This window comes from Cucumis sativus, chromosome 5 (assembly GCF_000004075.3).
Source record: "Cucumis sativus cultivar 9930 chromosome 5, Cucumber_9930_V3, whole genome shotgun sequence".
Classification (NCBI taxonomy): domain Eukaryota; kingdom Viridiplantae; phylum Streptophyta; class Magnoliopsida; order Cucurbitales; family Cucurbitaceae; genus Cucumis; species Cucumis sativus.
In genome coordinates this window covers 8831839-8892786 of record NC_026659.2, presented here as the reverse complement: position 1 = coordinate 8892786, position 60948 = coordinate 8831839, and the positions used below count along the sequence as shown (strand labels likewise).

At 32.3% G+C, this 60948-nt stretch overlaps 4 protein-coding genes across 6 annotated transcripts; 3 read left to right on the top strand and 1 right to left on the bottom strand.

Moving 5' to 3' along the window:
* The first annotated feature begins 220 nt into the window (after positions 1 to 220).
* Positions 221 to 1828, top strand: LOC101221621 (60S ribosomal protein L23a). Of its 3 annotated transcripts, none has more exons than XM_031885061.1 (4): positions 227 to 342; positions 547 to 580; positions 823 to 1183; positions 1268 to 1409. In XM_031885061.1, exons 2-4 carry the CDS (start codon positions 568 to 570, stop codon positions 1287 to 1289), a joined length of 396 nt encoding a protein of 131 aa, XP_031740921.1. In that variant the 5' UTR covers positions 227 to 342; positions 547 to 567; the 3' UTR covers positions 1290 to 1409. The 3 variants fall into 3 exon arrangements, with proteins under 3 accessions (XP_004140409.1, XP_031740921.1, XP_004140408.1); XM_004140360.3 differs by having other exon boundaries at positions 229 to 342; positions 1332 to 1828; XM_004140361.3 differs by lacking the exon at positions 547 to 580 and having other exon boundaries at positions 221 to 342; positions 1332 to 1828.
* Positions 1829 to 5630: 3802 nt separating this feature from the next.
* LOC101221380 (protein TOM THREE HOMOLOG 1) lies at positions 5631 to 16177 on the top strand. Its single transcript, XM_004140358.3, has 10 exons — positions 5631 to 6063; positions 6425 to 6515; positions 6618 to 6670; positions 6756 to 6848; positions 6937 to 7008; positions 9630 to 9748; positions 13796 to 13859; positions 13974 to 14027; positions 15048 to 15125; positions 15626 to 16177. Exons 1-10 carry the CDS (start codon positions 5902 to 5904, stop codon positions 15716 to 15718), a joined length of 879 nt encoding a protein of 292 aa, XP_004140406.1. The 5' UTR covers positions 5631 to 5901; the 3' UTR covers positions 15719 to 16177.
* Positions 16178 to 22307: 6130 nt separating this feature from the next.
* On the top strand, positions 22308 to 26311 carry LOC101221140. The gene is made up of 6 exons (XM_004140357.3): positions 22308 to 22630; positions 22703 to 22841; positions 23279 to 23893; positions 24124 to 24610; positions 25304 to 25385; positions 25955 to 26311. The coding sequence occupies exons 1-6, from the start codon at positions 22601 to 22603 to the stop codon at positions 26156 to 26158; spliced, it is 1557 nt and encodes a 518-aa protein (XP_004140405.1). The 5' UTR covers positions 22308 to 22600; the 3' UTR covers positions 26159 to 26311.
* A 6471-nt stretch (positions 26312 to 32782) lies between these two features.
* LOC116403820 (probable pectinesterase 56) lies at positions 32783 to 47892 on the bottom strand. Its single transcript, XM_031885432.1, has 4 exons — positions 47676 to 47892; positions 46880 to 46948; positions 33550 to 33780; positions 32783 to 33468 (listed from the first exon to the last, which is right to left on the bottom strand). Exons 1-4 carry the CDS (start codon positions 47890 to 47892, stop codon positions 32783 to 32785), a joined length of 1203 nt encoding a protein of 400 aa, XP_031741292.1.
* Between the last annotated feature and the right edge of the window lie 13056 nt (positions 47893 to 60948).

The window sequence follows — 60948 nt, the reverse complement described above, 5'->3', positions numbered from 1 at the left end:
AAAATCGAAACGTCACACTCGAGGTTTATGGTATAAAAAGGAAAGTAACAAGTTAAACTAAATACAAAATATAAGAAACAAAGTAAATGGGGGTATTTGGGCATACAACCATAAGCAAACAACGTTCTTGACAAGCATGCTCGCTAAGCACGGGTCTTTTACTAGTGGTTTTCTTTCTTTTAAAAAAAAAACCCTACTTTATATTTAAGGGCATTTATGCCATTTCGCCCATAATAAAATGCCCAACCCATCGATGGAAATAAAATGCCTTTCCGTTTTTACTATTCATTTCTTCGCATTCTTCAATCTAGGGCTGCACCACCACCACATTCGTAGCCGCCGGTAACCTCTCTCTTGAATGCTTCTTAATTTTATCGTTATCTCAGGAATTCAGAATCTTTGCATCCTTCTTACCTCTTTTGTTATAATATTTCTTGTTTATCTTTGTTGGAGTTAGATTTGTGTGTTGTGATTTTGGTTCCATGGAGTAACTGTTGTTAATATCGTTTTTCTTCTCATCTTCATTATTGCTCGCTTGGTCTTCAGGTGGGTAATTTCGATACAGCTATGGCGCCTAAGGGTATGTGCGCTTTGTCTTTGTTAAAGTATTAGTGTATTATGTCCTTTTTCCTCTTAATTTTGCTCACTGCATTTTCATTCTTGTGTTTTAGATGGTACTTTTCGTTTTCTTGTTTTGATGGTAGCTTCCAAGTTCTTGAGACGGTTTAATGGACATTTTCAGTATATAATAAACTACACTCTCCCTGGATGCTTATGAGGTTTTGCAATGCAGAGTTTATATTTAATTTGATGGTTTTGCAGCTGACATGACCAAAAAGGCTGATCCCAAAGCTCAAGCCTTGAAGACTGCCAAGGCAGTCAAGTCTGGGCCAACATTTAAGAAGGCTAAGAAAATCAGAACATCGGTCACATTCCATCGCCCAAAGACATTGAAGAAGGATAGGAATCCCAAGTATCCTCGAATCAGTGTGACTCCTAGGAACAAGTTGGATCAGTATCAAATTCTTAAATATCCACTCACCACTGAGTCTGCCATGAAGAAGATTGAGGATAATAACACCCTTGTTTTTATTGTTGATATTCGTGCCGACAAGAAAAAGATTAAAGATGCTGTCAAGAAGATGTATGACATTCAAACCAAGAAAGTCAACACTCTAATCAGGTATGCTGAATGAATTTAGAAGCTACACTTTGCTACCAAAGAATACCATGTCGTTTGTTTTACATGACAAATATTAGTATATAGGGTTAAATTACAACTTCACTGAAGTACATTTTGATGATGACAAAGTACAATCCTACTTATGTAGACCTGATGGAACAAAGAAGGCCTACGTTAGGTTAACCCCAGACTATGATGCATTGGACGTGGCAAACAAGATCGGAATTATCTAAACTTCCTAGGCAAGTATTTGCATTTCAGTGTCCACAATTTTGTTTAAATATATTTGAATGAATCTTGTTAGAATCCAAATCTTTCTAGCTGTTTTTCTTCTCTCTCTCTCTCTCTCTATATATATATATATATTGGTAATTAGCTAGCAGCTAGCTCTGGTTGATTGAGTTCAAGACACTTGTGGAGTATGTTTGAATTATTCGTATGCTTCAAACACCTTTGTCACACTTCTGAATTCTCATCTTCATAACTTGGGTGTATGGCACTCTATCCACTCTGTTTCTTTAAAAACCAACTTAATCAAGTTAGATGGTTGTTATGTGAGAATAGTTGAGTGAATGTAAACAAACAGGCTCCGATGCCTACGGTTTACAAGAAAAGTAGAGGGCAATTTGTTGATGGTTTTGTTTAGTTCGGATTGTTTTGTTCTTCAACATTTTAGTTATTATTATTATTATCTGTCAATTATGCTTTCTTTTTTCCTTTTTAATTTAATGGTAGAGACTACTTTCAAGCTTTATTCAAAGTATAGGAACAAAATTTGGACAATTAGAAGTATAGGGACCAAAATGGAACAAGCTGTATCAAAATGATATTTTTAGCGATAAAAAATTATAGTAATTTTTAAATAATACTATTTATCATGGATATCATATGAATTTAAGGTTACATTTTTACACAAGTTTAGTCTAGAATTTTAAAAAATCATAGACTTTCAATTTTGGATCTAACATGTGACTTCTAAAAATCTCCAATAAAACTATAAACTTTGCGTTTTAAGTTTAATAAATTCCAAATGTACTAAAATGGTTATGATTGAATGGTCTAATTAAACAAACAAACTGCTTCTCTGATTATAACTTTCAAAGCTCAAAATTTTAGTTGAAGTAAATATTAATTTCCTAAAAATCTCCAATGATATTTATTAGACTCCAAGTTAACTTTAATGTTTAATTAAGAAAAAGTTAGGTTTAACATTTTTAATATGTAAGATGGTTAGTGCATGCACAATTGATAATTTAGAAATCTTATAGATACAAAAGTCAAGAAATTTAAGAACGTATTCTGAATTTTAACAGTTCTAAGCATTGCAATATAGATACAATTTTAAAATGTCATTTGCTCAGTTTCAATTTTACAAATTTGTGATTTGTTGCGTAAAGTTATCTTCTCACGAGAGGTGGGTCATCAATCATGAAACAGTTCTATCAAGATTCATAAATTCAAATAAAATTCTAACTCTATTAATAAAATTCTATCTTTATTATAGTTTGAAAGTCTCGACACGATTCTAACACGTTGTACCAATTCATAGTTAAGTTGTTATATGTAGACGTGTAATGTGTCAGTTGGTTATAACCAATAAATAATCTCTCTTCAGTTTTGTGTTTCCCTCTCGTTATGGCATCAAACGAAAATTCTCTCTTCTTTTGCTTCAAGAATTTTCTCAACATTTCACCATGAATCATGAACAACCTAATTGTCAACTTCTTGATGATGGATCTTCATCAACAACTCTCATGCAATCTTCATCGGAGAATACATACCACATTTGTCATAGTGATTCCTCCAACCTTATTCTCGTTATCGCTTAGATTCTAAATTCTGTTTCCAAAGTAATTTCTTCGAGTTTGTCGTTCTTTGGTTTTTCACAAGCAATTTGGTTCGATTTAAAGGAAAGATTTTAATCTAAGATGACATGAGAATCTTTCATTTGAAGCATCAATAATCAGTTACAATGTATTTCTCCAAGTTGAGGAGTGTTTAGGATGAATATGTGTCCTATCAATCCGCTTGTACTTGCGGCAAGTATACATTTGGAGGTAACAAAGATGTCAATGATTTCCCTCAAGATGAATATCTTATGAGTTTTCTGATGGGACTCAATGAATGATATGACCATTCTCAATCTCAAATTGTCACACCTCCTCCCGACATGAACCCACATGACCCAGGAAAGGTGTGATCGTCTAGGCTCTCAACGCCTACCTCGATAACGCGTTGGGCGTCCTATTAAGCTAAATTATCTGATCTCTTTAATGTATACCATAGATTTAGTTAATTTAGCATACAACTTCATTCTATGAAACACTTAGACACTAAATTATTACTATATCACCTAATGTTTACACCACGTGAACTAATTCTGCATAAAGTATGTAACATAACAAATGACTAGCTCATAACACATTAGATATTTGGAATCGAGACAACATTAGAAGGAAAGTACTTCAAAACAACGTATGAGTTTACACAACATAGTTAAGTACAACTAACATAAGTACACAATATTCCCTTCTCGCCCAACTAGTTTTTATGTTATACAACAAAGCTGGTGGGTGTCACTAACAAGATGTAATGCAACTATGTCTAGTGAGTGGAAATTTTCATCAACACATTTACTTTAAACAGTAGGGTTTCGTGAGAACAACACACAAATCATAAGCTTTGAAATTCATTTTGCAAACACAATGTAATTTACAAGAGTATGCGCTCTAAAACTGGAAACCATTTCATTGCCTCGAACAATTCTAAAACAATATAAATCCACATCGCTTAGTTCACAAGATTCACTTGGGAAATTCATGTTTCTTGCGTAAATCATTTCAACCTAAATCATATTGTGTAACACCAACGTTTTAAAAGTGTACCCATCATCTCAGCTGAAATGTCATCAACATTTCATCGTCCAGTTGTAGCTATGCGAAGTGATCTCGACATAATGCGTGTTCCAATGTTAGATGATCACAAAGCAGGTAAAGGGGCATCTTATATCAGATCACACAACAAGTATAAAACATCTTACATTAGATCACAAAAGCAAGCGCAAGACTTTATTCATCGCATAGGGTACTAAAACATCTCGCAAAGCATATATCATGTTTTAACCAAAGTTTAAAATACCGATGTTGATAGATATACCAAAGTCTTAATTTTACATAGAAATTTTGATTTTGATGGATATTTATGGAAATATTATAGAAAAAAAATTAAACAATAAATTTAAGTTAGTAAATAAATATTTTATTATTTTTAAATAATTAAACATATTTATTTATATTATAATTATATTATTGTCATTTTGATGTTTATTTCTTATGATTTGTAGTTTTTTATATGATGTATTGAAAATATCGATTCACCCCTTCTATCGATATCAAATCCATGAAAAGTTTAAAATATCAACATATCGAGTTAAAATATAAACTATGGTTTTAGTTTAAAATTTTGGTTTTAATTTTCAGTGCTAAGAAATTTGATGTAAAAATTGAGTTAATAAAAGTGTTATTTTTAAGTTTATGGATATTTTTGAAATGAAGATTTATCGATCTTCGTCCAAAACTAATTATAAAGGTATTTTTAACCTTTATGATATGAAAAGTTTAAGGACATTTTAAAACTTTTTTAAACTTTTAAAAGTTTTTGGACAATTTTTAACAAATCACAACGTTGAGGAGCATTTTTTATAATTTAACAAAAAAATCTTTTTTATTTTTTACTTTTCAGTTTGTCTCTCCTTTCCCTCGGGCTCCCATCCTCTCTTTCCTTTCCATCATCATCTTCTCCATCAAGCTTTTTTTTTTTTCCTCCTTTCTATATTTCTTATAATTTCTTAAACATCATCATCCATATTTTATTTAAGAACTAATTTGTTGGAATTTATGGCATAAAACTCTAAGTTTATAATTTAAAATTATATTGTATTCAATATAATTGTTATTAAAGAATTATCAGTGAAATTGAATACTATAATCTCTGAATCCAATCAATTTAGGTTTTGGGACTATTTTGTAACTTTTAAAAGACACAAACATGTTTCAATTTTGAGTATATAGCCTAAACGATTTAGCATATGTGAAGAATGATTTGCAATATTAAAAAACAATAAATCAAAAAAATCAAAATTTATGAAAAAGAGTGGTGGCTTTATGGACTACAATTTTCTTTTGTTACACGAGTCGATTTATTTTTGGATTTTGTTAGGTTTGGGTAAATTATTTTAATTTTAATTTTTTTTAGTTGAAGGATATTTATTTTTGAAACTTTGAAAAATTATGATATTTTGGACACAAACCATTAAATTTAGGGTTTTTATTTTGATATAATTTAGGCAAAAAAAGAAAAAAAGAAAAAAAGAAAGAGGGAGAGAGGTGTGGTGCATATTAACATGTTGGCATGTATAATATATATTTGAAGGAAAGAAAAAGATTCGAAAAGAGTACGTATGTTGAACTCATCCATGGCCGGAAAGAGATAAATGTTGTGTTGTTGTTTACCAAATACTTTCCCATTTCGCTTTTGGGGATCTCTCTATTTTTCGTAATCATTTTCCCCTCCTTCGTTAAAACACCGCAACCCACCCGGCACGAATATCTGCCCCTATCTCAAGAACCACCAATATTCACTCACCAAATCCATCTCCCTCACCCCTTCATCTTGCTTCATCCCTCAATTCTTCTAATTCCATTCCGGGATCACAATTCATGGAGACTAGCAGCCTCGGCATTGATAATTCCGGGGTGCCGGCGTTTTTGTTGACCGACGCTACCTCTTGGTGGCAAGAGATCAACTATTCTCACCTATGGCAGGATCGTATCTTCTTCACCCTTGCTGCTCTTTATGGCCTCGTCGGCATCGTCGCTCTTGTATGCTTTTTCTCTGTTTCTAATACCCTTCTCGAATGTCTTTCTGTTTTTTTTTTTTGAATTGAATTGAATTCAATTTTGGGAATTGGGTTTGTTCTTATTTCATCAATTATTTGATTATCACGGCGTCTCTTGCTCATGGTTTCATTAATTTCGTTGTTAACTAATTCATCCTGATTTCAACATGCCAATGGTTTATTATGGGTTTTTATTTAAGGAAACCAATGTTGCTTATTCATATTCCATGTATCTGTGCTATTTTTACTCTTGTTTCTTTAGAATAGAAAACGGAAGCCTGCTCTACTCGTTGTTGGGTTTCTCAGAAGTTTGATGTTAAGATGTTTATTATGCCTGGTTTTAGGTTCAACTAATCCGTATACAATTGAGGGTGCCGGAGTATGGTTGGACCACGCAGAAGGTCTTCCATTTTCTCAATTTCTTGGTGAACGGAGGTTTATTTCATCCGTTTTTTCTTCTTTTCAGCATACTTTTTCTTAAAATATTGTGAGTTCTATGAATCTCTGGGCTGAGTGCATTAATATTTCTTACCGCAGTCCGGGCTGTTGTTTTTGTATTTCGCCGTGACGTGCAGAATTTGGAACCTCCGGTGTGGTTTGATTCTTAATTTGTTCTTCGTGATTCTTTTTCCTATCACATGTTTAATGTTTCGCTTGTTTCTGTGTCTTGTATAGATTCTCCAACATATCTTGCTTGACATGCCAAGCCTTGCCTTCTTCACAACATATGCTCTTTTGGTTTTGTTTTGGGCAGAGATTTACTACCAGGTGGACATTTATTTAGAATTCATAATATTTTTGTTTTCAAATTTGATTAATCTGTTTGGATAAACCTTACAAAAAGAACTTTCCTCAGGCACGTGCTGTATCAACTGACGGATTGAGACCAACATTCCTTACAGTAAATGCAGTGGTCTATGTTATTCAGGTGAAATTCATAGCTATATCTCATAATGATTGCCAAAACTGGCATCTCTTTTAAATTCTTTTTTACTTCTCCATTTAGTGTTTAACTTTGTTTATCTCATTCTTCCACATTTTTTGTTAATAAGTTTGTAGCCAGCATTTAGGGGTTTTCTAAAAAATATAACTAAAATATTTACATCGTATAAGACAATTTTGAAAAAGAAACAAGCCCACAAGCCCACAATGTGAAATAACAAAAATACTCCGTACTTAATCAGCTACACGCAAACGAAAAGCTTCTAATTTAAACGATTGTATAGTATAGTCTAAAAGATCGTTTAGATATTGGTACACAAGTATACGATCAAGTACCAAAATCTAAACGATCGTTTACCAATATCTAAACGATTGTTTACCAATATCTAAACGATCTTAGTATATGATTTTGTACCAAATCTAAATGATCTTGGTACATGATTGTTTAGATTTATCACTTATCTATCTGAGGTAGATAGTGATCTATCTCTGTCTATCTGGGATAAACGATCGATCGTTTAGATATTGGTACGCGATCGTGTAGTAAAAAAGAAGAGAAAAAGAAGATGAGAGATGACGAAGAAGGAAAAAATTATGGAAGAGGAAATGAAAAAATTGCAAACAAGAAGTAGGAATATGAAGAAGGAGAAGTAATAATATGAAGATGCACAAATTAAAGAATTAATCGTCCTAAGAAATTCAAAACCAACAAGGGCAAATCTGAAATTTATGAAAAAACAATGGTGACTTTATTGACTTTTTCTTTATACAGGTCGTAAATATTTTTGCATTTTGTTGTATATATGTAAATTAACCCAATATTTATTCCGCTTTTTTTTCTTGAAATAATAAAAATAAAAAAGACAAGTAAAGCTAAAAGCCAAATCACATTTTTTTCTCTCGTGTGACACTAAGTCCTTGATTTAATCTTCTAAACAAAGAACTAAGGGCATCACTATGAAAAAGTAGTAGCAATTCGAGGAAGTACACACGAAGATTGGATAACATACCCTTTGGGAGTCATGGACATTTGATAAAATTGGAATGGTAAAAATACCCTTTACAAACCTTTATTCACTCCTATAAGGACAAATGTAGATGAAATGGGCTGCTTGTATGTCCCACAAGCTAGCGTATTTCTAGGAGAGAGTCTCAACTTATTGTTCCACCCACCACTTGTTTGTAAAATGCTTTCAGTGAGCCAAATACCCACTACCAACGTTTTAGCCTACTACATTTGAATGTAGTAATTGCACTGTCGTAGTAATTGCCTCTGGTGTGTTGAATTCACTCATCTCAGCCCATGTGGCCTTGAATCCTTGCCAGCATCTAAATAACAAGGTTATATTTCTGAAGTAAAAGACCACCCATAATTGTACTGTCGTCTGTGCACGGTCCTTGTCATTGCATTTGTGTGCTTGACAACACTTGTGCACCCCTTCACATGCCACCTGTGCACCCATGCACATGCCTTCGTGCAACAGCCTCTTTGGCTCTTGCACACATAGCCCTATGGGACCTATGTCAGCCGTGCGCCCAAGTGGCACTTGGGGTGTAACTCTATATAAGTAATCTTACGTGTATATTGGTAGCCCACGTTTCGATTAAGCACTTTTGAACCCTAACTGGTACATTCTCACTGGCTTTTATCATCGAGGATGCTTGTTCGAAGCCAGACTCTTGTGTGAGCATGTGAATGTATAGTGCAAGCTTCCACATGTAATGAGTTTGTTAGTCGAGCGATGGACAGCACACAAACAAAATGGGTTTGAGATAACTTTCATCATGTCAAGGTGGAATTGGTATAAAGACTTGATGAGAGGGTGGACCTTGGAGGTCGTTTAGGGAAAGGGTGGTTATAGTAATCATTGATTTAGAGGAATTATCTACTGGAGTGTCATGTACGATCTTGCTTTTCCAAACAAGGTGGATGTTAGTGATGCAAGTTCTTTTGTCCTGCAACAAAATGCCTATGGTGAATGAAAGATACACATGCAGCAGTCCATTTTCTCGTTGGTTGTTAGAGGCCATAGCAAGGGAGTAGGTTGTGTGTCTGGTTTGCAGTTGTGGCAATAAAGTGATGGTACTAGAAGTAACCACAGACTAGTGCAAACATTAGGTGTGCTCAAGTGTACACAAACCTTACCAAGTATTATAGGAAAGTATTCTTCAGTATCAAACCCATGGACACTTGAGTATATGTTCTTTTTAAATGAGAATTTACAGCTTTAAGTGTAACCATGAGTTAGAATGGAAAGAGAATAAAAGAAATGTGATTATTGGGGTGTTTACTTGTTCTGGCTTTTTCAAATAACAATATTAACAATACCATCAAATTAATTCTTTCATTTGATTCATATATCAATTGTAGCAATTACGTAATCTAGTGAATATAACTGAGAATAATTAGTCCATGGGCTTATTGGATAGTAAGGCTGATTGTTGACTCAATGTGTAACTATGTGTGTGTTGGCAGTCTTTTGTGTTCTGCCTGTTACATTGATCATTATCGTACTTGATAGCCAAGATGTAATCCTGATTTTTTTTATTGGAAACAGGTCTATTTAATATTGATATTTTCTAAAATTTTGATTGAATTTTTTGCAGATTGTTCTGTGGCTGGTGTTGTGGTGGAATCCTGTTCATGTACTAGCCATACTTTCCAAGATGTTCTTTGCTTGTGTCTCTTTGTTTGCTGCCCTAGGGTTTCTTATTTATGGGGGAAGGTAATATTAGCATCTGTTTTGTTTTCTCTGTTTTAATGATTTATATATATTTAAATAATCCTTTTTTATGGATATTTGGTTCGTTTACACACACACACACGCACACACACATATGTTGCTGTGAGCATCATGCACTTCTAACCATGGTTTTTGTTTCTTAAATTGAGGAGTAATTTTATCAGTAGCTGCTGTAAGGTAGATGTGCCAAATACCATATTTAGCATAGGGAAGCTGCATGTCTGAGTAAATATCCATTTGCCTATGGATTTAATAAAGGTGGAAGTTAAAGTGTCTGGTCAGTGTCACCCAGAGAAGTTAATTCTTTGTTTTGTCGAAGAATTTCAGTTCTTTTAATGTTGCTTAATACTGATTGTTGAGATTTGAAAGCGGGAGATGGATCAGTTGAGACAACCCTTATCCTTTCTGCAAATGACTTTTGAACTTGGTTTTTCTTTTCTGGGTGGCATGTGTGGGAGAGAGATTAGAAGCTACTTTAATGAAGAAAATTGAAAGAATACTCCGGTAGATTATAGGTCAAAGGAACAAGGGAACCACAACAAAGTTGAGACAAAAGGCTCCTGTCATTTAGATCTTAATCCAGAAAGCATTTATAAAATTCAAAACCAAAATCGTGGATGGAGGGGTTGAAGGTGAGTTATTATTCAATCCGGTGAAGGCTTATGCCAAAGTGGAAGCTATCATACTTGGAGATAGGTGGAGGTTCTTATGTCTTTAGCAATTGGTATTTGAGTTAGGTTTGATTCAAAACAGGAATGTTAGGCTCCCAACCTAACAAGAAAATACTCAAGAACACAAAGAACAAACAAGAGCACTACAAGATAGAATTATATGAAAATATATTGAAAATATGCTATAATATAATAAGAACAATTAACAAGGTAATCACTAACCTTTCTAGAGGACTAATCTCATCCAAATTTCCTCGCAAGAAAATCCCACAAAATTCTTCACCCCTCTCCTACTATTTATAGCAAACGATGTTTTTAAATGCCCAAGGTGCACTAAGGTGCAACGACCCTCTAGAGCCTAGGTGCACAAAAGGTGCGGTTTTTTTCTTCAAGCGATTACATATAAAAATATTTCATTAAAAAGAGAATGCATAGTTGAAGCGAAAATATGGAAAAAAAACTTCAAACATAAAATTTATTGCATTTAGGCTTAGTAGACTTGATTCTTCTAGTGAATAATTAAGGAAAATCCTTAATTATTACTATTTCTTTAAAAAAAAAAACGAAAATGCCCCAAAGCGCATATCTTTGAGCCTTGGGGCTTCACAAAAGTTACACGCATGAGGCGTGCCTTATTTTGTGAGACTCGCCTAAAGGTGAGGCGCTAAACCTGCGCCTTTCCACGCGAGGTGCTAGACCTGCGCCTTGAGTCTAGGTGCACACTTAAGAGGGCTTTTTAAGACAGCAAAGAAACCGAGCAAACCTACTATCAAATTACTAATATGCCCCTTCTATAACCACATAATTTTCCTACTATTTCTATAACTACGGGTCTTACAAGGAATCTCACACTCATTTTCACAAGGCATTCTTAGAGTCCGCTTGAGATGATATTATCACAGAAGACTCGGATTGGAAGCTAGATTCTTATCACTGAAGACTCGGTTTGGAATATAGATTCTTATGATTGAAGGAACGAGTGGGTGTTTCAACGGGGCTATTCACGCGAGAACTCCTAAGTCTCTAAAGAGAGACTTCTATGCTTCATCCATGATTACACTAGAATACCATCATGGTCGTGTAGTTGCAATGAAGCATCCATTTGAACTTTGGGAGAACATGTGGAGGCACAAGTAAGCATGGCTTGTGACAATGCAGTTCACAGTGCTGCCGATGTCTATCTCCAGTTAATCAAAGAGGATCTTGACACACTTAGAGAGGATCTTGACACGCTTACTCTTCCCTGGATTAAGATCAATTGTGAAAGACATAGGAAAAGTCACAGGAGAAAAAAAGGTAACTCCATGGTTTGGTTCTCTTACGGCCTCCCTATTCCTTGAGGGCCAAAGGGGTTGGATCATCACAAAGATCTCCCTTCTGTCTCCTTCTGTAGTCTCATACCTGCATTGGAAGTAAAGTACCCTCCTGATCTGCAAAATTGTTTTCCTTTCTTCTGAACACACCTTTGAATTTGGAAAATCTCACACAGTTATCACTCATCTTCTTTATTTTTGGACCTTAATTGTCTTCTCAGACCTCCTCAGCATTCTCGGTAATTTGTTGTATAACAAATTTTCTCATTATCCGTTAAAGTGTGGATGGAAAATTTATTTTTCTTCTTCAAAACACTTTAAAAAATTGGCGTACAAAATGTATCCGTTTCTTTGGTCCCAATCACTACCTTTAAAGTTTTAATAAATATTTATAGCAGAGGGTTTTAATTATGGTTAGAAAGTTAATTACGAATAAGTTAGCATGGTTGATAGTATTTTATAAACGAGAATTGTCAAAAATGACAAAATGGACAAACTATTTACACTTTATGGCAAAATCAAGTGCAATGAGTTTTTGTCGTTTAGAGGTTTTTTCCATAAAGTGTAAATAGTTTGTATTTTTTTATTATTCTTGAAAAAACCCTTTTATAAAATTGATATTTAAAGATAATAAGTAAGTTTTAGTTTTCTATATATTTTAACTTGGAATGACTAAATTCTTTATTATGATTATTATTATTATTTGAAACATAAATATATCATTAATAAATGAAATTAGGGGAACACCCCAAACACCTAAAGACGATAACAAAAGAGATGGCCATGTAACTAAAAAGATAAGCTATAAGTTTTAAAAGGGTGCTTTATTTTACATTGCCCTGAGAAAAAACAGTAAACAGAACAAATCCATAAAATGGTTAAAAGTGGAAAAAGAGTCAGAAGAAAGGTGCCAATTCCTCTTGCCCCATTAGATCCAAAGGAACGTGCATAACAAAACCAACCAAATCATCTTCTTAGTACCATCAAAGGATCACCCACCAATAATGAAGCAAGAAGATCGAAGATAGTATTAGGAGAGGACACAGCAGGGACCAACCAAAAGCTTCCAAGATGAGAATTCATAACATTGATGCAAAAGGGCAATGAAATTGGTTGGTTCTATTTAAAAAAAGTGAAAAAGAAAAGAGATGGATTGGAGACTCAAAATGATGACAACACACGAGACACAAGGATGGTGAAATTGAAAGATATCTATAAGGCATTTGACGCCAAAGGCGATTGGCAGTATTTGATGGCTCCTGAACTAAGAAATTCTTTTTTAACTATAAAACAATAAAAATGTCGTGAGAGATTTCCATGCTGAATCCAATCCTAAAATCCAATTTGTGTAATTACCTACCTAGATTTAAACAAATTGTGGAATTGGACCATTTACAATTCTGTAAATTACAAATTGAAAGTTGTGGAAATCGTCACTGAACTATAAAGGTTGGTACCCCAAAATTTTCCTAATTTTTTGGGTTGCCATAATTGTATATTATTTGCCTTCAAACTTACGAAACTTCATCCCATTTTGTTATGGAGATACAATGATGGGGTTTGTAGCATGTTAAAAACTTTAGGTGTAATTTCTCAGATTGAAAGTTCAATGTAATGATTGTATCAACTTTTGGTTTAGCAGTGGCTTCTTTTGTGCTAAAATATTTAAGGTCTTTTATGCAGAACTGTTAATCATTTAAACTTTAGTAGATGAAGTTTTTACCTTTTTTGGCTTTTCTCTTTGTTAATTCTATATAACACAAGTGCAACTTTCTCTTGGGTTGTGAAGTTTTTTTCTTTTCTTTTGATTTAACATTCACTTGGTTTTATTTGGGCTTGATTGGAGACGTTTCTTAGATGGTCTCTCTCTGTTTTCTCGATATGTATATACTTCTTTCATGGAATTTCTTTTCCTTTTTCTCTATGCCATTTTATTATTTTAGTTTTTCTCCTTGAAAGCTTGGTTATTCATCAAGTGGCAGTCCTGAAAATTTGGAGATCATACTTATAATTTGCTAATGGTTTCTTTAATCATCTCTTGGTAGATTATTCTTGATGTTACAGCGCTTCCCTGTGGAATCCAAAGGAAGACGTAAGAAGTTGCAAGAGGTACTTACATTCCTTCAGATATAAGACTGCTAGACATCCTTTTAGTAGTTTGAGCCTTTTTGAACCTTTTCTGTTGGTTTACCCCTTAATTTTTTCTTGTTTTGGATTGGATAGGTTGGCTATGTGACAACTATATGTTTTTCATGTTTCCTAGTCAGATGCATCATGGTGAGTCTACTTCTGCCCAACATAGTTATGCCGTATCAATAGGAGTGACCAGATATTTAACTGACAAATGGAACCTTTTCTTTTTCCTTACTGTTTTATATCACTACGTTCTATCCATATTTGTTTCAAATACATGTACAGGTCTGCAGTGAATATTTTTCAGTTTTAGTATGAAGTATGAATGGTCAAAATTTAAAGTTATTTGTGATAAATTTTAAGTTGGGAACTATCCGTGAGGCCCCCAATTATACATAGATTTAAAAGAAGGGGTAGAAAGAGAGATTCACGTGAGGGTTAGTTGTTAATGAAGAGTGGAGTTTGCGAGCATTGTGGGTGCTATGTGAAAAGAGAGGTAAGAGGTTTATGAAGGGTTTTGTTATTAGAGTGCAAGGTACGTGAATTTTGTTCAGGAACAGGCTTGGATGAGATAGTTTCCAGCCCTCTAGAAAGTTCTTGTTTGCTAGGGCTCATCTTGTTCTGTTATTCCCTTGCTGTATTTTCCCTCAAATATAATATTTAACACTCTTCCTCACTTATGAGATCGAAATATGAAGAAATGAATATTAATTAGGGAGGAAATATAGCTAGTGGAAATGCATATTAGATGGGGAGGAAATGTAACATTGCAAAGGCCTGAACACACGATCTTTCCAGACAATCTGCTCAGATACCTATCATCTTAAATCATCAATCGACCAAAAACTTAAGCTTATAGGTGTAACTTAACATCTAACAAACATACATATATAAATCATATCAGCTTGCTCTGTTTCTTGGGATTGCTTATTGTTGGGAATTCCTAACAGTGTCATTTGTAATGGAGGTGTTAATTATTGTAATTAGCATTTGTTACTTGATTGTGCATGAGAGTTAGCATAGAGAGAAATTGTAATAAATAAGATATGAAGACAATCTAAAGAAGGATAGTTACATGGATAGTTTGCCTTTCAGTTGCTCTATATTCTCACTCTACTCTATATTCATTGTAATCCTGGCTTAATTTATTATCTTGTGCTGTAGATGTGCTTTAATGCTTTTGATCAAGCCGCTGACCTCGACGTTTTGGATCATCCGGTTCTAAATTTTATTTACTACCTGGTAATTATGGGATTGTGGTTGTTAATGCATATTATCTATGGTATTTCACTTGTGGTTACTTGTTTTACTGGAATCTTTAGTGACTTGGGATATTCTTATTAACATGATGATAGGATGATGCTATTAGAGTATTATAAGGATAAATTAGCAAGTAGGTAGGGGAATTTTGTTATAAATAGAGATTAGGAAATGAGGAAGGTAGGTGTTAGGTATCCTAGCTTCCTGACCTGTAAAAATTAAGAAATACAGAGTATTGAAAATGGCAGCAGTTATATTAGTTCTCAATATACAATGCTTTATGAATCCACAACACTAAACGCAATTGCAAAACTCTTAACCGTTTTTTACCCCTTCTAGTATAAGTCTTGAGGCCATTTCTATGGACAATATTTTGGTGAGTGATTTAGGGTATGTTAGTGTGAGGTTAATTCTATATTCTGAAAAATATGCCACGTCCTTGTTAGAGGCAGGGTGTTTTACTTGTTTTTCCATTTCCGCAGTTGGTTGAGATTGTACCATCCTCTATGGTCCTCTTCATTCTTCGAAAGCTGCCCCCGAAACGAGGAATCACACAGTACCATCCTATCCGTTAAAAGGGCTGAGAAAGAAGAAGAAAATCTGGTCAAGTTTTCGACAAGAGATGGGTACAGAAGAAAGCAAAAAGTTGGGAAAGAGGTGCAAGAGGTAAAAAGGGGTAGCTGATCCCTAAAGAAACAATGGTGGCAGAGGCGTTTGGAGTTGTGTTGGTTTGTGTATTAAAAGTTGGGAAATGTGTTTAAATAGGATTAAATTAAACAAAACTGCTACAGACTGAAATTTATAGTGAGGGAGGGTTGATGGTGGTGTTGTGCCATATGATAAGTGGTTTACTTAACCTTACTCGCTGGATTTCTTGTTGTTGCCTTTTTTTGGTTAAAATAGCAAGAGATACAGTGACATTTCTAAATGCTTCTTCCCTGTATATTTATAACCCACCAATTGATTTTATTTATTTATTTATCTGTCACAATGCTCATTAGAGGGTGCACAATTTGAGCCTCACATTATCTTTACATCACCAATGATTTTGGTTTCTTCATTTCTTTAGTTCAAACAAAGATAGAGATTTAGATACTGATGGGATGGAAGTAGCAGCTTAAATGTTGAGTTATTCTTATGTTATATACTATTTGTATGAAGTGTGACTTATTATTTATTTTACATAAAAATCCTTTCAAGTCGAATACATAGAAACAAGCTCTCATTCAAATATTTTCATAAACTTCAGAGGAACTAACCGTGTAACCAAATCTTATCTGTATATCTTTTCTTGATATTTTAATTATTGCTAAGAAGTTTTGGCCTGCTAAAATTATTCTCTTAATTTAATACTTTTTAACCTCAACAATACTTGGTGTTGTTAGAGTTGATAGTTAAATTATGCCTAGATTCACGATATAATGTTGCACCAAAAGAAAAAATGTGAACTCTCATAAACAAAAAATCTATATTTGTTGGGTGTGTTTATATATTTGTCAATTCACCTCTTGATCGTCCAAATGAATATTTGATTAAAAAAAATTGAAACTTGATCAATAAGGCTAGTCTAAAAGAGACACCATTTTAACTTAATATGTTGAGAATTTCACAATCAAAGGATCTCACACTCGATATAAAATAGATGAGCTAACCCTCTCATGATTGACACATGTCGGGTACTTAGGGGAATCAAAAAACTATTCGGATGAGTATAAAAAAAATACATCCTTATTCGCGCAAGCGCAGTTACCCTTATTAATAAACATTTTAAACTATAACAAAAAGTTTTAAACATTTTAAACTCGACTTATTGAATTATTTAAGTGATGGTATAGAGCTCTTGTTAATAAAATTTTTAGATCCTATCTGTATATATATTATATGTATATTTCTAAGTTCATCAACATTATGATAATTATTATTCTTATTATTCTTATTATTATACAATATATTGTTTGTGTATTTATGTTAATTAAAGGATTGATGATTAGATTTTCTAACAATTTTATAGATAGGATATAAAATTCAAATGATGAACATTTAAAAATGGAACCCAAAATAATTGAGTCAATCCTAATTATTTGATAGTCGTTACTTACAAACAAAAATATTAATTTATATTCTAAATTTAAAAATATGTTAATTTAAAAGTGTATTAATTTTCACCATTCATTTATTTCAAACATCCTATCAAACTTATAGTTATATCATTTATATGGGTCCTAAAAAATTGTAGATGAATTAATTTAGATTATTAAATATATTATACGAATATATACTTTATTAATCCAAAAACCAAACTTGTGAAGAAGTCTAAGGGTAGTAAAAGGTGGATTATAAAAAAAAAAAAAAAAGAATTTTATTGACTAGAATGGTAAGTTTTATATCTTAAATATGGATAGAATTAATTATAATAAATATTTGGCCTTGAAATAATGACTGAAAAGAGTAAAGAATAGTAATAATGATGTGTATATAGTTGAAAAGAAAAGAAGCAAGCATTTGATGTGAGATTTAGACCCACATGTGTCACATAAATGTCCAATTCATTTATTAAGTGGATTTTGGTCAAAGACAAAGTGAGCACACTCAATTGGAATAATAATAATTAGTATTAAGAGATATTCACTTCCTCACTTCACCTCACCTCACTCTATACTCTATAGCTTACTTTCAATATGCACACCAACCAATCAAAATTTCCCTAATTACATAAACTATATATATATATATGGTTGGATACTAAAATGTTTGTCCTCCTTTAGTTTTAGTTACATGCATGGTAAAAGAATATATTATGTATTAGTTAAATATATTTTTTGAAATTCTAAAAAATAAACATATAAATATTTATTAGAGATAAAAGTTTAGGATATATTTTTCCTAAATAAATATATGAACATTGATTAGAGATAAATGTTCATTTAAGATTCGATACATTTGGTTAACATCTATTGTACGTGAAAATCATAAAATAACACAAAATCATGAGCAAAGTAAAAAATATTATCCAAAATTGAAAAATGTGTGTAATTATATTTTCTATAAAACTTATTAAATCCATTCCATCAAATTCTCCTGGTAGGATTTAAATTCAATAGAGTTCAAAAATAACTTTGAACGGTTAAGAAATTTTAGGTTCCAAAGAGAGTTATCAACTATCAAAACACTCCTAAGCTTCTGAAGAGTACTAAATAATGTTTGAAGATCCAAGTTCTTCAAACATAATTACAAACACTTTATAATACTTTAGTTTTGAGAAGATTCATGCTCTTTACCTCTAGATGATCAAGTATTAAAGATTAAATATTTAGATCTACACGAACGCACAAACATATGCATGTGCAAGCACATACCCTGATTACAGTATTTTTGTGTATAATTTTGTTACGATGATAAGTACCATCAGCTTTTAAAATAAATATTTGTGTTGTTTAAAGGAATTTCCCCAAACCTTAATTGTTTATTGCTTTTGTTTCTCATCACTTAGTACTCCATTAAAAAATAAAAAAAAAAGTTAACCTATCTCTCTTCTAATTAAATACATGAAATTTTGATTAGATACGAACTTCTTCAGGATTTTCTTTATTTAATTAGAGGCTAATTACAAACTAGTAAGTGTTACTATCAAATTAAATTTAATTATATTAGACTAAAAAATTAAATAATATTGACTAAGATATACCTCATGGTCATCGATAACATGGGTTAGTTCAATAAGATATTTTTCTTTAATTCACCAAATTAAATTTTAGGTTAATAATTGGTGCATTATCCACTCAACTATATATTCGAATTGACCATTCAATAATATAATACAATAAGTGTCTAAAGACGTGTCATCTCTCAAATTAGATTGTGCCATTTAGCTAGTAAGGGCTCACAAAAGTAGATAGATTAAACCACACCCTAACATTCACTAAATAGATATAGGTCACTCCTAGGGGACCAAACGTAAAAGTTCATATTATTAAAGAAAAAATATATATGTAATAATCACTATTCATATTTTGTTGTCATAACACATTGATCACGACACGAAATCACAAAATAAAGCCAACAGTATAGGTAACATGATGATAAAGATGTTCTAACTTTTGAAGCTAGAAGTGAAAAATTTTAGAGTCGTCATATTTAATTATGCTAGAAAGAAATAATTGTAACAAAGGGTATGACAAAGTAAATATAAAGAACTCGTACCATACTTTACTCATAAAAATACAAATACAAATGTTGCTTGTGTACATCAACTTAAAAGATTAGTTACAAAATATGATTAGAACGAAAAAAACAAACTGTATATCTCAAAAAGGTTGAAGCTAAACCTTATAAAAAATGAAGAAAAAAGTGGTGAGTTTAGTTAACAATTTCTCTCCAACTTAGAAAGTCAACAATTGTTTTGGATACCCAAATTTGCAAACATACAAACTATATATATATATATATATATATGATATAGAAATGATTTTAGTTGAGATACCATTGGATTTAATGATCATATAAAAAAAACCTGACTGAAAAGTTAAAATTCGTCGTTTCAATTTATATAAATATAACAAATAATCAAAATATCTATGATCTAATAATAAAATGAAAGTCCACGTTAAAAAAAATTAAGTTTGTCCTCACTTGTCATTGTCTTTTTCTTCTTCTCTTCTCTCTCTAATTTTTTTTAAAATATTGTCATTTGTTCCTCCTTTTCATTTTGTTTATATTCTTTTCTTTTCCTTTCAATAGTAGTTTTTGTTCTTTTCCTTACTATTATCTTTTTCTCTTATGTAATTTTTTTGCTATTCTTTTTAAACTGTTATTTGATTTTTTAAGATCGAGTGTCAAATATAAAAGATAAAAAAATGGTTAAGATATTAGATGGCTAAATGTAAACGATGCTATACTAAAAATAGATAAATCTAAACTATCCTATTTCAAATATAAACAAAAAAATCTTGAAAAAAATCATTGAAATTTGACTATTTTAATTTAAACAATCAAAATTCAAATAAAGTTTAGATTTAGCTACTCAAATTTAAACAATCATTTGTCAAATCTAAACGATCACATTCTAAAACAATTTCGTACAAAATGGTTTAGATTTGGCTACCAAAATCTAAACGAACATCGTGGTATTTTTTATTATGAGCTTATAGACTTTTTTTCATTTTTGAAATTGTTCGTATAAATATTTTGTGGGTGGGTTATATATTTTTTTTAGAAAAAGATTCGTAAATTAAACTTAATTTGTGAAAGGAAATGATTGAAATAAATGTAAAGAAAACAAAGAAAAAGAAGAAGAAGTTCAAATAGTAATTTGGTGGGGAGCTTTGGTTCACTTTTATACAACCTCTATTTTTAATTTAACTTTTTACTGTCAACTTTTATTTCATTTAGGTTCCATTTAATAAAATATTTTATTTTTTTTCTCTTTTCCCCCTGAATAGTACTTGTTCCTTTCTATTTTTATTTACAATAAAAATTCCCTTTCATGAGAAAATATTTAATATTTTAGTTAAATTTAAAAAATTTAAAAATTATTTACAAAATATAACATAATTTTCCTACAGTTGATTTGGATGAATTTTGCTCTACTTTTGTTAATAGTTTCAATATTTTACTATTTTAAAAAATGTGCCTTCTTATAAACTATTTTCATCAATGTATTTTAGTTTTGATTTATTTTGGTCTTTATATTTGTATAATGTTAATTTTGCTCTATCTATTTTTAATATTTGTTCTTTTTAGTCCTCCAACTCGATTTTGGTAATTTGAAAGATGAAATAAAAATGAAAAATTTGAAAGTACATGAACCAAAATTTAAAATACATAGATTGTACATATTAAAAATAGGAGTGTAAATTAGTTCACTTCTAACCCAACTCATATTTTTGGATTAGTTGGATTGGTAACGGAATAGTATTCCTAACCCTCAAAATATGGATTGAGTTGGGTTGAGTTATATTGTTTTTTTTTTTTTTTCATTCTTAACGTTTTACTTTACCCCCATTTTGTTCGATTCCAACCAAATTATTGCTTCTTTCTCGAAACTCTAAAACTGACATCAAACCTCATCTAACTTTTTTTGATTGTTTTTTAAAATTCAAAACACACCAGAACTACTAAAAAGGCAAATCTAGTAACTTTTAAATGTAGAAAAAATGCTTAAAATAAATAATCATAACAAGAAGTTCGAGAGGTAAACTGAGAGAACAACGATGAAGGCGGTGAAATGAGAAGCCGATGACAACAAACACTGAGAGGGAGAAGGTAATGCTGGTGACAGTGTGAGATGAGAAGTCAGACAAGAGGGAGAGGGTAACACCAACGACGTCGTGGGATGGTAATGCAAAGAGGGAGAATTCGAAGAGAGGACGAGAAGTCGATGCCTATTCTAACGCCCACAGACGAGTGGATGAGAACCCAATAATGAGAGGGAGAATCGGAGATGACAACCCAGACAAAGAATGTAGTATATATATATATCATTAATTCGAGTTGGATTGCATTGAACCGAATTTTTCAACCTCAATCCCAAACCCAACTCAACCTGATAAAAACTAAAATTTTGAACCCAACCTAACCCAACCCAAATTTTAAAGTATCCCAATTCAAGGCTTATAATATAGGTTGGATAATTCGAGATGTTAGGTTATTTAGGTTATTATTACACTCCTAATTAAAAATACATGATAAGGAAGAACCAAAACTATAATGAAAATTGATGTAATGAAAATGAAATTTGATAGATGGATGATGCATGATAGACTTCAATCATAAATATAGTTGGATTGTTTTTTTTGTTCATGAATATATTACATTTTACTGTTATCGTTGCTATTGATTTTCGGCCCACATAATTTTTCGAATTGAACACTTTTTATCCTTTTATTAGATTACAAGATTTGAGGACAAAATTGAATGCAAACTCTACAATCACATTATGATTACAATTATGAAAAGCAGTAAACAAAGACGACAAAATGATGAAGTGAAGGCCACTGTTTTCCTATTACCATGCATTACCTTACAACTGATATAAAAGTAACCATAGTTTCAATTATGATTGCATAGAATCTTCATAATTAGTTGTACTGTAATGGAGGAAATTTGCAAGAAATTTTAGAGTGAAAAAATTGGAGAATAAAAAAGTGGTTTTCAAAGGTTTTTACTAGAAGAAGACGAAATATGAGAAAAGAAGTCAGCAGAGACAGAGCTGTGCAATGCAGAGATGAAATGGAGCAGTACACACACACACACACACACATGCTTCTTGCTTTCCCTCTCACTCTCACACTCTCTTTCTCTTTCTGAACTTTTGACCATGGATTCTCAATCTCCAACAAAAACCCTCTCTACCCATCTCCCCTTTTCCTCAAATGTAGCCTTCTAACATACATTCCTTAAATCTCTTGTTTTCTTCTCATTCTCCAAATCCAACCACACCCACCACACTTCTTTATTCCATGGACTACGAGAGGATTCTCAAGCCTCAGGTTCTTCCTCATTTCTTATGCTTTTATGTTTGTCTTCACTGTTGTTCATCTGATTGACGCTATTTTGTTCAGCCTCCCGGTGGAGGGGGGTTTTCACCTGGGAAGCTTAGGAATATGTTGCTTGGCTTGGAGAAGAAGAGGAAGGAGGAAGAGGAAGAGCTTGGATCCATTTACGATTTGAGATCTCAAGCTTTGCAGATCGATGAGGCGGGTAAGTTTTTTTTTTTTTTTTTTTTTTTTTTCTTTTGTTTTGTTTGTTTTATGTTCATTGTTTTTGTTTCCTAGAGAGTTGTATGAACGGAATGTTAGAAAATAGAATGAAAAGAAAAAGAGAGAAACAGATTACGTTTTGCTAACAAGGTTCTGTTTATTCATTGTTGTGTTCCAGAACAGAGAAATGATGCATTGTGTTTTCATTTTCAATGTTCACAAGTCATTTGTAGAGATATATTTTATACAGAACCAGAGGGCCTCGATCTTTTTGTGTTTGAAATTTTTTACTTCATACTGCTGCTTGTCTGAGTTGCTGTGCTATTACATGGACATATAGTTTAGGAGTGACATGTTCATGAATTAAAATGAACTTTTGAATTTTACAGTGAGTGAGTCATGAGTGTGCTGTTTTATTGAAGTTGTGATGTTTAATAGGCTGTAGCGCATCTGATATTTGCAAAGATGTGGATGTGGTCAGTGTTCTTCCAGAGTGCTCGACTTCAAAAAAAGCTGATTTACTGGTTTCTGAGATGGTTAGTGAGCATAGATTGAAGGATAATGCTTATAATTCACGACTTAGGATGCAAGACGAGCCTTCTTTTGATTATGACAGTGGGCAGGATGGTTCAACTCTGCTCACTTCAGCCTTTGAGTTCCAGAAGTCAGAGAGGTCCGCACGAGTTCCCCTGGGACCCTTCTCTAAGCCAGCACCATCCAAATGGGATGATGCTCAGAAGTGGATTGCTAGCCCTACTTCAAATAGACCCAAAACAGGGCAATCTCAGACACAAGGTGGACATCTTTTTGGATCACGAAAACTAGGTATTGGTCTTGGGAGTCGTCAACCATCTTTGAAGGTTGTGGTTGAAGTTCCAGATCAGAAAGTGACTGCTTTTGAGGAACCGGATACAAAGCAGATTGATAGTCACGAAGCTAACATTGGAAATGTTGCTCAGAAGTTTGTTTCTTGGGATGCAAATCCATGCGCAGTAGCAGATTCAAATGGCAAGCCTGTGTTGATGATTGAGAGCTCTGTTGGAGAGTCAGCAAGTAAGGACATGAAGTTAATATTAAATTTCAGTGTACTGTATTCTTAATTGCTATCTTGATAGTCTAGCCAGGAAATTTCAGGTAAACTATTTGGGTCCTCATTTTCTATGCAGCTAACAGATATATGAGTTATTCTCCAAAATTAATTGTCTCCTCTCCTGTTATACTACAATAAGAAGTGAAAGGAAAATTGGAATTCACTTTTTCTATTTTTGTTACAACCTTTGCAGTTAGTCTCAGCCAACATGATTCATCTCTGGCCATTCAGACTTCAACTACATTTATTCCTCCTCCCACAACCGCTCGTTCTGTCTCAATGAGAGATATGGGTACAGAGATGACACCTATAGCAAGTCAAGAACCTTCCAGGACTGGAACTCCTGTGAGAGCAACAACACCAATGCGTAGTCCCACTTCTTCAGTACCATCAACTCCTGGTAGAGCAACTTCATCTCCGACCGCTGCCCCTAATGACCGTGTAGATACTAACAAAGAGTTATCTGAAAAGGAGATACAGTTAAAAACTAGAAGAGAGATTGTGGTCCTCGGTACGCAATTAGGGAAACTGAACATTGCTGCATGGGCTAGCAAGGAAGAGGAAGAAAAAGATGCATCGACATCACTTAAAACTGTTGCAACCGAACAACCAACTAAAAGTGTGATAGAAACACGAGCAGCAGCATGGGAGGAGGCTGAAAAAGCCAAGTATATGGCTAGGTAATCTTCATAACATGTTCTACACATTCTGTCAAACCTTGTAGAAAAAGAATATAAAAAGAAAAATAAAAGAAACTTAGCTTTTGGTTGTTTCATTCTCTTGTTATTATTCCTATTCTATCCATATCCTTAATCCCAGATCTCGGCTACTATACTTTGGAGTGGAAAATGTGTCTGGATGAACGGCTTCATTTGATCCATCTTAAAACTGTTTCTAGCTTACTACATTCTCTCTTAACAATTCTTGATAAAGTGAATACTTCCCCGTATCCTCTAGCCAAGGCACTGAGTTCTTTATGAACTAGAACTACTCACTGGGTTGGGAAAGTAGCATAAGCAGCAACGTTATAAAGCTTGTGCTGTGAGTTATTTGAAGAGGGTAACCTGACTACTCTACATACTCCGGCTATATTGAAATGGTGCACAACGTTCAATGATTTGATGTGTTTTATCTCTAAATTGCTAGTAAATTATTATAGTTTACATTTGAATGTTTAAAACTCATTGTTCTGAAAAAGAATGCAGAACCACAAGATCTTGGGTAATTTTAGCCTACAATATTTTAAGCACACTTCTAGTGGTTATAAAAACTAGTAGCGATTCCATTGGTTTCATAATTCTGCACTGCTTTTTTACATGTCTGACTATTCAAGATTACTTTCCAATATTTGATCAACTGCGCATGATCTCCAGGTTCAAACGTGAAGAGATGAAGATTCAAGCATGGGAAAATCATCAGAAAGCAAAAACAGAAGCTGAAATGAGGAGAGTTGAGGTTTGTGCTTACTACTTGATGCTATTCTTGAGCGACATCATCTTTTAGCTGAGAACCATCTATTTTAGCTGTTAAGTTTTCGGTGAGTTATGAACCTGCAGTCAGTTGTGGAATGTTTGCTTTTTCTACATTTGTGCCCGATCAATTATCAATCATAACTTTTTATTAGGTTAAGCCAGTTAGAATTTCTTTTTCTTTTTCAAATGTGTATCATTTAAAGTGCGTTAAAGGGGTTCATTCAAGTCTTTCAGTCAATTTGACTGTCATCTCAGCCCACGTGGGAAAATTTCTAGTGCTATGGTAGTCTAAAAAATTCTTCCTTCCTTTATGGTCCGTATGTCCTACCATAGTACTAGAAATTCTCTCTCAATAGATAGAGTCTATATAGATTTCATGAATGACTAGGGGAGGTAATTTTTGGTTCTGGCTCGAAGTCTAGCACAGTTGAGAGCCTAAAGTTTAATAGTTGCACTCTAACATAGGGCGTTTTGAGCTAAAAAACACAAATATAAAGCCTTGAAGATCAAAATCTTATGAAGGTTGAATTAGTTGTTTTTTGACATATGCAGGTGAAAATAGAAAGAATGAGAGGACAAGCACATGATAGGCTTACAAACAAACTAGCAGCAGTGAGGCACAAAGCTGAAGAAAAGCTAGCAGCAGCGGAAGCGAAGAGAAACCGCCAAGCTGCAATAGCTGAACAACAAGCAGATCATATTCGCCAAACTGGTCGTATTCCTTCTTTATTTTCTTGCTTCTATTGTTGCTCTTGAAATTTGAATACTGTTTCCACTAGTTTATGTGAATGTATTGTATTGTATTTGTGTATACTGTTATACAAAATTCCAGTTCTTTTCGTCTGCATATGGTTGCATGTTTTGTTTCAAATATGAGCTTTTGAAAGAATATATCAGGAGAGTTGCTAATTTCTTGTCCATTTTTCATTTTTTATGTTATCAAATAGGTGGAAAAATGTGCAGTTTTAAGGTCTAGCCTGATGGGTTTGGTTTAACCTTTAAAGTGTTTATTAAAAGAAAAACGATCGTTTTGGAAAAAGTTGGAGTGTTTGACGACCAATCAAAATAGCTTTTGAACACAGAAGTCTATTAAATATGTTGGTTTAAGATAAACCCTAAATCCTATCCACCACCACCGACCAACTCTCACCATCTTCGGCAACCACCAACACCAACTTCGACGATGGCCACCTAGGTGACCAACTTTTGTAAATGAACTAAATAAATTTGCTGATAATAACACACTTTGAGAAAGAATTGTCAAACACATTGAGTGTTTTTTTAAAAGCAATATTTTTATCATCAAGAAATTAGTGTAAATGACAAAATCATTAAAAATATTTATAAAATATAGTAAAATTTATTAATGATACACACTTGTAGGTGCTATAGTGTCTATCAACATTGGTAAAAACTGATAGAAGTGTATTCGTGTTTCTAAGTGTCTATCATTAACACATTCTAAATATTTGTTATATTTTGGTTTATTTTGATATATTTAAAAGCAACTCTCCATCGTAAGTATTGAAATGAAATTGATTTTTAAAAAATCAATCCAAACAAATTAGCAAAAACATTTTTTTAATTTACAATTTAAATCATATTTGAAAAAATGAAAAGAACATGGTAAATCTAGTTTACATTTTTAATTATTTTTAGTATTATCCTTAATGGTGTATGAGGAATTTTTTTAATAATCATATTTTAAAAAATAATATCAACAATAGGGTAAGAGGGGAAGTATTGTAAAAAATAGGGTAGTGAAGTCCTGGATTGGCTACACGACTACGATGAGTTGTCTGTTATCACTCGTAGTCAATGCACGCAGTCGTGGATCGGGTCCACAACTTTAAGGTCTTGTCGTGTACCCGGTCCACAACGTCAAATGAAAGTTGTGGATGAGGTACACGACTTCCTCACATGAAATCCCTTTATCTCTTTCAGTAGAACCATTCTGCCTCCTTTCTCTTCTCTTCTGTCGCTTCCTTCTCTTCTTTCTACGATATATCCATCGTCTCCTTTTCGTGGTCATCACTGTCTCGCCATTTGATTCTTACTTGTTTTAAGAGTGCCAAGGTATAATTATTTTCTACATTTTAGCATATATTTTTGTTTGTTCATAAATAACTTGTTTTAATAATGTTATTTTGTAAAACATTGTAAAATTAAGACAATGAAATTGTGTACCCGATCCATGACTAGGTTAAGTGTATGATTTTGTATATATCGTGAAAATGTAATTATTTGACTTTATGGCTTGATGTATATTTTAAATTTTGGTGTATATTTTAGGACTGAAATTTTAGTGCATTGATATGTAAATTTTAGGACTTAAATTCATAGCATTATTGATATAGAAATTGTGTCATTATTTGATTTTATGATTTTGCATTTTTGTTTCCTAAATTGGACATTGGATTGTTTTTATAAAGGTATGTATTGATATGTAAATCTTTTAACTTAAAAGTGTGTGCATATTTTTTGGAATGAAAACTTAGATCGTTTAAATTTGTGATTTTGACTAATTAGACAAGTAGACTTTGTTTGATTATAGTATTGATGAAATAAATTGTAATCTTGATATTTTTTTAACTTTAACAGTTGATTAAATATGTTGATGCGATCTGAAGATCTAGTTATTCTTGAACATGATAATGATAGGGATAGTGATATAGATGTAGAAGTTGATAAATTATTTGGAAATGAAGAAAATATAGAGCATTAAAATGAAATTATACAATATGAGATATTTACACAAATAGATTGGGACATTGCTGTTGTATGTGAACATTAGTCCATATTTGGAGATAGAAATGTATATGTAAACAATTCTTGTTTAATTCAAAATGAAATATTATTTGATTGTATATAAGATCTTTAGTTAGCCGTTAAAAAGTATTGTGTGACGGAACACTACGAAATTGTTGTAGTAAAATCAAACTAAAATATTTATTATGCTGTAAACAATGAAAAGAGGGTTGTAATTAGAGGTTACGTGAAAGTAGGCATAAGAATCATTGAATGTTTGAAATTACTAGGCTCGAAGGAGAACACTCATGTCATCCAAAGTTAACACAAGATCAATCACAGCTTGATTCTAATTTCATGAGTATTGAAATTCAAAATATGGTTAAAGTTGATCCTAGCGTTATTGTGGCATTGCTTCGAGAAAGAATTAACCAAGAATCTTTCAAACTAACTTTTCTTCAATATTTTCTCATCATGAGAAAAAGACTCATTTGTAATGTCTAAAATAAGATCATGAAAATCAGCTATAGTTTCTTCTTCCATCATCTTAAGGGACTCAAGTTTCGAAGTTAGAAACTGCAAACGAGACATTTTTACCTTAAAGGTTCCTTCATGTGTAACAAGTATATCCCAATTTTCGTTAGCTAAAATATAGGTATTGATTAATCTAAATATGTTCCTATCCACTCCATTGAAGATAGCATTCAAGGTTTTCGAGTTTCCAGTTGAAGACTTCATCTTCTGCCATGGTCCACTCAATTTCTGGTTTTGGACTAACAATTCCATCCTTATTAGTAACTTGAGGAGGAAACCATTCATTCATAATACCTTTCTAAGTTTTTCGATCAATATATTTGAGAAAAATAATCATTCGAACTTTCCATTATGAGTAATTTGTTCCATCTAAAAACTAGAAGACGAGTTGTTGACCCATCTTCCCTGATCGACACCATTGAAGACTCAATGAACCAACAGTCAACCCACTCTGATATCAATTAAAAAAGAAGTCACAATTAATTACTTGAAAACTTAAGTTAACGCTCAAGCTAATAATTGAAGGAACAACATGAGTAACAGTAAGAAAAGACATAACAGAACACTAGCACGCTAGTTAATCTAGTTCAATGTAATCACACCTACATCTGAAGGGCCTTTAGCTCGATTAAAAAGATCATTTATAAAGATTGAAAAGGATCACAAGTACATAACTTATCAATAATCAACTATCTTGAATTATATGACTTTTACAAGATAAACGTTTAGGAACCTCCTAAACCACTTGATGTGTGAACAAGGAATTTGATCTAAGCTCCTCTTAGATCATATGCTTCATGCTTTACCCTTGTGTCTCAATGTCCAAGCTTCTCCGGTGTGAGACTCCTCAGAATAATCTTCAATGTTAGGCTCCCCCTAACTTGCACAGATCTTCTCAAATAAGTACAAATCTTCAAAATATAGAGCATTAAAACCAATTGCATGAACATCTCCTTCTTTCTTCTTATATGTTGTTCCTTTCTTTATTCCACCATATTCGGTTATAGCATTTGCTAACCTCCTGTGCTTTATCTCATATTCAATTTTTTTACTAATAACAATAATGTCAGAAAATTGGTTGTTGCATTACCAATTATTCGGTTATAGAATGGAGCCTGCAAAGTATTCATAAACATAGATGTCATTTCTTTGTCCGTTAACGGTGATTGAACCTCGACAACCTTATCTCTCCATCGTTGAACATACTCTTTGAAGCTTTATGAACTCTTCTTCTCTATCTGTTGCAAGTCTAAGCGATCTAGAGTCATCAATATTATGTTTGTTTTGCTTTAGAAATGTATCAGCTGAGTCCTTCCAAACATGAATGTGTGCATTGTCTGATTGAATATACCATCAAGTAGCTGGATCAGTCATGCTATCTTGGAAGCAATGTCAATAATTTATCATTTACCAATATGCATTACTATCTTTCTATAGTACATTATAAGATGACTCATTGGACACAATGATCCATCATATTTATCAAATTCAGAAATTTTAAACTTTGTTGGAATTATCAAGCCTAGCACCAAACATAATTATGTTGCATCTATATTTCCATAAATGTCAATCCCTTCAATTGCTTGCAACCTTTCTTCCAAAACATCTAGTTTTTGCTTAGCTGGAGTGTTCTCAATTTGTCTCATGTCTTGAATTTTAACATGGGCTTCCAATTGTTCTATATCTAGAATAGGAGGTGGAACAACAAATATTTGATTCATAGCAACATAGTGTTGAGTGGTTTGAGATTCTGGAACATTCATGTGGCATGGTGTAAATTTTAGAGGATAAATGAGATCGTCAGTGTCTTGAACTGGATTGTTTGATTGTGCTATATCTACAACAATTTTTCTTTTTCTCGTTTAAAGCAATTGTAGTATTTTTGAAACTTATTCTCCAAGATTATTAATCCCTTGTCTCATTTTATCCATGTCTTTATCTTGTGTTCTTCCATTATTCGTTTTTTATGCCCCATATTGTAAGGATGTAACACTCCAAAACTATTAAGTTAATTTTAATTTTTATTACGTTGAATTTTGGGTGTTATTTGTGAAATTGTTTTAAATTGTGGAAAATTAAGTGTTTGGAAAGGATATGTGATTAATTTTTGAAATTGGAATTCTATCGTTAAAGTTTTGATTTTTGGATTTATTGGTTGGTGAATTAAATTTGTAAAGTTGGAAGTATTGTGGGTAATTATTGATATGTGTTATGGCGTAATTTAACTAACAAATTATGGGATAAGCATAATCTCGATTACAAGTAATAAGATTTATCATTGCCAACGAGAGATCTACTCATGCATGAGAGGCATTGAAACGAGATTGCCACTCGGGAGGGGACAGGAATTCCATCAAATTTTTCAAAACACTCAACTGCATCGCCGAGAACGTTGGTGACTGGCAATTGTTGTGCATCATAGCCTGTTTGTTTTAGTTAGTTGTTGTATTTTTTTTCTTTTATATTTCTATATGGGCTTTCAAGAAGTTGAGAGGGAGTTTTTATAATCAGAAGAGTTTAAGTCACATTGAATGGGAATCACACACCATTAGGAGAAGCTTAAGTACAGAGAGCTTAACTTTTAATGGATAAACGGAATCACTGTTGTTTCTTTAGATCTTTCTTGTTTCATGTTTTCTTTTTTGTGGTAAATTGGCTTTCTTTCTCATTTTGGTTGCTTTTAACACTCAGTACACTTTGTTAATTACTTTGTTTTACGTATGGATTGTGCAATTATAACTAAGAATTTTGTTTATCATTTTATGTTTTATTTTATCTGATATGAAAATTTGAAAATACTAATCCGGTTATAAACAGAAGGTAACAAAAATATATAAGCCATAAAATTAACATCATCCTCAAAATTATTATTATGGAATACTAATCAAGAACTGAATTTTAATTAACAAATTATTTGTTGCACTCATCAGGGCTATTACATTTGATGAGATTTATGATTGACAGTGAAAGATCCAATAATGCATAAGAAGCTTCGTAACGAGATTGCCACTCACGAGGGATAGTATAAATCCCTTCAAAATCATCCAAACATCCTGTTAACAGATCATATGTGTGGTTCATTAGTGAGTAAAACACATCCACACTACCCCTTCTTTTTATTAGTTTTTCCAAAGTTTCTTGTAAATCACTCAGTCCCATTACATAGTTATCCGCACAAACCAAATAAATTTCTTTACTGTCACGACTGACATTGTTTGAAGCGAGCTCATGGTTAAGGAACAAAATGTCATTGTTGATATCGGTGATGCTATGATTCACAAATATCGTTAACAAACCAGTCAAATTTGTCTTCAAATCTTCACGAGGGTCTGAGTTTACTAGGGAAAGACACAAGTTTTTTAGTTCATCATTAGTTCAGCTGCAAGTATTTTGAACAAAGTTGTTGATGGTTGTATCTTGTTTTGCCTTCACTAACATAAACACACTCAAAATGCAAAACAAGAAGAGGATCAATGGTTTTCGGGAACCCATTTTCTTTTCTTTTCTTGTCACTTCTTCCCTTCTAATTTTTATTTTTACACTTCTAAAGAAAATAATCATACGGATACTACAATTTTATAGCAGAAAAAATAAACCAAATTAATTCTTCATGTTTGTAAATTAATTATTCATTAAATTTTGTTTCGAAATTAATTTCGTATCATTATATTTTTAGGAGTGTAAGAATTTATTTTGATATAACTTCATTAATTACATTCTTAAATACTCAATTATATTTCATTGTAAGGTATTCTTAAAAAAATAAATAACAATAACTACCTTATTTTCTTTATATTGGGAATATATAAAATAAATTGTTAATTTAATTCTACATATATATTAAGCGTTTCAAGATTCATGTACATTATTGGTCCTAGTGCTGAGAGCAATACATGAATATGGAATTGTATAGATATCTTAATCACCATGTTCCATCCTACAAGAGAGATGAGATGTTTGATGCACTAAAAAGTTGCTATTATAAAAGGTATGTTTTATTATTATTATTAATTTTTCAGGAACAAGTATTATTATATATATTACTCCTAAAACAAAGAAAGATTTGTGACATTAATCTATTAAAAAAAATCGTAATTATCATTCAGAAAAAAGTCCACTTCTAAATGGAACACCAGTTTCAGGTAACCAGTCAGATCCATTAACAAAGTTTATAGTAAATTGATTGGCTGACTGCTTATCTAACACATGAAACCCAGTACAGTGAATTCTTTTAGAAACATCTGCCCCAGGACCACGGTTATTAAACTCTCCGTAAAACAAATTGTTCAACGGTACCCCTGACCACTTTAACCATCCTTTAGGCATCACCTCCTTATCAAGAAATGACTCCATGAACACAACCTGTGAATATTGTCTCCACGGTCGGCCAAGATAGATCTTGACGTCGGCTTTGTTGGCTGCTATCTCCGAAGAAATAGTGATAGTACAATTTTGAAATGAAAAGCCGCTTTCTTCGTGTAATTGTTTTTTTGATTGAGCAGTGATTGTGATAGACCTGTTTGGTTCTCGGGCATAGATGTTACAATCTTGAAACATAACTAAGCCATCTCCAAAAATAAAGTCGACACTGCCATAGATATCACACTCTTTGAAGAATTGAGGTTTCCCTCTGACGTACAAAGTGTCTTGAAAACCTAAGAACCTGCACTTGTAGTACGTAGTGAAGTGAGCTTCGTCAAGAACTGCCACTGCTTGGCCATTTTGAGGACCAGCGGAGTTCTTAAATGTCAATGATTGTGCAAGAAAATTATTACCATTAACCGCTGCGTGAAAGAAAAATGGTTAGTAAAGTAGTATGTATTTGTGAAAAGGCATAATAAAAAAAGAAATTGAATGACACTCACTAAGAGTTGCAGAGTCAATTGTCTTGAATCCACGAGCATTACTTCTATCATCAACAATAATGGTGGTGAGTGCATTATCGCCGATCAAAGCGATGAAGGTCTTGGTTGGTGGGATTTGAAGACACTCATGGTAAGTACCAGGAGTTACATGAATATAAAATCGTGTGTTTAAGTTATTTGGGACTGATGCAATTGCATCAGTAATAGTCTTAAAATGATCTATGGAACCATCTAAAGACACCGTTGCATTGAAAGTGAAAGATTGGATGTATAGGAGGAGATTGAAAAAGAACAACAAAATAATTGTCTCTACTTTCAAATTTTTCATTTTTCTTTCAAGGTGGAGAAGAAGAAATGAGATGAAGGGGCAAAAGAAGAGAAGAGATGGGATTTAATTTTGTTTTCTTTTTGATCAATATCAACAATAATTCCTTTTATGAAATTGTAACTCCAACTAAGATCCATTTATGTATTTTTAGTAGTTGATAAATGATTGTTTATAGATATATAACACAAATAATTAAGAAATTATTTTGAATATATAACCAACTTCTTGTCTCCTTTTCTCACCTTACAACTCCAATGCTTAACTTAATGATGATACAAATTCAAGATACAAAAATATAAAAAAAAAAAATTAAATTAGTCATTAAAACATCCTGTTTTATTTAATTAAAGAAGTTTGGACACCAATCTAATTGATTGTTTCTAATTAATTGATACTGCTATATTTAATTATTAATTAGTTAGCTAATTGAGAAAATCGTGAGATTATTTTTACATGCATATATAGCAAAATATTTTGTAAGGCTAATATATACACATATTATGTCCTTACTCATTCTATATTACCATTGTTAGTCATTGTCAAAGTCCTAAATTAATTTAAGAAATAAAAAGACGTATAATTATGAATTTGTCATGTTAATGTGGAATTACTATCAAAAGGAATAATTAGTAATTATCTCCCTGCAAAAGAAAATGGAAGAAATGTACAGGACATAAGAAAGTTGGTGAAATACATAGAGTGTGCATTTTTATCCTATAAGAGATTCAAAATCAAAATCATAATTATTGTTTAATTTAGAAAAATATATGATTCCCCAAACTAACATCTTTTACCAAAAATTAAAAATGGGTATTTATAGTTAATTGGAAACACTTTTTTGTTGGTCAAATAATCTTAAATACATAATTATTATTCAAATAACTAAATAACGAAATATGAATCTATTGAGTTAATGAGTTTAATTATTATTATTATTAGAGAAGTTGTGTTAATTGCAAATCTCTTCTAATATAATGGTTAAGAAGGAGTAAGTAAATATATTTTGTTGGTAGTTTAATTAATTTTAATTTTGAGTATTTATAGAAATGGATCGTTATTAAAAGGCAGAGAATATTGAAATTATTAATGATTTGTTATATAATATCATGTAATTAACATCAACTTCACCCACACACTATAAAATACCCTAAACATATAATATATTTAGCACTTCCTTTATAATCATCTATTCTAATTTTATATATATCACTTCATTTTGGAAATTTCTTAGCCAAATTAGTTCTAAAACTTTATAAAAGGTTGAATATTTTGTTGTCTAATAATTAAGACTATTTAACTCATCCAAACTTTGCTAATATTTGTTGGCTTTTTGGCCCTTAATCTCAAATTAATTTATTTTAATTATTCAATTGATTTATGTTTTGATGATAACAAATCTGATTTTTTTTATTGATAATTTTATTAATTTGAATAGACCATATCGTAGAGCTTGGAAAAATGATTCTAACGCCTCTTGAATCACCCAAATCGAAGTTCAAATGAAGAAAATGTTGCTAAAAGAAGCTTAACGAAAAAATACCCGAGATGGTGACGTGGCGACCAAGCATTCAATTTGAACCAATTAGAGAAAGCCACTTGGAGCAATGAAGGAGTAACAAATGTGGCTTTTTGTTATGTTTTATTGGCTTTTATAAAGAAAATGAATTTAAAAGAAAAATGATTTTAATATTATTATTATTTCTTGTGTCTAACGGCTAGTTTTTTTAAAAGAGGGTGAAGTTGCTTTATTGATTTCTTTTTAAACAAAATATTTTGAAAAGACATATTATTATATTATTATTTGTATTGTGTCTAACGGCTAATTAAGTTTAAATCTCAACCATTCATTTTTCTTTTACTTATATCTAATGACCCAAATGATTTTGAATTTATCTTTCCTCTCTTTTTAAATACTTCACATTTACACAAGATCACCACATCTTTACAATCCTCAAGCAAAAAGCCAACATTGTTATTCTCTCTAAAGCTTCCAATTTTTATTCTTTTCATCTTATTCTTGAGAGCTTCTTATTGTATTGTGAGGATTAAATTTGTGAGCTTCAAATTGTATACTCACTCTTTTAGAGAGTTTTCTTTTGTGTGATTTAAAAATTTCATCATATTGTAACGGTTGGATCCTAACCCGTGGAAAGGATCGGGTTTGCTCTTGAACCCGAAAAAGGAGCAAGAATCGGTTCGGCTCAAATCCGTGGAAAGAGTCCAAAGAAGATTTTTAATCAAAATCCCAAGGGGTGCTAGGGAAAGTGGATGTAGGTTGAGTTTAACCGAACCACTATAAAATTACGGTGTCTTCTTCTCTAACTCTTTTCTAATTATTTTTTAATTTAATTTTAGTTACATATTATTATTGGTTGAGTTTGATTGCATACTTCCATTCATATCTTTTTATCAATCTTGTTATTTAACAAAGTTTACAAAGTTCTTTATTTAAATTTTAGAAAATATCTAATTAGTTGATTTTACTTTTTATTTGTCAAAAAGTTTATTTAAACCCTATTCACCCCCCTCTAGGGTTGCCATACCGATCCAACAATATTAATATAGATATATGTACACCCATATACATATATTATTGGATATAAATTTGAGATTCATCTCTAATAAAACTAGTTTACACATTTATTAGATACAAAAATCGATGAGATGTGATCATTTTTAAAAAAATAGAAAATTTATTAAACATAAAATTGAAAATATGAAAACATATTCAATACAATAATTAGTTTACAAACTTATCAAATTGTTATTGTTATTGTTTTTTTATTCATTACATGTTAACATGCCACATGTCTATATATTTCTTTTATTTATCACCTCATGCTTTATCTCCACAACTCGTACTATCACTTCATGCACACCCACACAGTAATAGTATCAGAGCCAATTATCAATAGATAAAATAGTGTATTAGTTCTTTTAATTTTACGTTAAGGTGAATTAGTTTTGTCTTAATAATATTCTAAGTATCTTTTGTGATAATAATCAAGTAGTGCTTAATAATTTCTATTGAATAGCACTTTGGTAAACCTTGTCTTCCCGATAGTGCAATCGTAAGATCGTTGGTAAGCTTGGTGTTCGAGTGTTGTAGAATTTTAGCATTATTGGTTATTCTCGCACTAGAAAATTAGAATCTTATTAAGATAAAACTCTTAAACTTTATTAATGCCTAAATTAATTGAAAAAATACTCTCTAATACCCATATAGCCAAAACTACAAAAACAACAGATGATTATTCTCATGATTCTCAGTCTTCTATAATTAATAGTCAATAACTTCAAATAACAAGTATAGAAAAAAGTCTCCATAATTATACCATACCAAAATTAGATGTTGAAACTATATATGAAATAGGAAAATTTGATTTTGTTCAAGATTATTGAATCAAAATTGCAGAACATTTAGTTCCAATAAATAAACTTTCTAAAACTCTTTCTTTATTTTCTAAACAATCAATTCTTCAACATCAAGAAAAATACAAGTTTCTTCACATGGGCTTAGTTCAAGTTGCTATAAAACCTCTATACAGGATTGTGTTAGATACTCCTATGCTTTTAATTTTACGAGATAAAAGACATAGAAACTTTCCAACCTCTGTACTTTCAATAGTTGAATCAAATCTTGAAAAAGAACCAGTGTCGTACATTAACTGTTATCCAAATTTTACTTGTCTCTTTAAGTGATCCAAATATAATTCGTTCTTTAATGCTTGATATTAAAATCCTACATATGGATTTTAGGAACCACAAACCAAATCCATCGTAGGGATTTTTCGAATACATTATAAATTGATGCATACCAATTTATCTCCTAAAGTACTTAAGAACCTCTCCCAAAGACCAAACTCTTCTCATGCAAGCCAATACAAAATATTCAAATACCTTCCCTCCAAAAATGTTATCTTGGAATCAAATTACTCATAATCCTAGATGGATTCTAGAAGATGCGTTTAAACCATCAATTGAAAATCCAAAATTAACTCAAATTATTGAAAATGAGGATGAAAGTGTAGAAATACAATTCCAATCTCAATCCGCAAGATTAGAACTTCCTAGATTTTCTACCTATGAACCCGCTAGTTCAAGTAATTCTTTGAACCTTCAAGGAGTACAATTTGATAGTATAATACCTCAACCTTTTTATACAAAGGAAAAAGACCCAACCTTATCTCCAACTCGTTCCGATATGCAAAATATTAGTCATTTAAATGTTATCTCTAAACCTTTTTCAATAAATAAAATAGATCTAGATAATGATTTTTTGTTAAATAATAATAAACTTTTAAGAAATAAATTTTTTGAATCCTTTAACAAAATTGAACAAAATGAAATACGTGAAGAATTAATATTACAAAACTATAGAAATGGAAAAATTAAAAGCAAATATATATTTCTTCCAATGGATAAAGCATAGGACCTTTTATCAAAATCTTACATTTCTAATGCATCAAACTATTAATACAAATTCATCTTTACCTACTTCGAAAACCTACAAATTCAAAAAGACAAATAACTTCTTCACATCCCCTTTAGAAGAAATCAAGTTCCGAAGTAGCAAAGATCAAGAAGTTATAGCTTCTCCTTTCAAAATGATAGATTCCCCTTAAATTGAAACAAAACCACCAACTTTAAAAGATATAAAAAACATACAACTACAAGATAATAATTCAAATAAAATTTTACATACAATATCCAACCAAGTAGAAAGAATAAAGTCTAAACTTGAACCTCATCGTTATCTTATTAAATCATAACCTCAACCTATAGATAAAACAAAACCTTTATTCAAACCTTTTGAGTTTTCTGATAAATTTAAAATTAATTAATTTCTCAAGTAAAGAATCTAATAGTATTTTGGACAAGATTAATCTCCAATTACAACACTTAAATCTAAATACTTCTAACAACCCATCCACGTCAAAAAATCAATACTATCAATGAAACCCCTATTGAAAATCCTAATTTCGAGGATAACAATCTTGAAGAACAATTCCAAAATCTTACTATTCAAAAAATAACAAATCATAGATATCCAAAACTAAAAAATTATTATTCTTGACCTTCCTTTCCTGATATGCAATACGAAGAAAGGAACCAATTAACTCAAGCCCAATATACAGAAAATGGCATCTATGAATGGAACATAGATGGAATGACCGCACATCAAATTTTAAATTTAATGCATGAAATGACTTTAGCAACCACTGCCTATAAAATACACCAAAATTCAGACCATCAAATTGTCCAGATTCTCATATCGGGATTTACCGAAAATCTAAAAGAATGGTGGGATAATTGTGTACCCACAAGTGACAAAGCACGAACTCTGACCACTGTTAAAGTTGAACAAAGTGGTACGGGCATCAATCAAACCCAAGATGTTATAGCAACCTTAATCTACACTATTATGAAAAACTTTATAGGAGAACTCGTTTAATTCCAAGACGAAGTTCTGAGAGCCTTTCAAATCCTACCTGTCCAAAACTTCAAGATTTTCGATGGTACAAAGATGTTTTCCCCAGTAAAGTTTTTACCAGAACAGATTGCAATAATCAATATTGGAAAGAGAAATTCCTTTCGGGATTACTAAAATTATTCACGGAAAAGGTACGCTAGACAAACCTTTCAAGGAACAATCTCATTCGATAATTTAATTTACGGTGGATTAATTAACTTTATAAATAATGAAGGATTAACTTTATGCACGGATCTCAAATTAAAAGCAAAAATAGAAAATGAATTCCACAAGCAACGACAAGAACTTGGATCCTTTTATGTCCAATACGGTTATGAAAAAATACAAGCTCCTTCAACACTAAAGCAATCGAAGAAATATAAGAGAAACTTCTTACGAAGGAAACCTTATAGGAATCAAAGTTATTATCAAAACAATCAGAATAAACAAAATTATAAACCAAAAAAGAAATATAAAAGTAACAGACCCACTAAAAAACGAAAAGAAATTATCTATTACAAATGTAGGCAAAAAGGACATATAACCCCTAACCGTCCAATAAAAGGAAAACTTAATAATTTGGAAATAGAGGAAGATTTGAAAATTCAATTACTAAATTTACTAAACCCTTCAGATGCTTCATCATCTTCCGATCAAAGTGAAGGATCTTTTTGTGACCAATTTTTTTAAATTCAAGGAAATTCTTATAATACCGACTCTGAAAAGTCTTTTTATTCTAGTGACAATCAAATAGAAATTTGTACATGCAATAAGGGCATAAATGACATTTCAAGAAATCAAGAGATTCTTTTTTAGGCCACTAGTCAAATTGAGGATTTAGAAACCAAAAAGAAATACTTTTAGAAACTGAAGAACCTAATTATACAAGAACCTAAACAAGAAAATATTCAATACTACAACCTTAATGATATATTTTCTCGGTTTGAACTCAAAACAAAACTAGTTACAATTTCAGACCTTCAAAAAGAAATAAATACAATAAGAGAAGAAATTACTAACATCAAAAAAAAGAAAATTCTCAAATTAGATTTGAACTTCTCTCCCTCCAAACCCAACAAATAATTGATCAACCTTCCACTTCTAAAGATCACCCTGGAAATATTCTCCATGATTCCTTTATTAATTTCGTCAACAAGGTTCAATTACAAAAATAGTATTCAGTCATTAATCTTGTTATTGACAAGGAATATCAAGTGACTTCAAAAGTTTTGATTGATTTGGGAGCCGATCAAAATTGCATACGAGAAGGACTCATACCTACCAAATATTTTGAAAAAACATCAAAAAAAAAAAAAATTACATGGTGCTCATGGTCAAAGGTTAAAAATTCGCTATAAATTATCAAATGCACACATTTGTAACCAAGGTTATTGCTTTAAAAATACATTTATTTTTGTAAAAGATTTAGACAAATAAATAATTCTAGGAACCCCTTTTCTTTTCCAACTATACCCTTTCTCAATAATGAAAAATAAATAGTCTCAAAATTCTTAGATCAAGAAATTATTTTTAATTTCGTAAACCCTATATCTACTAAAACAATACATTCTATTCAAAATTCTTCGATCGCTATGAAGCTATTAATTCTATCCACAGAAAAACACAACAAATACAATTTTTAAAGGAAGAAATAAGCCATAAAAGAATTGAACAACAATTAAAAAATTCGTATATTCAAAATCAAATTAATCAGTTTCAAGAATTAATTGAAAAGGATATTTGTGCATCTATTCTCAATGCCTTTTGTGAACAAAAACAACATATTGTTAACTTACCTTACATAAAAACTTTCATGAATAAAAAATTCCTACTAAAGCTAGACCCATACAAATGAATGTTGAGTTATTAGAATATTGTCATAAAGAAATCCAAAAACTTCTAGAAAAGAGACTTACAAGACCAAGTAAATCACCTTGGAGTTGCGCCGCTTTTTATGTCAATAATCAAGCAGAAATTGAACGAGGAGTACCTCGCCTTGTAATCAACTATAAACCTCCAAATTATGTTTTAGAATAGATTCGTTATCCTATACCCAACAAAAAGGATTTAATAAATCGAATACAAAATGTCTTACTTTTCTCAAAATTTGATATAAAATCAACATTTAATGTTCCATTCGAACAATATAAATGGAATGTAATGCCATTTGGTCTAAAAAAATGCCCCCTCTGAATTCCAAAATATAATGAATGATATTTTTAATCCATACCAAGAATTTACAATTGTTTACATTGATGATGTCTTAATATTTTCTCAGTCCATAGAACAACACTTTAAACATTTAAGAATTTTTCACAAGATAATTAAACAAAATGGTTTGGTCGTCACTTTATCCAAAATAAAATTATTTCAACAAAAAATTAGATTTTTAGGCTACGACATCTTCCAAGGAAAAATAAAATCAATTCAAAGATCAATCAAATTTGCTAACAAATTCTCCAATGAAATCACTAATAAAAATCAATTGCAAAGATTTCTAGGATGTTTAAATTACATTACAGATTTTATTCCAAATCTGAGACGAACTTGTGAACCACTGTATCAACGACTTAGAAAAATACCTCCTCCATGGACTCATGAGCCTACATGCATTACTAAAACCATAAAAAGCCTTGTCAAAAGTCTTCTTTGTTTATCCATTATCAATCCACATGCACCACTTATTGTTGAAACAGATGCATCAGATATAGGAAATGGTGGCATTCTCAAACAATCCATCAATAGTCAAGAGCAATTAGTTAGGGATCATTCGGGTATTTGGCTCGGAGCTCAAAAAAATTATTTAATTGTTAAAAAAAGAAATGTTATCAATTGTTTTATGCACAAACAAATTTCAAAGCGATTTGATAAACAAAAGCTTTTTAATACGTGTTGATTGCAAAGCAGCAACAAATGTTTTACAAAAGGATGTTAAAAACTTAGTTTCTAGACAAATTTTTGCCAATGGCAAGCAATACTTTCTTGTTTTGATTTCAAAATTGAGGCTATAAAAGGTTGTACTAATTCTCTTCCTGATTATCTCACTAGAGAATTCCTACAAAGAAAAAGATAGAAAGATAGTGAGAAGAAAAATAAAGAACCATAAAAGGAGAAAGAAAAGAAAAGGATGAGAATGAGAAAAAACAACAAGCAACTCTCCCTCAAACTAAATCTTCTTACTCCTAAGCATATCAATTTACACAAGCGGAATCCTCACAATCAATGGAGGATCAAAAAGGGAAAAAACCTCAACAATTACCATTATCCAACAAGTTTCAAAATTTGGGATCTTCCATCCCTTTAAAGCCTTCTACCTTAATTATCAACCCTTCTCCGATAAAGCTTTTGGGATCTTCCATCCCTTCAAGACCTTGTACGATAACAATTAATCCCTCTACAATCAAAACAGATAAGTCATCTACTCCTTCCACTATGTATGCTCAAGCTATCACTAAACCAAATTCCCAAAACTCTGAAATTATTCCATCAAGAACAATATATTACCATACTTCATCTTCCCACAATAAACCCCAAACTTCTTTTATCACAATCCTAGAACCTGAATATTTGGAAAATTTCATATTAGAAACGATCCAAAAAACATTTTCATCAAATTTTCATTTTATTCCAAACCATCCTCGTAAAATTCGTCTATTCTATGAATATATTAGGGTGGAAACCGATTCAATTAAAATAACCCACACCAGAAATAAAGAAGACCCTACCAAAATAGCTTTTTCAAAAATCAAAATTTTGGGAGTCCTAACTCCAACCAAATGGAATCAAAGTATTTACACTGATTTTTTTTTTTAACATCAATTCCTTCCTCAAAACTATTCATATATTGATTACCAACAAGTCTGGTACAATGTATTTTGGCTAAATAATTTTAATCATTCTTGGTTCATTATGTTTGACAAAACTTGTATACAAAATTTTCCATTATGGTTTAATGATCGGTGGGATATTTTTGGCCTAAATGAAGCTATTCTACCATACCAAATTTTAGAAAGTTTCAAGTTCTTTTCCAACAATATTTTTCCAAATGCTTTTGATCAAATCCTACGATTTTTCAATTATTTTCATATTGCCTGAATTTTTTGTTGGAATTACTCCATCACAGAAACCAACGGCACCTCCTGCCTTTTCCGCACATATCGTATTAAATGGTGGGAAAAATTCAACACAATTGTCGTCTCAAAAAATGTAGTGGAAAAATAGTTTTCCATATATCATCATAATATGAAGCCAAATTTGCAAAAGAACCATGAATTTTTGTCCCATAAGGCAAAGTTAATGGCCGTCATGGCTTAAGTTACAAATGAAGACGAACTCAATAATATTATTAAGCATATTTCATCTCCATTCACCACGAGTCAAGAAGAGAGCACCTCTAATATTCATGAAGACGAAGATCAAGATGATTTTGCCAACTTCTTTAATCATATTCATACTCAGACAAAACATGTCGATCAAGACAAAATCTGAAGACAAAAATTAAATCTCTATGAAGAGATAATTTTACTTTAAAGCATGCATCGTGTCTTGTACAAAATAATAAACGTGTCATGTAATTTTAGTTTCAGAGTGTGTCTACGTGTGTCTTGTAAAATAGAGATGTGTGTTCTGAGAAAGTAAACGTGTCATGTAAAATAGAGTATGTAATCAACTCCGAATTCCTATCATGTATATAAAAGGGAGTCTAGGAAATTTAGGGATATCTTTACTGTGCTATTTTAAATAAATTCTCTGAAATTCTCCCTACACTACGGCTTTTCAATCTTCTATTTCCAAGTAAGTTTTTAATATTTCAAATCCACTTTATATTTTTCCTAATAATTTAATTATCTTTTATTATTAAATCATATATATTCTTTTCTATAACCTTCCATAACAAATATTTAATTACATACTTCACATCCACTTTTCCATAGCTTGACAATTCTCACTTTTATGTCAACCATGCAATCTCCTCAAGTTATCATAAACATGTCACATGTCCATATATCTCTTTTATTTCTCACCTCATGCTTCATCTCCACTCCTCGCACTATCACTTCATGAATGTAAAATTAAAAGAACTAGTACACTATTTCCTCTATTGATAATTGGCTCTGATACCATAACTATGTGGGTGTATGCATAAAGTGATAGTGCGAGGCGTGGAGATGAAGCATGAGGTGACAAATAAAAGAGATATATGGACATATGACATGTTAATGTATAATGAATAATATATAATAATAATAATAATAATAATAATAATTTATAGATAGTGAGACCCACTCCACAAAATGCCAAAAAAATACACCTCTTTTACCTAAGTAGTTTTGAAAACACCAATTTTTCTCAATTTTTTTAAAAAAACCACCAATTTTTTCAATTGTCCCGTCTAATAACCATCCTAATAAAAATTTAATTTTTTTTTGTTTATATCATAAATTTAATTATCTCTACTCAACTGCTTTGTTCAACTTTCTGATTAATCAACTTTATGAAATATTGTCAAGTATATAATCCATGTTGTGATCAAAGTATATTATTTATAAACTTTAAATAATCACTTTTCTTATTGGTTTTGTTTATTCTAATTGGTGCATGTGTATATATATAATTATTCTTATATTTGTCATAACTAAAATCGGTGTAATTATTTTCCTAAATAAATTAAGACAGATGAGACGAGGTATAGAATGATCATAGCCACTCTTAAATAGTTGGCATTTGCTATTTCGTTGTCATTCTCAAAGTTAAAAATAAAAAATAAAAACACTATTGAACAATATACCTATTCATTTATTATTATTACTACTACTACCTGTAATTTGAAGTATACATGTTGAGAATGAAATTTTGGCCAATTAAATTCCACCACATCATCACAGCAAATATTGTGGTCCAACCAACAAATGGGCACAAGCCCAAGCCCAACAAACAAATAGGCTCAAGCCTAAATTTAATGAGCAAACGGGCCTAAGCCCAACAAACAAATGAGGGCCAAGCCCAAGTCCAAGAAGCAAATGGGCCCAAGTCCAAGCCCACCAGCCCATGAAATTTCTCTATAAATAGAGACGATTGTCATTCATTTTGGTGGTCTTTGGATTGAAGGAAGAATTGAAGCTCTGAAGTACTGAAGCTCTGAAGAATTGAATATTCAAACTTCTATAAGCTCCCAAGACGTGCAAGTTCGTATCAACCTCGAGATCAACATCTTTTGAAAGACTGAAGACTTGGAGATTAAACTTTCCTTGGGTTCCAGAAGATCGCAGTTCAGATCAACTTGCATTTACAATATCTTGAAGAACGAAAACCAAGAAGTTCTAAGTTTTAACTTGTATTTGAGAGAAAGCATCAAATGAGTAAATACTAGAGATTGTATTGATATATCAAAGTTCAATTTCATGAATTATATTTCTCTTGATACGAAGTGATATCTGTTTATGCAATTGATGAACAAGATTGGCGTCAACCCATTATAGACTATCTGGAGCATGAAAAACTTCCCACCGAGCTTCAACATCGAGCTGAGATACGAAAAAGAGTTGCACGATTTATTTATTACAACGACACACTTTATCGATGCTCATACGAGGGTCTTCTTTTGTGGTTTCTGGAAAAAGAGGAATCAACAAAGGCTCTAGAAAAAGCACATTCAGGTATATGTGGTGCTCACCAGTCTGGTCCAAAACTTCAGCATCAGTTGAAAAGAATGGATTACTATTGGCCCACTATCATCCATGACTCGATGTATTATGCAAACATTATGAAGTGTGTCAATTCCATGTAAATTTTAGACATCAACCACCAGAGCTTCTTCATCCAACAATAGCCTCATGGCCTTTTGAAGCTTGGGGACTCGACTTGGTTAGATCGATCACGCCCAAGTCATCGGCTGGTCATTCTTACATTCTTGCGGGAATCGATTATTTTTCTAGATGGGCTGAAGTTGTACCATTAAGAGAAGCAAAAAAGGAAAACATCGTGAATTTTGTTCGAACACACATCATTTACCGCATGGTATTCCTCATCGCATCGTGACTAATAATGGAAGACTATTTTCTAACACTCTAATGGATAAGTTGTGCGAAAAGTTTAACTTCAAACAGTACAAGTCTTCTATGTACAATGTTGCAGCAAATGGATTGCCAGAAGCTTTCAACAAAACTCTGTGTAATCTTCTGAAGAAGGTGGTCTCTAAGACAAAAAGAGATTGGCAAGAAAAGATTGGAGGAGCATTATGGACCTATCGAACTACCCATCGTACTCCTACTGGTGTGTTACACCTTATTCTTTAGTTTACAGAGTAGATGCAGTACTATCGCTAGAGAGAGAAATTCTATAATTGAGAATGACAATTCAAGAAGGGCTAACTACTGAAGACAACGTTAGACTACGCCTTCAAGAGTTAGAAGCACTTGATGAAAAGAGACTAGAAGCTCAACAAGCACTCGAATGTTATCAAGCGTGAATATCCAAAGCTTTTGACAAACATGTAAAGCCCCGATCATTTCAGGTTGGTGAGTTAGTACTTGCAGTAAGAAGAGCATTATCACGACGAGACATACGGAGAATAAATTCACACCTAAATGGGACGGACCCTACATCGTCAAAAAAGTTTTCACAAATGGAGCATACAAAATCATTGGTCAAGATTGATTACAAATTGGCCCAATCAACTGCAAATTTCTCAAAGCTTTATGCTTAATTTTGTTTCGGTAAAAAAAAGAAATTGAACTACGTTATGGCTTGATCTCTATATTATAAAAAGGGATATGTAGGTAGCTTAAAGTTCACTTTAAGTTTAGTCACATGTAAAAAAAAAATCATGTTTTATTGTTATCTCACATGTAAGCAATACAAAATTCATGGACAATCACATTTGAATAATAATAAAAATTCATCTAACCTTTACAAAGATTGAAAAAAAAACAAAAACAAAAAAGCAAAGTGGGGGCAAAAATCAAAGCTTTCACTTGAAGTTTTTAAATTCTTCACGTACAGCCTCCATACTCTTGCGAACTGTAGAGAGAGCCTCTATGGCTTCTTCAGTTATAGTAGGTGTGCTTTCAAGAGTGTTGACTTCGTCCTGAAGCTTGGCAACTGTTAGCTCTTGCTTGTTTATGACCTCATTTTTCTCACCAAATAAGAGCGTCAGTTGTTCAAACTCAGTATTTATATTCTGAAGTTTGCTCTCTAATTTCTTCTTTTTCAAAGATAGTTATGCAACCCTCTCATGAATAACTTCAGCATCTCCTCATAGTTGTTCCATCAAAGTTAAAGCTTCCTTAATGGCAGAAGTCTTCTTCTCTAATTGACGAGTCTTACCTGTTGATAGCAACTGTGCAGAATATGAAGATTGTACATCGTTGAAACTGTCTACCCTCTTAAGGTAACTATTCAAGTATTCTTCAAGAGGAGTCAAGTCGTCTGCATGAATCTTTGCAATTCCTGAGAGAATTGTTGATATTTCTAGCCTAAGTCTTGGGATATATTCAAAAGGGGTGCGCATGATCTTGTCTTGAGTATCCACCCACATGCACATAGCTGTTTTCTGAAAGAAATTTGAAACTACACTTTCACCATTCCACTACGAAGGCTTAGGGTGTTCTGCTGCCTGTTTCATAGAGGTGCCTAGAGGCGGCTCGGAAATCTTAAGAGGAGCATGCATGGATGTAGCCTTCATTGAAGACACTATAGGATAGGCACCTCCTCTAGAGGGAAGATTCTCGATGTCTTTGCCACCTACTTTCATCTTGCCTCGACGAATCTCCTCGAGAAGAGCGGAGGGACGTAAGGATACTTTGACTGGTTTTGCAGCGGGTGTCTTCAAAATGCTAACTTCCTCAATAGTCGTATTAGCCATATGAGGATCAATTAATGATTCATCACTGCCTACATCTATAAGCCCTTCAAGATGATCGTCCAAAGATTGCAAAAATAAGCAATGGATAAATCACTCACAAAGAAGATAAACAATAAAAGAAAATTATTAAAGAAGGAAAATATGTAAACCAATGGTGGGACATCAGGAATTCTCATAGCACTTGAACCCCTTCCGCAAGAGTCATCACCTGATACCTTTGCTTTCTTCAAAGGTCTTTTCCAATGACGGTCACTTTTGTTGTTGTCACTCTCATCTTTATGCTCCGCCACGTCCTTCTCGAGGGTAGGAGCCATTGCTTCAACCAAACGAATTTTCTTACCACCCTTGTTGCTCCCTCGGTTCTTGGGTAGTCTTGGTTGCAATGGGAGAGGAATGACACTACTCACCAAATGGTGTCTATTATCCTCAAAATAGGCCCCATGCTTTGTGGCCCACCAATTCTTAAATCGTTGCGTAACATGCTTGCAAGACTTTAAAGAACAGGCAGGCAAGTATATCTCAGATGAAGTGTTATGCCTCACACAACCTCCAACGATGTAATATATTATTCAGTGAGATCACAGGTGGTATGCTCCCTATATCATTTGGGATATCCTGGTAAAAGTCAAAATGTCTCTCAAATCGATACGGACTGTATGATGTTACAATCCAAATATTCCCACAACGGGATGATAAATAGTAGGAACACATGTTTGCAAAATAAGAAATCTATAGAAATGATGAATCACGAGTATCAATCATGCGTTCATGTTTATTTCAATTTTGAAGACTCGAGTGTCACTAAATTCTTGCACCATTATGGATCAGTTCTCGCGCCTCATACGCTCCAAACTAAATAGACCCGCCTTGGCCGGAGAAGTTAGCCATCTTGGGACCTTGAACTTCTTTCGGAAGTGGGTAATGAATTCCAAACTAATGAGTTAATCAGCCATGGACGTAATGCATGGAAAAGTGAAAGTCCATACGTCCTACTGGATTTTGAGGCTTTAGTTATTAAACTTGGCCTATGATAAATGTTGGCCAAAACTGGGACTACAAGACTATAGATAGATCCGTCAGCCATTGAGCTTGCAATCTTAAACACTCTAGGGCGAAGAAATGATCCCTTATGCGGAAGCACAAAGAGACACAACCAACAAGATAAGAAGGCAGCTAAGCATGTTGCATCATTCAGATCGTCCCTTATGCCAAGCTCTGTAAATATCATGTTTTCTCTAGAGGACCATTCTTGAGATTGGACCTTCCAGCCATCAGGGTTTTAAGTAGATCTGGAGCGTGATGCCTTCTTCTACTTTCGTGCAACAGGCTTATCATAGCTCTTTGAGCCAAGGTACCAGAATGGAATCCATGAGCTAATAGTCACTTGAGAGTCATTCTTGGAAGAGATCTTGTGGTCATCCCTCTACGTACGAATTATTAAATAATATACCTGAAAAAGATATTGGCACGTTATCAGAAGATATTTTGTCTTATCTCGTGTAGGGAATTGATGGAATTTTTTGTCCTAAAACTCGTAGTTTGTAAATCATATTCTGTTCAATAAAGTTGTTATTGAGAAATTAAATATTATAATCTTAAATCCAATAAATCAAGCTCCAAGGCTATTTTTGAATAAACTTGAACTTTATGTGTAAACATAAACGTGGATCAAGTTCGAGTATATAGCCTAAATAGTCTATAATATATGAAATAAAGGTTGGGCGCCTTATTTAGAGAAACTATGGATGCGGCCCACTTTGTAGTACAAACGAAGTGATCCTAATCGTTCATGTAGAGACATGAAAGTGGGGGCATCCTATGTAAAATGTTTACATAAGACTGAATCATGAATTAGTCTTTTTTACGTTATAACACCGTTTACTGTTTAAAACTGACTATCTCAATTATTGATGACCTAGGTAACTTAGTCTTAATCCTGAGTTAACTATGAACTCTTGTTCACACGAGATTATCCTTAGATATGCATAGGTGAGGGCAGCTCATCAGCGTTGGCCCAATAAGCCTCCCATTTCAGGGGTAAGATCGGGTGGATAGCTGGGAACATATGGTACAAGATGGAATTCACTCCTACCCGCTTTAGGGTTAGTAGATAGGTTGTTCTCTTAAGCACTGAATCCAAGTCTTGAACAAGGGGCCTCACCCTCTCATTGGCCCGAGAGGGATTAAGTTTATAGGTTGAACCTTAAACCAATTGTTCAATAGAGGATTAGTGGGACTTAAGGAGCAAGATGTAATCTTGGGGGTAAAACGGTATTTTAACTCAGCCAAGGTTACGAGCAACCTGTGAAGGATTAACTTACTGATTATGGTTTATCAAATGGACACAAATATATCTATAGTGAGGGAGTGCAACTACGGGACTTTAGTGGAATGACCCGTTAGTTAACGAATGTTGATTAACTCGGTTTAAAAGAGTTTAGCTAGTTAATCTTGAATCGTTGGAGCCCATGATCTATAGGTCCATTAGGTTCCTCTGCTAGCTCATATGGATTAAACTTAGAACAGTGTGATGAAATAAGTCGAATTGTTCGAATTGGGAGAAGAAAGGGAAACCGACAAATATAGTGATATAGTCGTCGGTCTTCTAATTAGAAATAGAGCTTTATGTTTTACATACTATAAGTATGAATGCGGATTCATACTAATATGCTCGGAATTGGTCAAAAAATAGTAAAAAGTCAAATTGTTGACTTTTGACTTAAAAAGTCAAACTTTGACCGGCCTTATATTCAAATGTGATTTGAATTTTGGAAAAATGAATGCGGATTCATGCTCGGGAGGTTGGAATTAGTCAAGACGGACAAAATGGTAAAAAGTCAAAGTTTGACTTTTGACTAGAAATATCTAATGACCATTTTACCCTTGGACTAAGTTAGTGGGAAAATCCAACATTTTGGGATTTTCCCACTAACTCTTAGTGGGATATGTGGCTATATGAGATATAGACACCTAGCCCACTAAGTTTCACTAATTGTTAGTGGAACATTAGGTGTTGAGATTTGGCAAATGAATTGCATGCATTTTTGCATGTAATTAGGTTTTAAATAGAGGTGTTTTCAAATGTTGAAGAACTTTTGCCTCTTTTATCATTTTCATCATCTCAACAAAAAGAAAAAAGAAACCTTCCAATACCATTTTATCTCCATTACTTTCTACACCAAAATTGGGTCCCCCAACCCGGTTCTTTGTCTAGAGGATAGCAGTTGAGTACTAGTGGTGGTCTCGGTTAGAATTGGTAAGAAGATATCAAACCTTTTGAAAGCTTCAAAGGTAATATTTCTTAAAACCCTAATTTGATTAGTTTATGGTTACATGTTAATTGTGGTAATTAGGGTAGAAATTCGATTCTTTTTCCGCTGTGCATGACTTAGTTCTATCATGTGGTATCAGAGCATGCTTCATTTTTACCCAATTGCATGTGGTGGGTTCATATTTATTAGATAAATTTTGGTTTGAACTAAAATGGATATATTATGATTTTGGCTCTAGATTAAGTGTTTTTGTTCTAATTATTGTAATTAGCCTTGTTAATGGCTTATTTTTATTGTTGCAAAGTGTTTGTAATTTTTTTTAAAATAAAAAAAGTCATTAGAGTTGAAGTTAGGCTGTAATTGGTTCAACCGGGTGAGAGAATTGAAAAAAATGAAGAAAAGAAGGTCACAGACCCAAAAACCCGCCTTGACCCGCTTCGCGACCCGCGCGCCCGCGCGCCTGCCTTCGCTCGCGCCCACCTGCGCCCGACCCGTGTGCGCCTGGGCCGGTTCAAGCCAATAAATTTGGTTTTTGGGTCGGTTCAAGCGGTTTCGGTTGGTTTTTCAGCCGGATCGAAGTTTTTGGGAGTGGTTCTGTACTACATCAAAGTAATTATGTAATAATTTAGTACTTAGTTTAATTTAGGAGCCAAAAAATCAGTCCATTTTAGGGTGTTTTTTTTTATTTATGCATGTGATGCATGATTAAATTACTTTAAATTTGTATGTGCACTTTGAATGTCATATAGATTTCAAATCCCACCATAGGTTAACATGTTAATGCATTAAAATGTATGATATAAAGGTTATATTGTATTGTATGCATGTTAATTGATTAATATGGAAATTAATTAATATGATTAATTAATTAAGTTATTCTTGATTAAATATGATTTAATCAAATTAATTAATTATTGTTTGATTTAATTTAATTAAATATGATTTAATTAAAGTTAAATAAATTAAAATCCATATTAATTGATTGTTTTTATAAGTTTATATATTGATAAAATGATTGATTAAGTCTAAAAAATTTTATAAGTATTATAAAATAAATTAGACTTTTAAAATCAATAACAAAGATTAAATGCATGCTCACTTAGGTTAAACATATCTTCCATTTTTCATAGAAATAGGTCGATATTTTGTAAAACTGGTTACAAAAGGCTCACCTGGTTCAATCTTGTCAACAAGTCAGATAAGATGACTAAGGTTGGAGGTTCTTAAGTTGATGGTTTACGGAACACCTCCTACCTGGAGATCGTAATCAGTTCTTGAGCCTAGTTAACCTAGTTTTATGAGCATTCGTGAGAGGTGTGAGGTAATAAAAATGGTTTATCACCTAGACATCATAGGTTAAAATCCTGTATAATGGTTATACTTGGATGTTTTATCTAGACTTAAGATTTGTTTAAGTTAGCCTAAATATAAATCTTAAAGCTTGGATTACCCTATTTTTTGACCAAGTACAAACTCTAGCCACTCCTAATAGCAATCAATAAAGCAAAACTCTCCACGAACTTTAGTCACAGCGCCCCAACGTGTTTGACCTTTAATTAGACGATGCCCGAGAGTGAGAGCCCTTTCAGAAGTAAGAGCCTCATCATGGATGGAAGATTGCAAGACCCATAAGTTCTTCCCCTCAGACAAAGGTATTTTCACAGATAATTTGAGAAGAATCGAATTGTTGTCCAAACGTGGCCAACAATCTGCAAAAGGGCCAGCCCACCTCTTCTCCACAAGAAGACTAAGTCCATATTCTCTCGGTTGATTTTTATTAGAAAGTATTACAAGATGTCTGTTTCCATTCACAAATCGTTCTGTGAAGTAAACCATTTTTCTACAAAAAAAAAAAATATCACCAGAGGAGAGGCAATGCTAATGACTTGCTTTCGAAAATAGAAAATATAAGAAAATAAGTATCATGAAATTCAAGCTGCCAAAAAGCCAAAGCAATGGGCAACATGATAGAGTTGCATCGTCTATCATGTACAAACCCAAGAAGTCACGACACTGCTGGGCGACATGATAGAGTTGGATCGTCTATCATGTACAAACCCAAGAAGTCTCCGCACTACTGGGCACCATGATAGAGTTGGATAGTCTATCATGTACAAACTCAAGAAGTCGCAGCAGCAGTGAATGTCATAATAGAGTTGGATTGTCAATCATGTACAAACCCAAAATCACAGCAGCAGTGGACGCCAGATAGAGTTGGATCGTCTATCATGTACAAACTCAAGAAGTCTCAGCAGCAGTAGGCGCCATGATAGAGTTGGATCGTCTATCATGTACAAACCCAAGATGTCGCAGAAGCAGTGGGCGCCATGATAGAGTTGAATTGTCTATAATGTATAAACTCAAGAAGTCTCAGCAGCAGTAGGTGCCATGATAGAGTTGGATCGTCTATCATATACAAATCCAAGAAATCGCAGCACTAGTGGATGTCATAATAGAGTTGGATCATCTATCATGTACAAACCCCACTTTCTTTTTCATTTTCTTCTTCTCCCAACTTCTTTTTCTCTCTCTTCTTCTTTCCTTCTTTTCTTCTTTCTCCCTTCTCTGTTCTCTGTTTTCTCTTTTCTCATTTGTCATTTTTTTCTTCTCCTTTCTCTTCTGTATACATATATATATTTTTTCTTCCTATTTTTCTCATAACTCTTCTCTCCGACAAGTCTTTTCATAAAAAAAAAAAGCTAAACAATAAAAAGATAAGCGACGATCGTAACGACGAAAAGAAAGTGATGACGGAAAGAAGCCGGAGGAAGAAACAAATTGGTGGAATGAAACCAAGTGGTGATGAAATTTGGTCGACGACAGAAAGCTTCAAAACAAAATAATATATTTTTACAGACGATTGATGAATGAATTTTCTTTGATCCATCTTCACCTATTTGTAAGAGATGATTAAAGATGTTGAGTTGATTTTACTATCATTCTTCTCCTAACCATAAGATTGATACAAGATCTGCTCATGTTCAACAAATAAATAGGCCCAAGCTCAAGTTGAATAAGCAAATGAGCCCAAGCCCAACAAATAAATAGGCTCAAGCCTAAATTCAATGAGCAAATGGGCCCAAGCCCAACAAACAAATGAGGGCTAAGCCAAAGTCCAAGAAACAAATGGGCACACGCTCAAGCCTACCAACCCATGAAATTTCTCTAGAAGAGACCATTGTCATTCATTTTGGTGATTTTTGAATTGAAGGAAGAATTGACGCTCTAAATTACTGAAACTCTGAAGAATTGAAAATTCAAACTTCTACAAGCTCCCAAGATGTGCAAGTTCGTATCAACCTGGAGATCAACATCTTCTGAAGGACTAAAAACTTGAAGATTAAACTTTCCTTGGATTCGAGAAGATCGAAGTTCATATCAACTTCCAACTACAACATCCTGAAGAACGAAGACCAAGAAGTTCTAAGTTTTAACTTGTATTTGAGAGAAAGCATCAAATGAGTAAATACTAACGATTGTATCAATTATATTCATCAATCTCGTGTGAACAATACATAATTCTTATTTTAGTATATATCATTATCATAAAATGAATGAAATTAACTCATAGGTAAAAGCTTTCACATGGGATCATAAAGATGCAACTTCCTATATAAAAGCTTTGTCAAATCCGTTTTCAATGTATAGCTTAAAGACAAATCTTTTTGTTTTTTAACATTTCCAGTAATCAATGGCTTCATTGGCCATAAGGATTGCATTTGTAATTCTTCTTCCGTTAACAAAAGCGATTTGGTACTCAACTATTGTATTAGATAGGACATCTTTTAGTCTTGTAGACAAAGTAATCATTTAGTACTCAAACTCAATCATAATTTTTGTTTTCATAGGTGTCCTTTATAATTTTTAGAATTAGATATTAAAGGTAGGAGTAAAAAATCTATGTCAATCATTGTTATCATTTTTTATGTTTGTTATACAATGTATATATATTATATCTACCATATATATATTATCATAGCATATATAATATATATTCAATGTACAATATATTTATCCAATATATAAAATATATATATAAATATGAAAAGCCAAATGTTACTGAACTTTAAAAATTCACTTTACATATTAGTTTTCTTTACCCTGGTTGATATGTGTCTGAGTATATTCTTATATTTGTTTTAACTAAAATTGATGTTTTTATTTTCTTAAATGAATTAAAGAATATGAGAAATTAATAAAAAAAGGTATCAATTGAAAATTTGTTCAAGTGGTGCAAAATAAACATGTATGGGACTATCAGAAGTGGAAGATATCGAGAATGGTCAACTTAATGTAATGCAAATCATCGTTGAACATTAGGTGGACAAACACGTCATTGAGGATGACACCTTATGTAGAACTAAAATTGATCTTACAATAGTAAAAATACCAAATGTTTGTCATGTTGTGGAAAATTTCATAAATGATGAAGATGACGAACAATCATCATATCAAAATGAATTATGCGATGATGAATAACAATGTTTTTTACGTATACACACATTTAGTTATTATACATTAATTACGTTGTGATATTCACGTTTATTTGTTTAATATATTTTTATTTTTATATGTGTGTAGAAATGGAGTCTAAGTTTTCGAGTAATATGCATAAGGAAGACTATTTCTGCAACCTTGACGCGTTGTATAACATTGATGGTTCATCATCAGTAGGTGACATTTCAGGTTCGTAATATTTAGCAAATTTAATATAATTTCTCTCTCATCTCTATGTTATTTAATTAAGTTATGCTTGTTGTGTATGATTAATCATTTTCAGTATATCGCTCTCATTTGGTTCCTACAACGAGAAGAGTACAACGACATTCTAAAAACATAGATGTCGACCGATACGTACAGCAAAATGGGATAAACATTTATGTATGTTTCTATTTCCTTATAATTAAAAGCTTTACAAATATAGTGATATAGTCGTCGGTCTTCTAATTAGAAATAGAGCTTTATGTTTTACATACTATAAGTATGAATGCGGATTCATACTAAGAAGCTCGGAATTGATGGAATTGGTCAAAAAATAGTAAAAAGTCAAAATGTTGACTTTTGACTTTGAAAAGTCAAACTTTGAGCGGCCTTATATTCAAATGTGATTTGAATTTTGGAAAAATGAATGCGGATTCATGCTCGGGAGGTTGGAATTAGTCAAGACGGACAAAATGGTAAAAAGTCAAAATATTGACTTTTGACTAAGAAAAGTCAAAGTTTGACTTTTGACTAGAAATATCTAATGACCATTTTACCCTTGGACTAAGTTAGTGGGAAAATCCAACATTTTGTTGGATAATCCCACTAACTCTTAGTGGGATATGTGGCTATATGAGATATAGACACCTAGCCCACTAAGTTCCACTAATTGTTAGTGAAACATTAGGTGTTGAGATTTGGCAAATGAATTGCATGCATTTTTGCATGTAATTAGGTTTTAAATAGAGGTGTTTTCAAATGTTGAAAAAACTTTTGCCTCAAAATCCTATAGCGACGCAAATGTTGCGAAAGCCTTATGCAACGTAATGGGCCGTGTGTGGGGAAAACTTTCCTCGACGTTGTGCCGAGAAGCAGTTTAGGGTTTTCGGCGACGTTGCTGTGCGTTGGGGAAGACCGTAATTATTGTAGTGGATTGATGATTCACTACGTTAATGATTTGGCACCCTCCCGTGTTAATTCTTCATTTGACATCCTGCATTAATTAATAACTATTCACTTGTCTGTCTTAATTATTCATTTGAATTATTTACATCATGTCATTTGTCTTAATTATTTGGCACTCATTTCAATACTACAAAACTGTCAATACTTGATGCCTGTAGTTTTGATAACTGTCAAGTAGAAAAAAAAAACGTCAAGAATAACCAATAGTAAAAAAATGTATAGTTTTTTATTTTTTATTTTAAATACTTGACACATTAAAAGCGTCATTTTTTAAATGTCAAGTAATACATTTTTTCTCCATTTTCTAAAATTAAATTTTTTCCACATTTTTTCTCAAATTTCCCTTTTTTCTCCAATTTTGTAAAACAAAACTTTTTCCTCTTTTTTTCCCAAAATTTTATTTTCCCCCAATTTCTAAAAAGCCCTAATTACTTTCCTCAAAATTTTTATTCATCCTTTCTCCATCCACCGATTCTTCCTCTAACTTCAAACTTTATTCCCCTTCATTCCCTATTTTATTTCTTTTTTTTTTTTTATTTATTCTTCTCTTGATTCCTCCAAGGATTCCATCCCCATTTGCGGTTGAACCATTTATTAGAGTCGGTGGTTCATTTCAATGTCACAAACGTTGTTTATTTTGATTTTATGTCTGAGTGCGTTGTGATTGAGAGTTTCCTTGGAACAGTTCCTAATGAGAATGGGGATTCTAAAGATTACGTCATTGATTTCAATGTGCCACCAATTTCGATGTGGTTCTTGAGGATACTCCAGCTACTTTTTGCGGTTGTTTAATTCTTTGCTAACTGGTTAGGATTTCTTTTCATTATTTCTTTTCATACTTCTATTTATATGTTAGAAAATATTGACGATTGTCTTTCTAATTGCATTGAAGGGTTGCAGTTGTTGGACGTTATGCATGGTTGGGTTAGAAGCTTAAGGAAATTTGAGTTTCATGTTTGGGTGTTAATTTATTTCTCAATGTGAAACCATGCCACTTGACTCAATGATATTTTGAGCTTGGACCTGGATTGTTACTTGGAGAGATTGTGTTAGGTGTCCATGATTTGTTTGAAAAAGAGTAATCCAACGTACTACAAAGAGTAATCCAACGTACTATTTGACTTGTGTCATATGACTTGTGATGTACTTGTATGGAGAAATAAGCACACTTGATATTAATTGTCTCATGAAAACCTCTCTAGTGAACTAGTGTAAATAGTTCCACATTTTAGAACCCATATAAGTTCTCCATGGGCTAGTTGGGAATTTATCTTCTCCAAATGTGAGAAATAAGCTAACCTATTTATCATTTCCATCTCCTTTGTTCCCTTTCAAGATCCGTGGGATGTTAGTTGAAAAAGGATATTTTCAAGAATTATGTTGCAAATTATAGTAGCTGAATGTTTTTGGCAGGACGACATAGATTACTGTTTGGATTTATATTGAATGTATGATCATTCATGGAGATTTTGACTTAAGTATAAAATGTTCATTTTTACCATTCATTTTATGGTTTTTAATATCTCATAATTGTAAATTTTGACATGATTAAAGGTTGTCTGACCAGAGGGTAGTTGGTTTAAGGATAAGACTGTTTGACATGGTGTTGGGCTTTGTTAACTGTCATTTTGCTGCACATTTAATAGCTGTCAACCATCACAATGAAAGTTTTGATCACGTATATCGAAATATGACTTTTCACCGACCATTCAATCCTTTTGGTACCACAACTGGTATAGTGGCTCTTCATATTCACACTTGCAGTTGACTTCTTGATTCATTTGTTTTACTAAAGATCTGGTTTGCCATTGCTCCTTTTTTGTGCAGCTTGTTCTTTACCCACTGCTCACAGTTCGTAGTTCAAATGTATGTGTAGAATTAATTGTTGCATGGTCCACTCAGTCGTTCAAATTACTTCTCACTATCATTACATACATCCCTTTCATACAATTAATTTTGCTTAAGATTAGGGAGCTTTGAGATTTGGAATTTTGTCTAAGTGCATTGAATTAGCATTCTTACATTGTTTTTAAATATAAAACACAAACATGTGCATCTAATTTTTAATATCAACAACAATTTTATGATTTATTCCATTGCATCTTACAATGTGTTGTATCTTTGTGGTTAAAAAATGGTTGCACTATCAGAATCTTAGAATGCCAATGATGAGAGTGATCCCTAATCTTTACCCACTGAATATCAACTGGAAAGTACATGCTGCATAATATAAAGATTGATGTGGACATTGATTTAATAAGGAAAAGTGTAAGAGAGAAAAGAAGAAGAGAAATAGCAAAGAATTTAATTACAATAAATCATGATCAAATAGGCGAAGTGGAAGTGGAAACCATAGGGAATTTTAGTTAATTTTCTGTTTACTGATCTATAACCAATAATCTGCTTATTTTGATCAAAGTTGAGTTTTGTGTGATCAATCATGGTAGAAAGGCATTTGTCTATAGTTTATGTTTGATGATCTATACACTCTTTCATTCTACTATTTGTTTTTGTTTTTTTTTTTTTTTTTGCTCATTCAGTTTCAATTTAAGTTTGAATTTAATGTTTGATCTAGACCCTTTTTATTCAAATCATCAGTTATTCTTTCCATTACTTGGTCATTGTTCTGCTTATTTTGATCAAAGTTGAGTTTTATGTGATCGATCATGGTGGAAAGACATTGTTGCTCGGCTAAGCTCTCTTGTGTTATAGTTTCTGTTTCAATTTTCTGTTTGCTGATCTATACCCTCCTTCATTCTACTGTTTGGTTTTTTTCTTTTTTTTTGCTCATTAATTTTCAATTTTCTGTTTGAATTGAATGTTTGCTGATCTGGACCTTTTTTATTCAAATCATCAGTTATTATTTCCGTTACTTGGCCCTTGTTTTGCTTATTTTAATTAAAGTTGAGTTTTGTGTGATCAATCATGGTGGAAAGAAGAAGACTGAATTTTTTATCAAAGTTGAGTTCTGCTTATTTTCATTATTTTGTTTGTTTGTTTGTTTTTTTTTTTTTTTTTTTTTGATTCAGTTTGAATAAGGGCGAGTTATATCTACAACTTAGTTTTATGAATTGTCTGATGTTACATCACACATTTAGTGCAAATACTTTGGTCTGTTTGGTTTCAATGTCTGAAAATTTTGGCATATTGTGTTTAAATGATTATTTGAATTATTTTCTACAATTGAAGTAATCAAAGTATTAACTTTAATATTTTTTATTTCATATCAGATTGATACAAGGAGTTCATAATAGTCAAATTCTAGTTGGATGAATACATGGAGCTTGCTGATTTTTGGGGTGGCCACACTTGATTTTATGGTGAATTATATATATATTTTGGGTTAGATACACAAGTTTCTGTTGATACTAGATATATATAGGTGTGATATTTTGTTGATAGACTTGGATATAGCTAGGTAAATTAGTTTAGTTGATATTTTTATTGATACATCTATAGTTAGGCTGCTGTTGTTAGAAAAGTTAGGCTAACTATACATGTATGTATATGGTTTCATTGATATTATAGTTAAAATATTATTAAAAGTTATTTGATGGAACCTATAGCTAGTTCATTCAATTGTTCAACAAGCGTGATCTCTTGCAATATTACTTATATACAATCGGCTTCAAAACAGGTGCACGAAACATTATGAAGATATTTTAAAATATATAATTTTTTTTTAAAAAAAACTTGATTTGCAAAACATGTCAAGAGTAGATACATTCTTGACATGCAAAAAATGTCAAGAAATCACATGTACTTGACGTTTATAAACTATCAAGTATAACTCTAC

Bases quoted from the DNA above. Each gene is read 5' to 3' on its own strand.
- LOC101221621 (XM_004140360.3), top strand. The intron at 1,184-1,331 runs GTATGCTGAATG...CTACTTATGTAG, and splicing joins AAAGTCAACACTCTAATCAG to ACCTGATGGAACAAAGAAGG.
- LOC101221380 (XM_004140358.3), top strand. From the start codon at position 5,902: ATGGAGACTAGCAGCCTCGGCATTGATAATTCCGGGGTGCCGGCGTTT. The intron at 6,516-6,617 runs GTTTATTTCATC...TTCTTACCGCAG, and splicing joins CAATTTCTTGGTGAACGGAG to TCCGGGCTGTTGTTTTTGTA. The intron at 15,126-15,625 runs GTAATTATGGGA...CCATTTCCGCAG, and splicing joins TAAATTTTATTTACTACCTG to TTGGTTGAGATTGTACCATC.
- LOC101221140 (XM_004140357.3), top strand. From the start codon at position 22,601: ATGGACTACGAGAGGATTCTCAAGCCTCAG. The intron at 23,894-24,123 runs GTAAGGACATGA...CAACCTTTGCAG, and splicing joins CTCTGTTGGAGAGTCAGCAA to TTAGTCTCAGCCAACATGAT. The intron at 25,386-25,954 runs GTTTGTGCTTAC...TGACATATGCAG, and splicing joins CTGAAATGAGGAGAGTTGAG to GTGAAAATAGAAAGAATGAG.
- LOC116403820 (XM_031885432.1), bottom strand. From the start codon at position 47,892: ATGTGCATGTGGGTGGATACTCAAGACAAGATCATGCGCACCCCTTTT. The intron at 46,949-47,675 runs GTAAGACTCGTC...TTGACGATGTAG, and splicing joins TGCACAGTTGCTATCAACAG to GGTCCGTCCCATTTAGGTGT. The intron at 33,469-33,549 runs GTGAGTGTCATT...TCTTTCACGCAG, and splicing joins AATTGACTCTGCAACTCTTA to CGGTTAATGGTAATAATTTT.